This window comes from Antechinus flavipes, chromosome 4 (genome assembly GCF_016432865.1).
Source record: "Antechinus flavipes isolate AdamAnt ecotype Samford, QLD, Australia chromosome 4, AdamAnt_v2, whole genome shotgun sequence".
NCBI lineage: Eukaryota > Metazoa > Chordata > Mammalia > Dasyuromorphia > Dasyuridae > Antechinus > Antechinus flavipes.
In genome coordinates this window covers 186,940,259-187,011,767 of record NC_067401.1, presented here as the reverse complement: position 1 = coordinate 187,011,767, position 71,509 = coordinate 186,940,259, and the positions used below count along the sequence as shown (strand labels likewise).

The following is a 71,509-nucleotide window of genomic DNA, read 5'->3' as shown; positions in this document are numbered from 1 at the left end:
AGTGGTTTTGAGGAAGAATTGGAAGTCATAAAGAATAGGAAGTCATGGAGAACAGGGTTAGAGGTCATACGGTATAGGGAAGGTATAGATAGAGTGATAGATAAACATTTTATAGTCAGACAAATTAATCTTGGAATTTGTGAATATGTTAGTGGAATACGGGTGGGTCAAGACAAGATCAAAGGTATAACTTTTATATGTAGCTGAGATGGAGAGAAAGAATCTGTCATGAGACCTGAGTAGATTGAGGAATTGGGAAATAATATTTGAGAGAGTATCAATATGTAGGTCGAAATCAATTGATATAAGGGCAAGAGTTAAAGGATACGGGAAAGACTGTGAACTTATTATGGAAGGAAAAAGAATGTTCTGGTAGTCAATAGATGTGGTCACCAGGATCTGAACATTTGGATAATATGAACTATCTTGTCATTAGGAATAGGAGGTTGCTAAGTGATGGTGGTAGAAGCAGAAAAGAAGGGAATGAAATTCTCCCCCTCACATCAATATTACACACATACATATATGTATATAGTATGCACCTCTATTTTTACTTCTGTCTCTATCTCTATCTCTATGTCTTACTACTCTTGTCTCTAGTTTTATCACTAATTTTTAAAAATTATTTTCGCCAGTTACCATAAAACTACATTTTTTGTTATATATGTACTTTTTTTTTTACATATTTCCTCATGAATTATGTTGGGAGACAAAATTCAGAACAAAAGGGAAAACCATAAGAGAAAAATAAAATAGAAGAAAAAGGGAAAAAGTGAATAAAACATGTTGATTTACATTCAATACCCACAGTTCTCTCTCTAGATGTGCATGGTGTTTTCCATCCAAAGTTTATTGGGATTGCCTTGGATCACTGAACCCCTCCGAAGAACCAAGTCTATCATAGTTGATCATTGCAGTTTTTGTTTTTACTGTGTACAATGTATTCCTAGTTCTACTTGTTTCATTCAATTTGTGTAAATCTTTCCAGGCTTTTCTAAAATCAGCTTGTCAATCTCTTTTTAAAAATAAAATAACAATATTCTATTATTTTCATATACCATAACTTATTCAACCCTTCCCCAACTGATGGGCATCACTTTCCAATTCTTTGCCACCACAAAAAAAAAAAAAAAAAAAAAAAAAAAAAAAAGCTGCTACAAAACATTTTTGCACATGTGGATCCTTTTCCCTCCTTTATGATTTCTTTGGGATACAGACTCAGTAATGGCACTGCTGGATCAAAGGGTATGCACAGTTTCATAGCCCTTTGGGTATAGTTCCAAATTGTTCTCCAGAATGGTAGAATCAGTTCACAACTCCACCAACAATGCATTAGTATTCCAGTTTTCCCACATCCTCTCCAACATTTATCATTATCTTTTCCTGTCATCTTAGCCAATCTGAGAGATCTATTACTATTTCTACCTCTATCTTTATCTCTACCTCTGCTTCTATCTCTATTTTGACCTCTATCTTTATTCCTTCTCTTTTCCAAACTAGTCTGTAAGCTCTAGCCAAATATACCTTTGGATTCTCCAAATCGAGCAACAGTCTTTTACCTAACCGTATATTTATTATATACAGCATATTAATTTTGGTTAAACAAATAAACATGTCTTGTAATGGGAGTGGAGGTGTGGTAATTATAACTTCATTTACTATTTACAATAACTCATGAGTCAGCTAGGGAAAGTGTTATTATTCATCAGACTTAGGAAATGTAGACTCAGAGACAAGATACGTTAATGGTGATGATGATGATTATAATAATAATAAGAGAATTTATATAGTGCTTTGCTACAGAATTATATACAGCATTTCAAGGATTAATAAGCCACCAATTACAAATTGGCAGCACTGTCCCTTTGAAGGTGACCTTTATTCCAGAGATCCCTGATTCCACAATCTGAGCTCTCCGCTAATTAATTTTACAGGTGAGAAAAATCGGCGTTCCAAGAGGCTGAAGGCAACGTCACCTGTTTCTTCCCTGGGCAAAAGCTGTCTTTGTTTTTGAGTTACTGAATCTTCAGGTGGGTCCAACAATGCCAGTTTCCTCCTCCCCTGCCTTTCACCTGCTCTGATCTCCTGGTTCTCTTTCGAGCCCAGAATACTTGCTGAAATAGACCGAGAAGACACAATCCCTGGAAATGTAGTGTGGCTGGTTTGCACTCTCCAATTTGTGATGTTATTCAAATGTAATCGGTGACTTGAACCCAGGGTCCTGCTTTCCAGTTACAGAGTCTTTCCCCAAGAACTGTATCTCTGAGCACCCTTCTCAGCTTCCATTCTTCTTTCAGAAATAGCGCCTCTTAGCCACCGGTCTCACCTTCAGCTGTTCTCCGGTCCTGGAAGCTGCAAGACTCACCACCCTCTCTCCCCCTGCAGCCCCCCACCAGATCTCTCCCTGCACATACAAGCACGGGCTCGGATAACGCTGGTGTTCCAACCCCCCGCCTCATTGCCAGATCCTTCTCCTTTCATAGCCAAGATCAAGACGCAGAAGTCCTGCCCTCTGCTCCGATCCCTCGCCTGGCCCCCACCCAGGCGACCCCACACGCACACACAGGCTCCCACCCACCCCCACACACGCACGCACACATGCTGATAACAACCCCGACCCCCAGCCCACAGGCAGCAGCGCTGTCCCAAGGGCTAGCCCCCAAGCGGCTGCTTTCTGCTCTCCTCAGAGACGTTCCCCCTCCCCCGGAGGGGGACACTCCTCTCCCCAGGTTTAGGAAGACACCTTTCTGGGCTTGCTCACCTATTGAAAGCCCTGGCTTCCCAGAAGTCTTCCACCTGACCCATACTCTTTCTGGGTAGTAATCCGCCTCCTTAGAAGAGCTGAGGTGGGGACCTGACCTCCCAAAATGAGAGTTCCCTGCAGGGGGGCAGGCCCTGCTCCTGGTTTCTGAGGGTTCCGTGGCCCACGGGAATGGAGATGGGGGTTCATGGTGAGTACTCCCACCCCTCAGAAGCAGGGGAGCAGGCACTCAGGGCCAGAGGTTAGCATGGGCCGCCAGGTTACAATTCTCTTTTAGCTTCGGGTCCCTTGTTTGGGGAAGGATTTGGTGCCGGGGCTATTGACAGGAAGGTGGCTAGGTTCAAGGACCACAGATTTGCCAAGGACCCACGAAGGGGGAGGGGAAGCAGATGGGGCAGGACTCCACGTGCAGAGAAGAAAGGGAATCTCCCCTGGAAGGCACACGCAGTGACCCCCTAGCCTGAGGAAGCGGGACATTTCAGTTCAGAGGAAGAAAGCAGGGTGCTGGAGTGACCAGCTCCTAGGAGACACAGCAGAGCTGGAGCACGGATTCGTTGGAGACCAGAGTGGGAGGTATAAATGGGGAAATACGGGTGCAAAACTGACAAGGGACCATTCTAGTTTTGGATGACAGTTTACCTATAGTTGGGGGTTAGGAAGCAATCATATTGGAGTTAAACTGTTCCTTCAAATTCCTTATTGAAGGGAAGGTTAAGGTAGTGAAAAGACTGGATCTAGAGTCAGGGGGTGAAATCCCCGTTGTGATACTACCCTTCTAACCTGTCACTTAACCTTTTTGGCTCCAGTTTCTTCATCTGTAAAAAGAAAGGTCAGACTAAATGATCTTGATGGTCCCTTGCAGCGCTAAGATTTTCTCCTTCAGCTCTCCTCCCTTGGCCACTTTCTGCCTCATAATTGAGCTTGTCTTTCCCTTTTTTCCAGAATTCCTTGTTCTGCTGCAGCTGCTGCTAGTTCACCTTGGATTCCCAGTGTGGGGTTCTCCACAGTCCCCCTTCTGTGAAAGCCACATCCTGGAGAGATACATCCTGGAGGCCAAAGAGGCACAGAATGCTACGGTAAGGTTCCATCCCAGGAGAAACACAGTCCAAGCCCTTTTGAATAGTAGTTGCTTAATAAATATTTGTTGAATTGTTGAACCCAAAGTTCACTTCCTAGCCCACCAATCCTGGAACTCCTCCCTATCCTATACCAAAGGCCATTATAACTGGTGGTCAGATTCCTTCCAAGAGGCAGCTGTATAAAGCAGGGAGATAATGTATAGGAATGGGGGTGGGGGTGTGGGGAAGGGTGTAGGATAGTAGATAGCCATTGTATATGCTATTATGCTCATATGAAGAAAAATAGGATTCAGGAAATGAGGAGCATGGTAGAGAGTATTTTGGTGGGCATTAACTGAATCAGAAAAAGAATCCTTCTTAGTGTAGGAATTTACTACAAGCTACCTGGATTCCAAGAGGAAAAACTGAGGAGTTGGGGAAACAAACCATAAGACTGGCATAGAAAAATGAGAGAATAGTGATAGCGTATTTCAGGTGTCTGGACATCTCCAGGAATGAATTCTCTGCCAAAAGTAGAACAGCTAACATATTGACTTGGTTTGGTGATAATTCCAACCTTCAAAAGGAAGACAGGAATGAAGAAAGGGATGGGAGAACTCTGTACAATGAAAATGTGAATCTTAGTTTGACTAAGGACTTAATTTGATAAACAGGACCTGGGTTTGACTCTCAGCTCTAATCCATTTGACTTTGGGAAAGACACTACTATGCTGAATCTCAGTTTTCTCACTAGGAATATGAAGAAATTGGACTAAATTACCTTTAAGATCCTTCTAGGTCTCTGGTCTTTTGGTGGGACAGTTTACATTGTTAAACTGGATACTAACCCGAAAAGCCTGACCTATTGTATGGGGTGGGGTGGGGGTGGAATATTTTAGGTAGCCTGCTTGGAAGATTGCAGCCTGGGTGAGAACATCACAGTCCCTGATACCAGAGTGAACTTCCATACCTGGAAGAAGATGGAGGTAAGAGATCTGTGCTTTCTCCCATGTTCACTTGGGGAAATGACCTCAATTTTGTCAAGGGGGTTTTAAGGACATAGCCAGAGGATAAGAGGAACAGTGATAGAGGGAAAAAAAATGGGATTCGTTCATTCAATCTTCATTATTGGATAAGAAAAATTATCTGGTAGTCTAAGGACTGGGCTGAAGGGGAAGGGGAAAGTGGAAGTAGAAAGAGCTATTATTAAGAGGCTTCTGTAGTAGCCAGGAGAGGTAATATTGCAGTAAGTGAAGCAGTGAGAATAAAGGGAAAAAATTTATTGTGAAAAGAAATTTTCAAGACTTTGTAACTGATTGGATCTGATGAGAGAGAATGAGGAATCAAGCATAACCTCAACATTACAAATATGTGAATGGTGAAAGATAATATTACAGAAAGAAATAATGGGGGGCAGCAAAGTGGTGCAGTAGATAGAGCACCAGCCCTGAAGTCAAAAGGACCTGAGTTCAAATCTGATCTGACACTTTAACAGTTCCTAACTATGTGACCCCAGGGTAAGTCATTTTACCTCAACTGCCTCAGCAAAAGAAAGAAAGAAAGAAAGAAAGAAAGAAAGAAAGAAAGAAAGAAAAAAGAAAAAGAAAAGAAATACTGAAGTCTAAAAGAGAAAGTTTGGAAAAAGAGAAGTTCCATTTGGATATGTTAAGTTTGAAAGACTACTGGGACATTGAGGTAGAGATCTACTGTAGGTAGTTGAGATTGTTCACCTGGAGTTCCAGAAAGTCAGGACTGGAGATAAAGTTATCTGCATGGCTGTTGAACCTATAGTACTTAATGTAGATACCAAGAGAAAGAGAAGAAAGGATGGGGAAGGCAAGGAAGGCAAAGGGGAGAGGTCTGGGGACGAATCCCTAGAAAAATATCCACATTAAGGAGTCAGGAAGAGGATGAGGACTAGTATCTCCTTTTACATTGAAGAGGTGTGTGTGTGTGTGTGTGTGTGTGTGTGTGTGAGTGACGAGAACTAGAAAGTTAGGAAGAGAACCAAGAGTGTGGTGTCTTTGAAGCCAAGTAGGGAAATACCTACTAGAAGCCAACGAGGTCTAAAACTAAGACTTCTAAGAGAAGGAGGACTCAAGATAGACCTTTGGATTTAGTGATTAGTAAGTCATTGGTGACCTTTGAAAGAGCAGTCTAAAAGAATGATGAGAGCAGAAGCAAGATTGCAAGGGATTGAAGAGACAGTGGGTAGTAAGGAAGTAGAAGAACTCTATGTAAACAACTTTTTCTGAGAAGTTTAACCATGAAGAAGTGATATGGAATAATAGCCAAGGGTCTTAAATGGTTGCAGATATAAAGGAGGTGATGGAGAGGGAGAGATTCAAGATACATGCAAGATAAGAAACAAAGAGATACTGACAGGAAAAGAAAAGAAAAAAGGGACAAAGGAAAAAAAAAAAAAGATGCTGGTACACTCAGGCAGAGATAAGGCAAGGACAGAGAGAAGGCCAAAGCAACTGATGGAAGAGATGAAAATAATCTTAGGTTAGGTTGATTTTCTTATTTCTCTTTAGGTGGGGCAGAAGGCAGGGGAAGTCTGGCAGGGATTGACTTTGCTCTCTGAAGCTGTCCTGAAAGGCCAGGCCTTGCTGGCCAACTCTTCCCAGACACCAGTAGCCCTAAAGCTCTTTGTGGACAAAGCTGTCAGCAGCTTGAGAAGTCTCAGATTCCTGCTTCGAGGACTAGGAACACAGGTAAGGGCAGTTTGGTGGAACCACCAGGAATCAGGAAAATTGGTAACAAACTTCATTGGAACCATGAAATTTGGAAAACTCACTTATGGGCTTTTATTTCTTCCCTCCATGAAATGGGGAGAAAAATCTCTACTCCCAGTTGACCTTCTAAGAGGCAACAAACGCTCCAATTCTGCCTCAGGAATTTTTTCCTTGTTAGGATGCAGGCAGTTCCTTAATCCTTTGTTCTCTCCTTGCCAGGAGGAAGCTATCTTTGTTCCAAATGCCCCAACAGCAGTTCCACTTCGTACCTTCACTGTAGGGACTATGGACAAACTTTTTCGAATCTACTCCAATTTTCTACGGGGAAAGCTCAAGCTGTTTTGGAGAGAAGCCTGCCAAAGAGAGGAGAGGTGACTAGCTGCTCCTCCACTCCACTTTAGGCCCATCCACCAGCCCATCCTACTCCATGACACTGCTTGGGTCTGTCTGTGCCGTCACTGATACCAGCACTCTCCGGGAAGCCGAGGCAACAGGGCCAGCCAGCTCCTGGACCCGCCAGGGCTAAGGAAGATGCCTGAAGAGCCAAGAAACTACTACTCAATTCTGAGTCCTGAGATGATCACAATGTCACTACAGAAAACTATGAACTGATTTAGCGCCACGAGAGAAAAATGCCTTAATTCACCTTGGAGACACAAGGATGCCATTGCAGAAGTTTCAAAAGAAGATGCTTTTATCTGGGACCCCAGAACAGGGAAGAAGCATTCAGGAGCTTAGGTGGCAAATAGCCTATTCTCGAGGCTTGGCTGACATGTGTTAGCCAAAGACTAATGACTTGATGTAGAGGAGGAAGCACAGAAGAGATAGAATGGGGTCCCAGATGGGGTATCCTTAATCTCATTGGTGTCCAATTTTTTTTGTCTTTTTTTTTATATTTAAAAACTTAATTGCCCAGAATTGAAAACCCCAAATGGGACTTGGCTTTTCTAATTTCCCCTTTGATCCTGGCCATTTAAATTGTACTGCGGCTCTGTAGGTCCCGGCCTGGCCAGCAGCCCTGGGAAGCACGGAGGTCACAAGGGTCAGGCCCTACGTGCCGCCTCACCCAATCTGCCTGACTTCTTGACCCCACTGGGCCTGAGACCACAGGCTCAACCACTGTTGGTCAATAACCTGTCTCCATTCAAGGTTGTTCCCCCGGCAACAGTTGCCAATTTCTGGCAGGAGAAACCTTTTAAGGGAATGAGGGGGTGGGAAAAGCACTCACTGGGGACTGGAGACTACTCCCAATTAAGGCAATTAGACACTTTCCTCACTGCTTCTTCTGCCGGTGGCCAGATTTTGGCTCTACCTCCAGTCTCTGACACCGTTCTAGAGTCCAAGCATCCCAGTATCAAGTTACACTACCTACCTCAGTTTCCCTCTGTCTAATTTAATTCAGAATCTTGTTTCCTTGCTGGTGTTTTTCTCTTTGCTCCCTAATATAACATTCAGGCATAATGGAAAAGAGGCTTTGGAACACAACCCCTCAATATCCCAATTTTTTTCATATTCACTCCTCCACTATTCACCCTCAGATTCCCTTTATTTTTTTTAAAAAACTGTATTGAAGCTTTTTGCTGTTAAATAAATTTATACATACATAAATACTTTTAATTTAAAATTGTATTGATATTTTTCTTTTAATTTTACCTTCATTTTCAAATATATCTCTACCTCTTTCTTTTCTCCACTAAAAAAGTAATTCAACACAACTTATCAACACATCAACATCTGACAATATATACAGTATTTCCTATCCATAGTCCCCAGTCTCTGCAAAAAAAAAAAAAAAAAAAAGGAAGGTATATTTTCTTATTCTCTAAAAGGCTAAGCTTGATTCTTAAAAAAATTTTTGTGCTGTCCATTTATACTCATTGCATCACATTCATTTCTGTATATTTTCTTATCTTCCCAGTGAATCTTCTCTTGTAATGAAGATAAAAGAAAAAAAAAAAGATGAGCAAAACTAGCCAACATAATAACTGTGCCTTATAGTAAATGCAACATTGTTTATCCATAGTCCTTCAGCAGAAAGGAGAGAAATAATTTTTTTGGTTCTTACCTCATTTAATCCTTCTTGAAATTCTACCCAGATATTCTCAGCTATCTAATCAGATAACATTATCAAATAGGAACCAAGTGTTGGGACCTGGGGACATATACTGTCCTACTCATTCACTAATTTTCTTTAAAAAAAAAAAAAAGAAAAAGGAAGACATCATCCATATACCCTTATTAAGTGAAAAAAACACTTAGAAATTCACCAAAAAGAAAGTTAAGAAGAAATGAGAAATGGGATGGAAGAAGTGGGTGAAAGAGAATGAGATAATAAAGTAAAAAGACAGTCTTAAATTCCCACAACAGTTACCCAAGTTTCACATGCAATGCTGTCTTCTGCTAGCCCTAGTAGGGAAATATTACAGGAATCAATCAGTCAAACAAGCATTTATTATATGTGCCAAGCACTACATAAGTATTAGGAGCACAAAATAAAAGCAAAAAAAAAAAAAAATTGCCCTGCCTTCAAAGAACTTATATTTGAATAAAGGAGACAACACATTCATAAATAGATATGTACACCTAGTATAAATCGCTATTATTATCAATAATAATAAAAGGTAACTTTTTAGGGAAAGGCTTCTTGCATTATTAAGAGAGCATTTGAACTGAATCATAAAGGAAGCTAGGAATCTTAAGAGATGGAAGCAAAGAGGAAGAATACAAGAACCACATTTAAAACCGGTATTCTGTGCCTAGTCACCTGAATCTTTCTTCTCTTTCAAGACTCAGGGGCCTTCTAACCAATTGTTTTCTCACCTAATCTCTATTCTACTCTGAATAACCCAGATATCCACACTTTCAATTCCTTATACTTTATCTCTCAGGATTCAAGTACTCTGACTCCAAGTTTTGACTCCCCTACCCCAATTCTCATCTCATCTAATTAACAAATCAGTAGGATAATACAAATGACATATCTGTTTGAGGTTATCCTTGCCTCAAGGAGCTAACAACCTAGTTGGCATGGAAAAACTAATATGAACAAATTCATTAATAATACAAGACAATATGTGATTGAAATTGGTCTACTTCCACTGCCTTGGACTCTCTTTTAATATCTTGTGAAAGATAGTTGGCTAAGAAATAGTTTTCACTTCATCCTTTCTGGGAGTAGGAAGAACCAAATCCTTCCAGACCATGTAAATCTCCACCGAGGGATTTGCTTTGTGGTGAACCTCTTTTCTAACTATTTTTCTTTCTGAAAACTAGCCCCCAGATAACCATGTTTAATTGATCTAATGATCTAGTGAGGAACAAAGACTTGGTTATGTTCAGAAGTAATGGTCTGAATCCCCTGAGGTTCCTTCTTTTACTAATTTGGAGAGTTTGTGGGATTTTTTTAAAAAATCTTAACATAGATTATTAATAAAAGGATAACAATTCATTAGCTCTCCCATCCTCCAAAACCATCTCTGAAGCTAAGCTGAGAAGGATACTTCCTAGCCAATTAAATTCTGTGTAGTTCAACAGCTCCATTTTGATTCAATGGATGAAATTAATTGTGTACAGAAAAAATGAAATTGATCTCATTCTTTAGCTAAAGAAAATATGACTTAAGTATTATTGAAATAGTAAAGAACAACTTTAAATAGAAGCAGGAACTTTGGATTCAAACTTCTTTTCAGATGAAAAAAACAGGGAAGGGGAAGAGAAAGTGGAAAGGAGATGTTCCATTAGCTTCTTGAATTTTTGAAAATTCATTAAGGACAAGATTTCTCCTACTCTGGTCACTGGAGTTCTTTCTCCCTCTGGTGGACAAAGATACTAACTGTCTTGGTGGAGTATGGACAGTTTTAACACTATTGCTGAACACTTGTCTTTATGTTTATCCTCTGTGTTCACCCCTACCAATATCTCTGTACAAACTCATTAAAAAACCACCTAGGCTGCTTGGCAAAACTATGTCTTGTCATCCATGTTGTGCCATCATTCTGTCTCTCTCCAGATTAGGTAAAGGAGCAAAAACAAAAAAACAAAACAAACCCAGTTTTCTACTAGGATTTGGAATTTCAATATCCCTTTTGGAACTGGTAGTGATAGTGTTGGGGATTGGCAACTGGAATTATACATAAGAGAGCAAAGATGATAAACCCAAATATATATGCTCAAAATATATCAACCATATATATAATAGTTCTTTTCCTGGGGCAAAACCAAGATGATAGGAAGCACTAAAAGCAGGGACTCACGTCCCCAAACCCTTCCAAGTGCCTCTAAACAATGACTCTAAACAAATTCTAAATAAAAACAGAACCCAGAAAAGGGCAGTTTTCCAATCCAGGATAACTTGGAAAATCAGCAAGAAAAGTCTAGTATGAAAGACTCAGGTCTTGCAAATCAGGAGTAGACCTTGGAAATCATTGAATCAGCAGCAACTTCTCGGTCCACACATGGAAAGGGGGTCAAAACAGCCAGTCACAAGGAAATTAGAAGGGTTTCTTTGCTAGCACCGAGCCAGGACTCTATTGCTTTGTCTGTACTCCATCCAAGTGACCCATTCTGCATACTAGCCCCAAGACAAGGCAGAACACCAGCCCACTAGAACTTGCAGCCACAGTGGAACAGGGACCTTCCTAACAGTTCCAGGGCAGAACTGTTTGTGGTCACACACAGACCAGAGCACAGGCTAGGAGAATAGTAGACACCTCTCCTTAGATCATACTAGTTTGGAAGAACTGAAAACTTACAGGTCCCTAGAAATATCTCTGAAAACAGCTTCACAAAAAACCTGAAACTTGGAAGAGTGTATTCTCCATGTGGAAGGAAGTATGGCCCTACTTTAACAAAGAGTTAAAATAGCAATAGGCTGGGGAAATGAGCAAACAATGGGAAAAGATTCTGACCTTAGAAAGTTACTATGGCTTTTGGCTCCCAGTTTGTGGTGGCAAAAGGGCAACTTCTTTCAATTCTCTTGGATCTGGGTTCATCCAACACCAGCAGCCACTTTGAATTCTTCCAGGGGTCCTCAAACTTTTTAAATAGGGGGCCAGTTCACTGTCCCTCAGACTGTTGAAGGGCTGGACTATAGTAAAAACAAAAACTTTGTTTTGTGGGCCTTTAAATAAAGAAACCTCACAGCCCTGGGTGAGGGGGATAATCGTCCTCAGCTGCCACATCTGGCCTGCGGCTGTAGTTTGAGGACCCCTGCTTAGGCCAAGCCTCCATTTTCCTTGTCACCATACTACCTAAGTTTGACCCTAATGAAATTAAAATCATGTTTTTAAGGTACAGTAGTGATGAAGTTGGTGCCACTGGCCCCCAAAATTGGTTCCTTGGGTTTATCTCCCCCAAAAGTTAGTGATAATATGACCAAGGCAACTGGTGACTGGAAAGGGCTAAGGATCACAGTGAAACTTACCATTCAGAACAGACAGGCCCAAATTGAGATTGTACCTTCTGCCTCAGCCTTTATCATAAAAGTCCTAAAGGAACCTCCTCGGAACAAAAAGAAGCATAAAAATATTAAACATAGTGGAAATATTAGTCTTGTCAAGATTACTAACACTGTTTGACAGATGAAGCATAGATCCTTGACAAGAGACCTCTCTGGGAAATATTAAAAAGTTACTCGAAACAGCTCGGTCTATGGGCTGCAACATCCTCATGATATCATTGATAAAATCAATGATGGTGCTGTGAAATATCTAGCAAATTAAAAACCACAAAGGAGAATATTGCAATAAATTAATATTTGACAACAAATAGAGGTTCTTCATCTTTTCAGAAATTTTTTGTGTGAGAAGCTACCATGCATTCTGGGAAATAACTGTTAATTTCTTTAACCCTCTTGTTCTGTAATAACTTTCAGCTATTTTTCAGTTAATTTAAAGGAGGGAGGATAGTGTTGGAAGAACAGGCAAGTTGTTGAAGCATCTTAGCCATGTGACTATAATTCAGGGAAGACAACTGGACAAACCAAAATTGCCATAACAGTGAGCAAAGTTTGTCATATTTGCAGACTGATAGGAAAAAAAAAATCTGCCCCTTTGTCTTAAAAACCTTGAGAGAGAGAGAGAGAGAGAGAGAGAGAGAGTGAGAGAGAGAGAGAGAGAGAGAGAGAGAGAGAGAGAGAGTGAGTGTATGTATGTGTATATGTATGTGTGAAGGGGTGAGGATCTCCTCAATCCAAACTCAGTTAATGGCAGTAATAGCTGGGATCAGTAATCACGAAATTGAAAAGAGGATAAAGGAAAACCCTTTGGATCAAGATTTTTGCACAAATAGTATGGGCCACTGTAACTATACATGGTCAACATGCATAAAAATTTTATTTTCTAAAAAAAGTTATGATGGTGACAAGGAAGATTAAAACACATATAGAGAAGATGAAGTAAAAGCTTTCTAGTCAAAAGCTTAAAGGAAACACACAAAATTGCTGAAAAAAAAAATAGTACCTTAAAAAACAGACTAGCATTCTCTGTTATTTGCTTGTACTTTTTTCTTTTATTTCCTTCTTGATCTGATTTTTCTTGTGTAACCAGATAACTGTATAAATATGTATACATATATTAGATCTAACATGTACTTTAATATATTTAACATGTACTGGACTACATACCTGTTAGAGAGGGGAGGAGTGGGGAGAAGAAGGAGAAAATTTGCAACAAAAGTTATGCAAGGGTCAATATTGGAAAAATTACCCATGCATATGCTTTGTAAATAAAAAGTTTTAATAACAAATAAATAAAAAAATAAATGAATGAATAACTGAATGAATGAATGAATGAACAATCAAATAAATAAATAAATAAATAAAGCATGCTAGGCCAGAATACAAAAAGCTAACAAGGAGAAGAATGTCTTAAAAAGCAGAATTGGCCAATTGGGAAAAGAGGCACAAAAATTCACTGAATAAAAAAAGTTCCTTTAAGAATAGAATTAGTCAAATGGAAAAAGAAATACAAAAGCTCACTAAAGAAAACAAAAGAATTGAGCAAATGGTAGCTAATGACTTCATAAAAAATAAAAAAACAATAAAACAAAACCAAAAGAATGAAAAATAGAAGACAATGTGAAATATCCTATTGAAAAAATAACTGACCTAGAAATTAGGACTACCTGAAATCTGTCATCAAATAAAAGAGCCTAGCTATAGATAGACAGATAGATAGGCAGACAGACTATAGATAGATAGATAGATGGAACTATATAAATGGAGAGACAGCCTAGCCTATATATATATATTCTTCCCCTCCTCCCCCCAAGAAATTGTCAAGGAAAACTTGCCCTGATATGTCGGAACTTGAGGGTAAAATAGAAATTGAAAGAATCCATCAATATTTATACCTTCTGAATCCAATTCTCCCTATGCAACAAGAGAACTATTCGGTTCTGCAAACATATATTGTATCTAGGATATACTGCAACATATCCAACATATAAAGGACTGCTTGCCATCTAGGGGAGGGGGTGGAGGGAGGGAGGGGAAAAAAAAATCGGAACAGAAACGAGTGTCAATATAAAGTAATTATTAAATAAAAAATTTAAAAAAAAAAAAAAAAGAATCCATCAATCGTCTCCTGAAAGAGATCCCAAAATGAAAATTTCCAGGAATATTCTAGCCAAATTTCAGAACTTCCAGGTCAAGAAAAAGGTATTGCAAGCATCCTGAAATTTTAAAAATCAAGTATAGTGGCGCCACAGTCAGGATAATACAGCTTCTACATTAGAGGATGGGAGAACTTGGAAGATTCCAGAGAACAAAAGAGTTAGAACCAAGATTCTACAACCAAGAATCAATTATCTAGCAAAACTGAGTATAATCCTTCAGGGGCAACAGTGGATATATTCAATGAAAAGAGGACTTTCAAGCATTCTTGAGGAAAAGACCAGAGATGAATAGAAAATTTGACTTTCAAATACAAATTTTTAGAGAAGCATAAAAAGGTAAACAGGAGAGGGAAATCATAAGATACTTAATAAGGTTAAACTGTGTACATTCCTACATGGGAAGATGATACTTGTAACTCATAAGAATATTCTCATTATTAGGGATGCTGGAAGGAGTATATATAAACAGAGGGCACGGGTATTAGTTGATGTAAATGGGTGGTATCTAAAAATGTTTTAAAAAAATTTTTGGCAAGGTATTTGGGATCACATAGTAAGTACTATGTGTTTGAACTCAAATTTGAATTCAGGTCCTCCTGACCAGGACCAGTGCTGTATCCACTGCACCATCTAGTTGCCCATAAAAAAAAATAAAATCAAGTGGTGAGAGAACTATATTAGGAGAAAGGGAAAGGGGGAGCTAGAATAGGGTGAATGATAACACATAAAAGAGATAAGAAAAGGTTTTTACAGTAGAAGAGAAGAGAGGGGATATGGTGCTCTTCTTCTTTAAAATATAATAGTTCTCTCTGGGAACAGGTTTCTTGGGGAGGTTTTCTGGAGGCAGCCTTAGTTTCAGTTAAAAGTAATAATCACCCAAATACAGCCAGCTGATAAAAGTTCAGATCTTTTATTGCTTCCTCCAAAATAGCCCGGTTAGCTTAGAGGCCTATATCTCTGCTTGGTTCCAAGAGTTCCCTCAGAATGTCTCCAAATTCAAAGGTTTGTCCTTCAGCCTCCAGCCAGCCAGGTGGAAAATGGAATGAATCCCTCTTGCCTCCGAGACAGGGCTTGTGGGCTTCCTCCCAGAGTGCTCCTCTCCAACCCCTAGCAATGTTCCAAAGTAACTCCCTAAACCGAAGCTAAGAGCCTCTTTATATATGATCACCCAAAGCTTGACTCCTTCTGGAGACAGGGATTAAGGGAGGTGTGAATTCGGATATCTCATAGTAACCCTGAAATCTCCCAAACCTATGAACTCCAATGAGTACTTAAATACTTCTTGCTTATATGAGTTCTCTAAAGGTGTGAACACAAGCATTGTTTTTATCAGTTCTACTTAGTACCTTGTTTCTTCTGGCCCAAAACATCTCCTTTTAAGATCAGATCAATCATACTAAATTAGATAATTATTGTCTCTATCAACTCTAATGACTTAACAGTTAGTAAAGATTCCAACAAGGGGAGATAAGGCTAAATGAATGAACCTTACTCTCATCTGAAGTGGCTCAAAGAGATTCTCATACACACTAAATTGAGATAAGGGGAGCAGTGGTATAAGGGAAGACAGATTAGAGAAGGGGGTAGTCAGAAACAAAACACTTTTGAGGAATGATAGGGTGAAAGGAGAAAGATAATATAATAAATAGGGCTGGGGGAAGACAATAGTAAATGTGAAAAAATTTTTGAAGCAAGTTTCTCTGATAAAGGCCTCATTTCTCAAACATATAGAGAACTAAATCAAACATAACAATAATAGCCATTTCCCAATTGAAAAATGATCAAAAGTTTTTGGATAAAATAATCATAGCTATCTATAGTCATATGAAAAAAATGTTCTAAATCTTTATTGACTGGAGAAATGCAAACTAAAACAATTTTAAAGTACTACCACATGCTATTTAGATTGGCTAATAGGACAGAAAAGGAAAATGACAAATGTTGGAGAAGGATGTGGAAAAAATGTATTGTTGATAGAGTTGTGAACTTATTTAGCTATTCTATAGAGCAGTTTGAATCTATGTCCAAAATATATATATGTTATATATTGAATATATATATAATATACATAAATATATATATACATCTGTCATGTTCTGGGATGATAGAAAGGGCCTGAAGACCTAATGTTCAGAACCTCAAAGATTCAAGGGGGCAAGTTCCAAGAGGTAGAGAGATCACTAAAACCCAGGAGACATAAGGTGAGACTAAGCCTGGTTATTAGCTAGAATCCAAGCTCAGAATTTAAAACTTAGAAGATGAGTAATTCAAAGAAAACATTAACCAATATAAAAAAAATTTGCAAATCCAAGTCTTGTGGTGAGCTTTTTCTTCTCAAAACACAGCCAGGTGATAAAAGTTCAGATCTTTTATTATCTCCAATATAGCCCGGTTAGCTTAGAGGTCTATTCTCTGCTTGGTTCCAAGAGCTCTTCCTGCTTTGTCCTTTGCTTCTGCCTCTGCTTTCTTCAGCCTCCAGCCAGCTCCACTCTTCATGTCCTTCCGGTGAAAAATCTCGACTTGTAGCGTCTTCACTCTGAAGAACTTCTTCTGCCACCAGTCAGCCAAGTGGAAAATATTCTGCCTTGCCTCAGAGAGAGGGCTTCTGGCGTAACTCCGCTGAAATCTCGACTTGTAGCTTCTTCACTCTGAAGAACTTCTTCGACTGGCCCATTGGCCTATTTATGCTCCTTCCAGAGAGAGGGATTATGGGTTTTCTCCCATAGTGCTCTCTGGCCCAAAGAGCTTCAAGGGAGGTATGAACTCATTGAACTCCAATGAGTAAAGGTGTGAACACAAGCCTTGTATTAATTAGTTCTACTTAGTACCTTGTTTCAGGTTCTGCCCAAAACATCTTCTTGTAAGATTAGATCAACTCTAATTAGTTAGCAGTTAGTAAGGATTCCAACATCTCCCCCTTTCTTTTGTTAGATGAAAACACCAAAGGAAATAGGAAATCTAATCAGATTAGTGGGTTTCTGAAGGGGTACACATAAATTCATCAATATGGGCCAGAACTTTGTAACCGATATACATGGTATACATAAATCCATCAATATGGGAGGCATTATACATAATTTACATAAGCACATAGCAATATAACACAGGCTAGTAGTAATGTAACAACATGAATCAACCTGAAGATTTACACATGTCCATAAGTCCTAGAAATAGTCCATAAGCAATCCATTGTCCATTAGTTCATGTGCCAGGAATCTAATAATTCCTGTAAGCTCTGAAGTACTGCAAAAGATCTCATCAACAATTTTTCATCTCAGGGAACCCAATGATTCTTGCTGGTTTTTCAAGAACTAAAACAGTTTTCTCTTGTGTCAGGAAATCCAATGATTCCTGAAGATTTTAAAAGTCTTTTTTAACAGTCTCCTTGTCAGCCATTTGATTCTTTCTCCATCTGTGGAAATATAAGCAGATCCTCTTCCCCAAGCAGTTAATCTAATTCCCTTCTATTTACCAAGTTTGGGATTTCTCCTCATCATCTGGTAATTACATTGGAGTTGTTTGCATTGGATATTGCCTTGTTGTCTTAAAAGGCCTGTATTCTTCCCAACTGTAATCCTGATTGCTTTTCTGTTGGTTGATGACATCAGAGTTCTGAATTTCTAAAGTCTCTCTGGGTGTAACCTCAGCTGCTATCATGCCCCACCTGTCCTTTGATTGATACTTTAGAGCTGGGCCCTGCCTCTCATTCCTCTGGGTCAATATACATTTAGAGGCCCAGTGAAAGCCTCCGTTACATTTTGGACATGGGGTTTTGGGTTTTCTCTCACCCTGTCTTCTCACTCTATCTCCATTTCTACAATGAGCTCTCAAATGTCCAATTTTTCCGCACTGAAAACATTTTATATATATATATATATATATATATATATATATATATTATATATATATATATATATATATATATATATGTCTAATACACATTATATGTATAATAAATATAATCATAATAATTATAATAAATGAAATTAAAGATCTGGAGGGGAAAAATGGAAGAAGTATAAGTAGCTTAGAAGAGCTAAACTTTATCGAAGAAAGTGACTTCCTGAAAATTAGAATAGAATAGAAATAAATGATGCTATCTATGAAGCTGCAAGAAATGTTAGATCAAGCAAGCATACATACAATTGTATTGCATTGTGGTCAGTAAATGGTGTTTTTATTACTTAATATTTTTATTATGTTATAGTTCATAAATGATGTAATAATGTAAATTTCCAACTTTTCATATTTATTTTGCCTTTTTCTGTAACTTCAGACAAGATCCATTTTTATAAAAGCACTATGTGTATTTTATATATAAATGGATTTACTAGCTACTTACTATTTATGATAGTCTTTTATGTACCTAGCATTTGCTGGGAAGAAGTTGAGCCCATGAATGTAATCTTGGGGGAATACCTTCTCTTTCAAGGGAAAGTTGCTTGGATCTAAAATAAACATTTCTTTAGACAATAGATAAATAGATAGTCCTATATGTCTCTCTCATCCAGAGAAGACAGTGTTGTTTCATGACTTCTCTTACCCTCCTCCAGGTAGCATGGATCTTATATGATCCAACTTTACTTGCAAGTGTGAGCCTAGTTATCAAGGAGCACTTTTTCTCTGAGCTCCAGGAGGTCCCTATCCCCTCAGGTAAAAAACATTTCCCTAAGAATTTTCAGACTTCAAATTTTACTCCTATCAGGAGCTTTAAAACTCTATGTCTTATGAGTTTCTGGGATGTCAATTAGCTTCCAGATGGTAACTTTAAGACTATGGGAATCCTAATTCCATATCCCCCTTTTCTTCCTTTTACCAAATTCTTTTCTCTCTTATCCCTTCCCTAAATCAAAGAATCCTAATTCAGTCTTCCACTGTCAACTAAGCCTCCCCTTCTTCATTGAAGTTTCTATCCCATCCCTGCTGCCAATGTCCCATTCTCTTTTACCCATCTGCTTAATTCCTACTCTTTTCTTTTCCCATTTTTACCTATCAAGGACTAAAATTTAAATGAGCTACCAGATGATAGTCCATGTCAGAGAATCAGATAAATAAGGAGAGAACAAATGATATTGTAACCACTACATGTTCTGGAACATAGAAGAGCCAAATCCCATATCAATTTTAATCCTTCAAAAGCCACTGCTTTCCTACTGAGCTGAGAACAAAAAGACTAATAGAGATCTACTGATTTTTTCATCCTTCAATTCAGTTCAGTTCAATAAATATTTATTAAATTTCTGCTCTGTCCAAAGGCTTTGTTATGTTCAGGGGCTCCAAGGAGCTGAAAATACAAAGATAGTTAAAAATACTTTACTTTCAAGAGGTTTTATGCAATGATAGGGCATAAAAGGAGATAAAAATCTCCTAAGGGAATCCTTGCAAAGCTCCCGGCTTAAACTAAACATTTCTGCATTGAGTTGCTCAACTGGACCGACAGGATCTATTTCTCTCCACAGTTCCATTTTCAGGGATAGCAGTTTTTTGAATCAACATTTAGTTCTCTTCTGCAGCCAAAGATCTTATTCTTCAAAGCTGTTTATTTCCTTAAGTAATTGCCTCTCTATATGCATCCATATGTTGAGAAAGTTTATCTCTGCACCTTGTAATCTCTGGATTTTAGAAGGTCTATTACTTGGGTAAAGTTACCACTTTGTTTTATTCTCTTTTTCTTTTCTTTTCTCTTTTACATCTCAGAAGCCTGTACTTTTCTTCTTGTGACTTTCTCTATTTCTTATTCTCCTGCTTCTTTTTTACTCTGTCTTCCTATAACTTCTTGGATTATTAATGGTTCCCAATGCCTCAAATCAGAGACATAAGAGATTTAAAAAAAAAAAAAAAAAAAGAGGGAAGAACACTGAATTTAGACTCAAAATACATGGCTTTGAATTCTAATACAGCTACTTTATTATTATTATTATTAAATTGTATGATTGGGTAAGTCACTTTACCTGACCAGCCTTCATTCCCTCTGTTAAATGAAGGGGTTGGATTAGATGATATTTAAGTTTCCTTCTAACTCTGAGTACTATGGTATTAATATCCCTCTATCTCCAGACTATATCAACCAACCTCAGTCTCCTGTTGATGAATGTTAATATATGTTGCAGTACTCATTGTAGTTATGGTCAGTATCTATATCTATAAGAAGATCAGGAGATAAGAACTAAAGATGGGGAAAATTGAGGAAACAAGGACAGACTAAGGAAATGAGACTAGAGACTTCTCAACTTGCCTCTGTGTCCATTCCCTTCTTTCTACCAGGAAAGAAATGCAAACCAAAAAGAAAGACAATCATTTGATGAGGAAGACAAAAATTAGGCCTACAATTAAGTATGTCTTAAGTAGAGTTAGAGAACCAAAGGTTGAGTATTACTTCTAAATACACCATCAAGATCATTAAGTTCTGTGTGAAAATAAAAAATTATTTATAAAGCATGGCTCTTTATATTATTCCAGAAGACATATGAGTATACATATATATATATATACTCATACACATACATATTTCAAGTTTGGAGTGTTAGGAGAGAGTTACATTTAGAAACATATGTGTGTATTTTATATATCTATATATATCTTTTCTATATAAAGAAGATATATATACATATCTTCTATATAAACATATATATCTATATGTAAGCTGGGAATATATGTACATATCATGTGTCTGTATATATGCATGTCAATGTATATTTGTACACACATCTGTGCATATATACACATATAAATACCTGACATCTGTCTGTAAATATACATACAAATACTTGACACTGATAATAAACATATTTACAATGCATGTGTACCCTCCTATATGTACATGTATGTATATACACATATATACACTCAGAAAGATTTATATATATTTAGGAACTTTGATATCAAATTGGGGAATGAGAAAAGATGTTAGAAGAAAGGTGGGGCATGAGACAAAATTCAAATCTCTCAGACTTGGGAGAATGGTATACTATTACTTTTTCCTCTCCAAATCACTAGACCCCAGAACCTTTTTTTTTTTTTTTAGTATCCTTCTACTTGACCTTCCCTAGACCCAGCTATCCCTGACCTCCTCAGTAGCTGTGATTCTGGGAAGAAGGCTCAAAGGTTGGGTCGAACATCACTATCGTGTTGAATACTGTTCAGTGAGATATTCCCCTTCTCCCTCAAAAGGAAAATATGCCTCTAACCCCACTGCATGTCCTTATCCCTCTACATTTTTCTCTATTGCTCTAAAACAATAGTTTTAGTAGTTGCTGGTAGTTGCTATGGAGACTGGGAGATTAAGCTCTTGATGAAAAGAACCTGAGTGCAGGTCAAGGCTATCAAGACTATCTCAACCAATTTTATAGATTTAGGAATCCCACTGTCATACTACCAAGTGCTGGGTTAGCCCTCAGAATCATGAAAATCCTTGCTTTCTGTATCCTTTTGTGATCTCTACCATATTCAGGTATGAAGAAGTGGCAGCCATCTAGCTGGGATAGAAAAGGGGAGCTGAGAATAGGGTTGAGAGGAAGAATGTATATAAGATGCTACCGACTTCCATAGGTGAAGTTCAATTGTTTAAAAAAAAATTCAAAAAAGAACACTGTTGTGAAAAAAAAAAGATAAAAATAATTTAATGAAGAAACAGGTTAGATGTTGAGGAGAGACACTGACTGTTCCAAAGACCAGATAAAAAACTGCTTTCATAAATGAATTATTTTAAAAACCTGTTTGAATGTAGAACAAAGACTAAGATAAAGAAAGTTGCAGACCATTGTGGTCCATTAGCTAATTTGTATATGACTATTTTAAAGTTTTGATGTTTATAACTAAAAAATTACAAAGAATTGCAAACAGAACAGTGAGGGAAATTATATAAGTGCTGAATTAATATGTTATGGGGTGTGGAGGGAGAAGCATTCATTCAGTAAGGCACTAGGGACAGCTACATGGAATAGTGGGTAGAGTGGTGGGTGTGGAGTCAGGAAGACTCATCTTTTCAATTTCAAATTTAACCTCAGACACCTAGTAACTGTGTGATCTTGTTCATGTTACTTAATCCTAGTTGCTTCAATTTGCTCATCTGTAAAATGAACTGAAGAAGGAAATGCCAAACTATTCCTTTATCTCTGCTACAACAATAAAAAAAATGGAGTCACCAAGAGTTGGATTTGATTAGTTGACTAAACAACAGCTTCCTACTTTGAGACTCCCATCTTCTATCCACTGTGTCCCCTTTTCTTAGAAGTATTTTTTTGAGTTTCATCTCCTAAAGATGACTCACTACAGTAGGAGCCTCTGATTTGAGGCATTGGGAACTATTAAGAATTCAAAAAGTTATAGGAAGAGACAGAGTAAAAAAGAAGCAGGAGAATAAGAAATATAGAAAGTCACAAGAAGAGTATAAACTTCTGAGACATTAGCATTTTTTGCAGGGAATTTTCTGACTGGCATAGTTTTGAGAAACTGCCTTACTGATTGGCATGAGAGCAATGAGTACCACCAGAATAGAAGCATCTATGAGTCAAGAAGCTTTCAGATTGTTTTTGAAGAGATCAAGGATAATTAAAACCTGCCGACCATATTTGTAAGTTGCCCTGAATGCTTAAGATTTCCCCATTTGGGTATCTCTGATAGTTTTTTTTAAAGTGTTTCCAGTCTCCATTTTAGACATTGCGCAATACTCCATCTCTACCTCCCATACCTGGAATACTGTTGCTCCCCTGCTCTTACTATTGACTTTCCTGGTTTCCTTTCAATCTCAACTAAGAACCAATTGGGTATTAGAAGTCTATTTTCACCATTATTCTCCATATTTCTTTCCTAGATCTACCAACTCCCAAGCCCCTTTAATCTTTTGCTTTTTTGTTTTTAGTTTTGGTTTGGTTTGGTTTGGTTCTTATCATGGACATCTTTGAGGCTAAGTGGCCATGGACCACCTTTTTCAGCAAACCTGTGTTGTCTTCATTCATAACTAAATTCCTATCTCCTACAAGAAGCCTTCCACAATTCTTAGTTATAGTACCTTCCATCTTAATTATTTCCTATTTATCCTGCATTTGATTTGCTTTGTATAAACAGTATTTGTTTGCATGTTAGATTGTAAGCTTCTTAGGTACAGAGACTACTTGTCTCTTTTTGTATCCCCACTTATCACAGTGTCTGGCACATTGTAAATGATAATTATTATTATAATAAAATAAAAATAACTTTGTTGTTCAGTCATGTCCGATTCTTTGTGACTCCATTTAGGATTTTCTTGGCAAGGATGTAGGAATGGATTGCCATTTCCTTCTCCAGATCATTTTATAGATGAGAAATTAAGGCAAACAGAGATAAATGACTTGTCCAGGATCACACAGCTGGTATCTGAGGCTAGATTTAAAATCATGACAAGTCTTCTAATTACAAGCTTAGTGTTCTATCCACCATGCCACTTAGCTGCCCTAGTTCCCTAATGGCCATTTAATAAATGCTTATTGACAGTGTGACCCAAATTTATGGATGGGCTAATGTCTTGATCATTCCTACTTTTGATTTCTAATGAATATTGTTTTTGTTTCTAATTTATTGTTTAGTAAATGTTGCATGTTTAAGACTTACTAGTGTCATGTTGACTAATTTCTTGGGGGCTCCAGTGTTGTGGCGAATAGTGAAATGATCTCCCCTCACAAATACTCATAAAGGCTGCCCTTAGGATCAAGATAATTGTTTTTCCATCTAAGTTCATGTACTCCCTTAAATCTATTCACAGACCTTTTGGGAACTGTGGATCTAAGTTATCTATCCCAAGCAGCATCCCTGCCATTCATGAATCCTTCCCCAGTGAAGATGAGTCTGATAGAGGATAGGGGAAAGAGGGTTCACACTGATCAGCCACCTACTCTTAGTTGGCTTTCCTTCCTCTTGGTTCCAGAAAGCAGCCCATGTTGAGGATGAGACAGGAAGGTTACTTTGGGATTAAGCTGGAATGCAAATATGTATAAGTTTGGGAAACATCTTCTGCTTATCACCAACACTGATGAGATGCTGATTTCAGGTAGCCTATCAATCAAAGTACCTAGCACAGCAAAAAGTGATGGCTTCCTGTCTCTGATCACTAACCTCTTGTTCCTTCTTTTCTCCTCTAGATTCTTCCCTGACTTTCTGACTGTATCATGTATTCAGAAAAAAAGAGAAGGGAAAGGGGTCTTTAGTACCAAATCCTATCAACCTAAAAACATAATAGCTCAAATTTATATGGCCTTTGATGATTGCAAAGAGCTTTACATACAATATGTATTTGATCCATCATAACACTAAAAGGTAGATATATTATTTTCATTCTTATCTAAGAAAACTGAGGCTCAAAAAAATTAAAATCACTTAGTGAATGGCTGAATCAGATCTTAAACCCAACTCTTTTTAATGCCCACCCTACATTCTACTCACTTTTCCAGATGCCTTCTTTTACTGGGCCCAGTTTCCCTGTATGAATAATTTCTCTATCTTGTGTTTTCCTCCTATATGACTCATTTTCCTCAGGGATTCATGTTATTTTATCTTTTAGGGGGAAAAAATGGGGCTGTAGAAAGAGTAGCATAAAGATAACCTGGATTAAAAAAACAAATGGGTATATATGGAGAGGAAAATTATGGGATAGTCAGTATACTTGCTGGTGCCTGGGAGAGAAGGGTGTTCAGTTTCTCAACAATCCACAAGGGGGCCTCCTTGATGTAAAAATGACAGAGGACAATGGAACTCAAGGGTTCATCACCTTCAGTCGCTGCCCTGCCCCTCCTCATGCTGCTCCAAAGGCCTTCGTCAATTGTATCCATCCCCAAAAGTCAGGGCAGCTCTGTATGCAGAAAGGAGTGAGAGAGACGGAGACAGAGAAAAACTGACAGAACAGGAGAAACACTAAGAAACAAAGAGTCAGATATCAGCAATAGAGAGACCAGCAATGAGAAGAAATGTGAGAGAGAGAGAGAGAGAGAGAGAGAGAGAGAGAGAGAGAGAGAACACAAGTAGACCCCCATCCTTGTCTTTCTGATTAGGGCAGAACTGGAAGCTGGGGAGGGGCGGGAAGGGAAGGGAAGAGAGAGGGGAAGAGAAACTAAAGAAACATTCAGAGAGGCTTTCTCTTCTCATCCTAGTGCTAGGAGGAACAGCCAAGGTTACCTCCTGAATCAAATTCTTCTCTTAGACGCAAGGGGTAAAAAAGTTCAGGAAGAACAAGAATCAAGGTCTTCTACTACTACTCCCACTTCTTAGCTCCCCCCCCATCCCTTTAAATTGTAAACTCCACCCCTCTCAATTCACCCCTTTTGCTCTTTCCTCTGCAGCAAAAGCCCAACTGTCAACATCTGGGCTACAGCTGTCTTCTTTGCTTCCTGGACCCCCCACTCTAGCCGAAATCCCCCCTTTCTCTTTCCTCCAGTGTCTGCTAAATTGGACTGCCAGGCCCTGCACTTCTCCCCTCTTCTCTCACAGGACTCCTGCTGAAACAGGGGCAGCCTGGAGAGGAAGGAGAGGCAGCCCCACCCCGGAGATGCCCAGGGCTCTTGGCAGCAACAACTGGAGCCTTCAGGAGCAGCTGCCAATGACTCATTCACATAAACCCAAAGACACCGGGGCAGAGAACCCAAGAGTTCTGTTCCCCTAGCGGATCCCCATTCCCAAATACTTACAAATGAGGCTCCTGTTCTTTCTTCTTTGGCCTAATAACTTCAAGGAACCATGCCCAGTCCCTACTCTTTCCTGTTCCTCTATTCAATTCTTAGACACTTTCTTTAGATCCTAATATTCTTGGAATCAAATGATTCCAAGTCAGTCCCAGAGTCCATCATTTCTTTAGTTTTCTTTTATTTATAAAAGAAAAAAAAACACCCCTCAACATCTTTATAATTTAAAAACCCCTCTAAGGAATTTGTCAGGTAGGGCCCTTCCCTTTAACCCTTCCTCATTGTCCTCTTCCGATAAATCCCTTTAGAAGGCAAGGCCAGAGTGGGATGTCCCATCTTCAGGGGATGGACTATGACAAATTACTGTTCAAGAGATTGAACAGGTACATTGTGGTCTTCTATCCCAGTCTGGGTATAAAAAGAATAACAAGGAGGACAAGTGTCCTGAAACATTAAATTGTGACAAGAATTGGGAAGAAACAGAAAGATGAAACAAACAAACCAAAAAAAACCTTCAATATGAAGGCAAGCAGATATGGGGTAAGGGTAAAAAAAAAATTTACAGGATAAAAAAAAATGAAGTGGGGTGACAATATCACTTCTAGGAGGATAACAAAACAGCCAGGAAAATGATGTCATGTGCAACGCCAATTTTTCAATTGACTCCCCACCTCCTGTGACATCATTCTGTTTCTGATATCATGAGACTGTTCTTCTGTCCTCTCTTTGGTCTGTTTGGGGTATGTCCCCATAGGGGTGGGAGAAAAGCACCTGAGGAGTCCTGTTCAAGAAGGAGAAGAATCCTTAGAGGTGAGCATGGCTCCCTCCTCTTTCCCAATCACAGGATGGAGAGTAAGAGTTAGGAGAGTGGAGGGGTAGTTTCCTCATTTTTGTTACCTTTCCCTCAAGTGATAACCAGTTCTGAAGGAAAGACTGAGAGATCATAGAAGGGGATATGTGCTCCATGATTTCTTCTTAAACAGTCTCATGTGATTGAATCCCCAAATCTGGTCTCTCCAAACTTCCATCCTCCATGAGTTCAAAGTGCAATCCAGCAAGGTTAAAGATTATGGTGGGACCTCAACTGTGCTGGAGAAGAAAAGGTTAGGAAGCCTGGATTCCTGGAATTGTTCCAGGGATGTGAGCTCCTGAGGAGGAGCAGAAGAAAGAAATCAGTATTGGGGAGCTGGTCCTCCTGCCCCTCCTGGTGTTGCAGGCTTGGCCTGTGAGCGCATATGTTGTACACTTGAAAGTATTTTCTTTTGGTGACCAGCCAGAGTGACGCCAATCCGGAGTAGATCTCTGTGCAAAGAAGGAGTAGAGATCATTAGGTCATTATAGATATTCTTTCAGAAATCCTCATTCTAACTTGTCTAGTAATTTCTCATAAGATCTCAGGATTAGAAGGGACTTCAAAATTTATCTAACCTTTATATGCAAAGAAATCCTCTTTGAACATTAGCAACATATGGCTCTCTAGCCTCTGAGGACTTCTAATCTACCCACTCTCCCTGAAGCAGTCCTTTCCACACCAAGACAGCTCTTCTAATTATTAGGAAGTTTGTTTTTGCATTGAGTTAAAATCTATCCAACTTCCCAGTCATGGCTCCTACTTCTCTATCCTTCGGGGCCAAGCAAAACAAGCTTAATTCCTTTTTTTTTTGGTGACAGATTTTCAAATACTTGAGGATGACTCCCTTATTTATTTAGGCTAAACAACCCCAGTTTCTTCAACAAATCTTTTATGACACCATCTTGAGACCCCACACTATCTGGTTGCCACTTTCTACAATTTTCTAATTTGAGAGTATTCTTTAAAAGTGCTAGCTTCTCACTACATTTATAACTTTTCTTGGGACTGGAAACATCCAAGCAGGTTGACCTGGAAGGAAGGATTTCTACTTAAAGACCTTCAGGGGCAAGAAAACTCACTATCTCCCATTTTACCAAAGATAGCCCCAATTATTAGGAAGTTCTTCCAAGTCTGTCCTTCTTGGAAATCACCATTCTCTTACCCTAATTCTGACTCCTGGGACTAGGCAGAACAAATCAAACTAGAACTTCTTTTACATGACAACCCTTCAAATACATGCAGGCTTCTATCATACCACCTCTCTCACTGAAAGGCTCCTCCTCTTAAGACTAGACATCCCTAACATTCTTTGAATGTCCTGAATTTGAATCCACTCACCATCCTGGTCATCCTCTTCAAAGGACAGATGAAAACAGGGTGAGAAGTAAGGGAAAAGGGAGGCATAAAGGAGGAAAGACAAAAAGAAAAATGAAGATAGGAAAAAAGAAGGTACCTTCAGGGAAGAAATTTAAATAGAATAAAAACAGCTCAAGATAGAAAGGAGGCAGCAGTAAGTAAAAAATTATTAATCATTTAAGGTTACTTCTTCCATGATTCTTAAGTTTCAGATTTTGAGAATTCCCATTCCTCCTTTTTTCTAATCATAGGGTTGCTGGAACTATCAATGTACTTGATTTTATTGATGTCAGATTGTTCCTATAAGGATGCTGTTAAAGCAATTCTCTCTTCAAAAAAGAAAGCTAATACTACATACAATCCCAAAGAACTCTACCCATTCTCTCTGACACTCTTCTGGTTCCCCAAAGCCTCCATTTTCCCATGTCTCCTATAGTTTTCTTCTTAGCACAGGTCTACAACTTACTCTGCCGAAATCTGACTGACCAGCTCAAAGGAGCCAAACCCAGCAGCTGCAAAGCTCTCTTCATATCGACCCATCTTGATTGCCCGAAGCCACTCGCCCACTGAGCCAAAGGCTGAGAAATGAGGCAACCGCTGATCCAAGAGAGGATGTGAGGCCCTGTGGGTCAAAGGAAAGGTGTGGAAGGCTAAGCATTATTAGCATTGGAACTAAGGAAAGAGAAGGGGCAGAGCATAGCACAATAGAATATTACTGAATGGACAGTTCTTGTTAGGCAGACAGAGAACAGTTCCATAAAACATCAGCAAAGCATCTTTCTGGAGGAGAGAGATTCTCCAGTAGTAGTTATGGAGAATGTCTGATGGTAGACCCATAGAAAACTGGAATTCTCACCCTCCATTTTCCCGAGCCACAATTTTGAGGCTGGCTGGATTTCGAATCAGCTTATCAAGGGCACTGACCACCTGGGGGAAGCGGGGTCGTGCATTCCGGTCCTTCTGCCAGCAGTCCAGCATGAGCTGGTGCAAGGAGGTGGGACAGTCTGAGGGTGGGGGCAGTCGGTAGTCTTGCTCAATGGCATTGATGACCTGACAGGTAGAAGGGAAAAACTGGTCAGGAAGTAGTGAGGTCTGATGAGCAGTGGATTTCTAACAAATGAAAATTTGTTAGAGCAGATTCAGGGATGGCAATCGAGCTATATATGACCAACTTATGTGCACTCTGTTTGGGATGGGTATAGCTACGGAAATGCCTCCAATTATCTTTCAACTGTGATTCAGATATAATGCTACTCTTAACCTATACTCCAATCTCTGTTTTCCTCAAGGAAACAGAGCTACATTTGTAGCTATGCAGTTCAATTCCTAGATTTGAATTCTAATTCTGTTACTACTTTTATGACCTTAGGCAAGTATTTTAACTTCTCAGGGGCTCAGTTTACTTACCTCTAAAATGAGAAGGTTGGACTATATAATTGCCAAGATCCTTTTCAGCTCTAAATCTTACCCACCCTACTTCATTTCAGTGGGGAGCACTCTGGAAATTCCCTTCTCTCCCAGCTAAATAATGGTGGATGGCTGGCTGTAGGGTGGAGCAAAATACCACATAGAACATCTCCAAAAGAATCCTGTATTATTTATTTTAGGGCAAGTAAGACATATTCAACGGGAAGACACTGAGAAAGGAGACTTACATCCTGGTTGCTCATGTCCCAATATGGCCGTTCTCCGAATGACATGACCTCCCACATCACAATCCCATAGCTCCAAGCATCACTGGCTGATGTGAATTTCCGGAAGGCAATGGCTTCAGGGGCTGTCCAACGGATAGGGATCTTGCCACCCTAAACAAAAGAATGAGAAGGGCAATGTGAAAAATGGCTCCAACCCTAGCTCTTACTACCTAACCTTGATTTGCTTTTTACAATCCAGTCATTCAACTTCAGTCCCAGGCTTCTTCTTAGAGAAGCAATGTGGAAGAGGTAGGGAAAAAAAAACTGAACTTGGAGTCTGGAAACTTTGGTTAAAATTCTGACTCACATTTGTTCATGTGACACTTCTCTGAGCCTCAGTTTTCTCATATGTAAAATGGAGCTACAAATATTTATACCAGTTATCCTACAGAGATTTTATGAAGAGTTTTATAAACTTTTAAAACACTATAAAATATGAATTGTTACCTGTCACCAAGGTTATCTGCTCCCTAACTCCAATTCCCAACCACATCCACAAAGGCAGCCCATATTCCTTCATTAAGGACCCAAGTGATCTGTTTTCCATCTTCCCAGGTGTCATAGCTCTTAGTCCTTCCCCTGAACCAAAACATCAAATCCTTCAGTCTCTGGCCCCAAATTTTTTCCTCGGTTTTCATTCCCTCCCCTTGTCTTAAATACTCAGGCATTCCATCTCCCTTAACTCTTCTACTTACCAAGGAGCTGGTGTAGGTGGGGTCAGAAGAGTTTTCTTCCAGGAATCGGGAAAGACCAAAGTCAGAAACTTTGCAGACCAAGTTGCTGTTGACCAGAATGTTTCGAGCAGCTAGGTCTCGATGCACATAGCTCATTTCAGCTAAGTAACGCATGCCTGAGGCAATACCCCGAAGCATGCCCACCAGCTGGATGGCAGTGAATTGTCCATCATTAAGCTGACAAGTGGAAGGGGGATATTGGGAAAGGAAGAAATAAAACAAGAGAGCAGTAGATCAGAGAAAGCAAGAGAATTTGACAAGATACCCAACCTATCAGTCCTCATTCTTGGAAGGCACTCATTCCTTTATCCTGCAAATCCATGTTCCCCTCAAATTCCTTTGGGACCCACTTCAAAATCCATTTCATTTAGGAATCTTTCTCAAGTTGATTTCAGGCTGATCCTTTTCTTATTCTTATTTCTTTTCAACTTCTATTTTGTTGCTTAGTTCCAGACTTGTACAATATATTATTAATATGAAAATAGGGGAATGTCTTAGATTTGAAGCCAAAGGGGTTTGGTCACTTAATCACATGGAGCTTCAGTTTCCTCATCCAAGAAGGGATTGGACTGATCCTCTAAGTATGTGTACTCTGTCTCCTTAGGATTTATAATCTTTAACAAACAGAGACTATTTTTTCTATTTCTTGTCTATCCCTTAGTACATATTCTGTACCCAACAGATAATAAATATATCTGCTAACTGCTCACTCTGTTAAAGGTTCTTCTTTATATAGAGAGAGTCTTACAACAGTTTTAAGTTTAATAAGTTTTATTAATAAGCTTTATTAACTTTAAGAAGCTATTAAAGCCTAAACTGCACTAAAATTTTTGGGATAACCCCAGATACTACTGACCTAGCAAGTTTTTTTTTCCTTTGTGCTGACAGATTTGCATGGATCCAATTATACTATAATTCAGGATATTTTGTAGCCGATATTAAGGTTGGTCTGGGCCTTGCTACTACCTGAGCATTTGTAAAAGAGTTAACAGATAGAAGGATGTAGTTTGTGATCAAAAAATAAGACAAACAAGGGACTCAAATCCTGACTCTGACCTCAATACTAATAGTCTTGAACTTCTAAACTGAAGAGTTATCTAACAACACATCTTCTGTCATTCAGCCAGGAGGTTGGAGCACGGTCACAACAGTCTCCTGCAGCTGGAGTTGGGGTGGAGCAAGAAATAACATGAGATCTCTTTCAAATGTGATGGTTTTCTGCAAATCATTTAACACAGTACCTGGCACATGGTGGGAGCTTAAAAAAAATTTTTATTTCCTCTTTTTCATCCCTGAACTGATATACATAATAGGGTAATAGTATGAATTCTGGGATAAACACATAAGCCTTCCTTAATCTTTGCTAAAGGAATAGGAAAAGGGGAAGGAAACTATGGCGTGGGGGGGGGGGGGGAGAGGAAGGAGGAGGAGGAGGGGAGGCACGGAACAGGAGAGGAAAGAAGGCTCTACTACTTACTATCTGTGTCACCTTGGACAAGCATTCCCTTCTTTGTATCTCAGTTTCTTCATCTGTGAAATGAGCAAGTTGAACTACAGGCTCTCTAAAGTCCTTTACAACTATAATTCTAGGATCTCATGATTTTAGGGGAATGAGGTGGGAGGGATGTGGGAAGCCAGAAATGAAAGAAAGGAAGCACCAGCCATTTTAACTTTCATGTTTCAAAGAACAAAGAGATACCCTATTCTGGTTCAGGAGAAAATGCTGGGAGGCTATGAGAAGAAGGACTTACCCGAAGAAAGGAGTCCAGTGCCCCATTCTCCATGAATTCGGTTAGAATCATGACAGGTACACTATTGGTAACCACACCTTCTAGTCGAATGATATTGGGATGTTCAAACTGGCCCATAATTGAAGCCTCACTCAAGAACTCCCTTCTTTGTCGCTCTGTATAACCACCTTTTAGGGTCTTGATGGCCACATAACTTTCCTTCTTTCCAGGGGTTTTCAGCCGTCCTCTACACACTTCTCCAAATTCTCCTAAGAAAAAGGAAGCTAGGTGTCTCATTTTCCTTACCATTGAGGGTCTTGCCTTCCTTTACACAACCCTTGGCTTTTTCTAGTTCCAGTTATAGAATTCATCTAGCCTTAGTCCCACAGTATAGCGATCACTCTACTATTTTCCCCACTCCATGAACAAATGCCCAAGGATCCTGTACCCTGAACTTTTGTCTTTCTTACCTGCTCCAATCACTTCCTCGATTTTGACATAGGATACATCAATCTCCTTTGCAAATTCTCTCACAGCTTCATTAGGATCTTCATAAGTGAAGGGATCAATGTAGACTTTTGTGCCTTGGAAGTAATATGGGAAGCCATCAGTAAGGAATATATTTACTCAACTGTTTCCTGCTAATACTCTTGTAACAGTATCACAGAATTATAGGCTTTAGACCTGATAGAAACTACTGGTTCAACCTGTATTGAAAGTGAGGTCCAGAAAGTATAACTGATTTACCCAGGGATGCATAGGTAAGTAATAGAGACAAAATCTGAATTTGATTCTAAATTCTTTCCAACAATACATAATGTTTCCAGGACTCCAGATATCCTCTCCAACAACTCACTACCTACTCCATTCCCCCCCCCCCCAAAAAAAAAAAAAAAAATTCCAATCTCCTTCCCAAGCCAGGGCCCAGAATTCAGGTATCTAATTATATCATGCACACACCATGCCCGATGAGATACTGTCCATGCTTGTCTGAATATTCAGCGTCCCTTCCAGTGCTCTGTTTCCTGCAGTTAATGCAAAGAGGCAGACAGATCAAGACTTGGGTTTATCTCTCTCAGTTTCTCATGGATGGAGAAAGGGGGATCAAAGGAACTCCATATAAAATTCTTGTTCTCTTTCCCACTCACCAGGAATGTCTCTGATTTGCCCTGGATCCAGGGGACAACTGATTGTCTTAGGGTATGGGATGGGAACTGCAGTTGTTACCTGAGGCAGAGAACTGCGATGACAATGACCACTAGAATCAGAATAACCCCCACGGCTGCTGTGCCCGAGATCAGTGCCAGCTGGTCCCTCCAGGTTTCATTCTCTATTTTCAGAGAGAACAAGTTTGGGAAGTCAGAATGGGCAGGATCCTTGGAAGAATGGTATGGAAGGAATATTTGGCTTATTGACCTTTCTTTTCCTCCTTCCCCCTCCCCGATACTGAACTAGAGAAGGGAAGTGGTTATGAGTTTGATGATCAGTGCAACTTACCTTCAAAGTTTTTCACACAATACGACTGTGGAGTAAGGAAACAAGACTGAAAAGGACAGAAACAGAGCAAGAAATCTGAGATGGAAAACAAACATGGAGGTAGATTAGAAGGAAAATTGACTGCCAGAGGGAAGTGATAATGTAAATGGGAAGGGAGAGGCCCACCATAAGAGATAATAATTCAGAGTTCAGGAAACCTTCTTCCCACTCTATTTCTGACCCCTATATAACTCTCTTACCATCCAGTTTGGTTTGGCTGTCATGCTCATGACCAAAGGGCCCATAGCCAGCCTCAGAGCGTGCCCGAATTTGGATAAGGTAATTAGTCCCCCTCTTCAGCCCTTGCAGCTCTGCTTGGTTTTCTGATGTCTTTAGGAAGCGTACCCCACTTGGTCCTTCCACACCCTGTCCTCAGTGAGGGAGAGAAAGGATAGTGAGTTAGGACTTAAGGTTCTTCATTTAATCCCCTGCTTCAGCTTCCAACTCTCTCCCCACTAAATCACATCCCTTCCACTGATGGTATCTCTTAAGTATTCTTTACTGTTTATGCATAATTGAACAACTTGTTTGATAAGTGGTATCTTATACCTGCCTTAAAAAGAGTGAGGAGTTTGTATCTTCTATATCTGTCACCCCTTCCTTACTCCACAAAGGAAACTCAGCCAATGATTGACTCTGTCTTTAAAATACAGGGATCTAACCCTGGAGTCTTCCATCCTGCCTTGAGGACTTCAATATTTGAGCAATTCTCACCTTCTCATGGTACTTGACCTCATAATCCAGCACAGCCCCATTGGATGGATGAGGAATGGACCAAGTCAGGCTTAAGCTGCTGGGGGATGCTCTTGTCACCTGGATATCTGATACTGGAGGTGGTACTGGAGAGAGATAGGTCAGGCAAGTTAGGGTTCTTCCTCACTCCAAACTTGTCCCTAACCTGCCAAGAAATTTCTTTGCCCTTGACAATCTTTTCAGTCTCCCCCTTATTCCTATAATCTCCTTCCTCAGCTCTGCCTAGTGATCTACCTTAAGATTTCTCTTCTGTGTCCTCCAGCCCCAGACCAATCTTGAGTACCTTTGCTCTCCTTTTTTCCCTTACAGTCTCAACTCAACTAGACTTTTCTAGTCTCCTAGTACCTCATCTTATTTGTCCCAGTTCATCATTCTTCTATTGCTAGTTTCCCACATCTCTCCTGAGTCCTTTGTGTTCCCTACTGCTTTCTTATTCCTATTCTTTAGTCACTAACTCCCCAATCTTACCTTCGCGGTCTGTGGTGACATTGACAGCTTCCACTGGAATCGGCCCAAGGGCCACAGAGGACACCCCATTGATGGCCATGACCTCAAAGGCATAGGTAAAGTCAGGACGAAGCCCTTGAATCCCTACCCAGGGATCAGCCAGGTTGTCAGGACCTGGATCAAAGGTCAGATCTCTTCCACATGGTACACAAGAGCCTCGTGGATGGCATTCATGGCAACGAAGGGCATAAGTCAGATCCCCTCGGCCTCCTGATTCAAGTGGAGCACTCCATTCCAAGCGGAGAGATGAGCCATTGAGACGGGCCACTACACTTCGTGGGGCTGAGGGAGGCGCTAAGAGAAATGGGGAAGACAGACACAGAAAAATAATGACAGAAGACAAAAGGTAAAAGCGAGAGGGACAAAGAAATAGACAACTCACAGAGACATAGAGGAACAGAGTGGAAAATACACACATATAAAAAAGAAGGAAGGAAAGACGGAAGGAAGGAAGAAAGGAAGGAAGGAAGGAAGAAAGGACAAAAAGAGTCAGTGTGTTTTCTTATGAAGCACAAATCCATAAATAGTAATTGCTTAATAAATTTTGGTTAAGTTGAACTGAATGAAACTATAGGTGGTGTGTTGCTCGATTTTTTGTTTGAGGGATAAGATGTTTGAATCCTAAAGAGATCTATTAGAGATCAGCTTGTTCAAATACCCTCACCACCTCCACCTAATTCTGGGCCCTGGTTACTTACTAGTACAAGGAGCTCCCAGGGGGTCTTTGGGGGCACGAAAGTAGCCAATTCGGCATTGGCAAATGGTGGATCCAAAGGAGTTGGATTGGCTATTAGCTGGGCAGAGCTGACATGACCCCTCTCCTGCAAGAGGCTTGAAGGCTCCCTGCATACAGGCTGTGAAAGATAAGTGACTAATCACCAAAAACATTTTCCACTCCTCAATATATTCACCTGATTCCAAAATTTCATGAATTAAATTTCACAGGAGGAAAGACATTTTCTTATAAAGGAAAAAAAAAACCATATAGATTTTAAAAAAGAAAAAAAAGGAGTCAAAAGTTATATTGAATAAGTCAGGCACATGAGGCTTTTGTGTCTTCACACCAACCCTGGCCAAGCTCTGATAAAATTCTTAATGCTTAAATTAAAGTTCTCAGATTCAGGAAAAGGGATGTAAAAATGTAGTTGAGGCTTTAGTGGAGGCTAAAATGGAGAAGGGAGACAGCAAATGAAGATCAGAGGTGACTTAAGAGTCATAACATTTGAATCTGGTCTCTTAAAAGTTGTATGACCCTGGGCTTGTTGAGACTTGCTGAATCTTAGCTTCGTTATCTATAAAATAAAGACGATGTTGGCACCTATTCTGAGTGCTGCGGTGAAGATCAATTGAGAGAATATATATAAGGTGCTTTGTAAACCTTAACATGTTATATAAATGTATTATTGTAATTATTGCATTTATATGTGATTATGGTTGATGAAAACATTGGAAACTCTCAAAGAAGGGGAATTGTATTCTGTTTTTCTCATGGAATACATCCTGAAAAGAAAGCCTAGAAAACCTGAGAGAGGAAGATCATTAGCTAAAGAAAGAGAAGAACTATAGGAACTAAGAGGGAAGAATTCTGGGAGTTCTAGAGTCCTGGAATAGTAGAGATTGCAGAGGCTTCAGAAATCACAACCAATCACTTTATAGATGAGAAAGTAACTTCCCTAGGATCCTATAGCTAATAAATGGCATATCTAGGACTCAAAACATAAGTCTAATTCTCCACACTATACTGTACTGCCTTCCTATGTGAAGCAAGGGGTTGGGATGAGGAATATATGGAAGCAACTCTCACCTCGGCATTTAGTGTTCTCTTCAACTGCTTCATAACCTGCAGCACACATACATCCAGTTACTGGTTGCTCTGCCCACTGGCCATCTTCCCGGCAATACAGACTAGGACCAGGGCCAGAAGCTGGGACAGCATCTGCCACACAGCTCCCAGCTACAGGTACCACTAGTTCATGAGGCACAGTCTCAGGAAAGTGGGTCAGGTTGACAGTCAGCTGGGAACATTTCTTATAGAAGAGGTGGAGAGATAACAAAGCCATGCAGGCACCCTGGTCTTGAAAGGCCAAGTAGAAACCAGCCTTGGTGAGAGGGCCCAGTCTCAGGGTCTTCACATTCACTTTCCCAGTTGCCTCACTCCCTGGACGCTTGCGAGTCAGGTGCTCTGCTGCAACTGTGTCCACCTATTTTGTGGGGGGAGGCAATGTTTATATCTGTCATTGTTTTCTAGGACCCACGTATACTGCCAAAGGCTCATTTCTTCTCTAACTTCTCCCTAGGACCCCATGCTTCTTCTGGAGCCCAAGTCCTGGTCTCTCCCTTCTCCACTGTTTTCCTCCCATATCCTTTCTAAGCTCTAGCTTTATCTTCACTAGTCCCTTCACTTAGCCCCTCCAATCTAAGGCTTTGTTCCCCTCCAAGGCATTCCATTTCCTTAGTCCCCTAGTTCTTCACTAAATAAGAAATGGAAGATTTGCTCATTTTATACAATCCCAGCCCTCTCCCCAATTCCCTATTGCCAGATGGCTCCTCGACCTTTATGGATCAGTGCTCCAGGATCTAGATACCTTGATGTAGGGGTTCTCCATCCAAGAAGGGGAGAGGGCAGTGGCAGTGTCAGCATCGCTCTCGTAGTAGAAAACAGTGAACGTCTCCTTGCAAGCACGCCCAGCGCGGGGCAAGGACAGGCATTCCAACATGGTAAACCGTAAGGTGGCGTAGACCGTCCTCGCCCCCTGCCGGGGCACCCAGCCTGTGCGAAGCCAGTGGGGCTGCCCAGGGGGCCGCTGCATGTCACAGACTTCATACGTCCGAACGCTGTGCTGCTCCTCGTCCAGCCCGCTCAGCTCTTCCCACTGTTCAGGGAAGAGAGGTGATGAGAATAGGGGAAAGGGAAGGGGACGAGGAGGAAGAACTTGGCTTCTCCTTGGTAGGTCAAAGATCCACGCACAGGAAGATGGGATAGAAGCTGGTTCTTGTATAAGAGTAAGAGGGTCAAGGCTCAACAACTGCAATTTCAGGGAAGCCAAAGTGTCAGCTGGGAGAGGAGAGATTTGATGGTTCCTTTCCCTCTAGCCAAAGGACTAGGACAGGGAGACTAAAGCTTAAGTGAGGGATACTTAGAGGTTTGAGGGGTTAGGATCTGTCGTTATTCTCTAAATTTTCCTCTCCCTCTGAACTCCATGACCCCTTCTTCCAAGCATCTATCAAGTCAAGTCAAAAAATGTTTATTGTGTCTTCTATGGGGCAAGTGTTGTGCTAAGCTTTCAGGATAAAAAGAAAGCCAAAAAGTGGTCTTTTATTTCAAGTAGCTCTTAGTCTAATGAGACAGCATGAAGATGTCCATGTACAAATAAGAAATATTCAGGACAAATTGAAGATATTGTTATCAGAAGGAAGGCACTACCATTAAGAGGAGAATCCAGAAAGGCTTCCTGAAGAAGGTGAGATTTTAACTGAGACTTGAAGAAAGCCAGGGAAGCCAGAAGGTGAGGAGAAAGAGCATTCCAGGGAAAGGGACAGCCAGGAAAAATTCCAAGGTCAAGAGATGTGTGAGGAAGCCTGTATCAATGGATCACAGAGTATATGGAAGGGAGGTATAAGGCACCAGAAAACAAAACAAACAAACAAACAAAAAAATACAAAGGGGCCAAGTTATTAGGGGTGCTAAAAGCCAAAGAGGATTTTATATTTGATCCTAATGGTCATAAGAATCTATTGAAGTTGATTTAATAGCTGATACAATTAGACCTGTAGATAAAGTAACAGATCTGGAGTCAGGAAAATCAATCAAAAGGTTATTGAAATAGTTCAGGTGTGATATGATGACGGTCTATCCTGTGATCAGAATGACAACTATGTGAGTGCAAAGAAAGGAATGTATACAAGAAATTCTGGGAAGAGAAAATCAATAAGACATGGGAAGGGAGGGCTGGAATTGGAAATGGGGGAAAGGGACAAGATAGGAGAGATGGATGAGTTGGATATGACATCTCAGCTCTGAGATTGGAAGCCTCATTGAACTAGGTTTAAATTTGGACATGCTGAGTGTGATGTATGGCCCTACACCTAACTAGAGATATACAATAGACAATTGGAGGTGTAAGACTGGATGGTCAGGATAGAGGTTAGGGATGGACAGATCTGAAAATCATTTGCATAGAAAGAGGGTAACATGAGAGAAGGTGAGACCACCAATTAAAAGAGCACAGAGGCAGAAGAGAAAAGGACACTTTTTCCATCTTCTTCCATGTCTCAGGCCCTGGCTCTTACCTGTCCTTCCACCTGAGGATAGGTAACCCACTTTAGATCTGCTGTTTCCAGTTTTGTGTTCAGGAGGGTCTCTAGGAAAGACAGAAAGGCAAAATAAAGATCAAGGAATTGGGGGAACAAGAAAGATAGACTCACTTATCTCTGATCTGTGAGGGTAAAGATTGTGAGGGAGATGAAACCTCACAATTCTGATTTAATAAAGTTTTATTGGACAAAGGAAAAGAAGTTCCAGAAGTGGAGGGTGGGAGTTAATCCTATTTCTTTTCCTCTCAGCCTCTGGTCTTTTCTCTCTGACTGTCAGCTCCACCCCTAACAGCTGGCAAATACCTGTTCACCCCCTAAGGGGTTCCCAAGATCCTGGCCTTCTTTCCTACATATAGGATCATGAATGAGAGCCTTCATGTCTAGAAAGTAGCAGATTAAGGACTATCAAGCACCCTTTACCCAACCTCACCAGTAAAATGTAACTCTTTGAGACTGGGCAAGGTCTATCATCTAAAAAAAATCTTTTAAACATATTACTTATGTCTAGCACAAGATGCTTAACAAATGTTTGTTGAATTTAGTTAAATCAAACTGATTCACTGACCCATAAGACACTCCCTTGTAGGGCAAAGGGTTGATGAAAATGCAACATCCCCCTCCTTCTTCTTTCAGGATCCAAGTTCCACCTTCACAGTCTCCATTTCTCTCTCCTCAGCTCCCACTCCCCCTCCCAAGACATAGACATTCCATCTTTCAGACAGTAGTTCTTCCCTTTCAGTTTCTGCTTCCCCACTGGGACCTGCCTCCCTTCCCCCAAGTCCCTTTCCCCATCAGGATCAACGCTCATTTTCCAAGTAGAGCCTAGACGCTTGGGTTTCACACCCTGGTTCCCCTATTGGGGCCTCACATCTGGATCTGGTTATGGGAAGGAAAAGGGGAGGAGATGAGGAAAGCCCCCCTTTCCCCACACACACACACCTGGCTTTGCTTCTGCAGCCAGGAGGAGAGGTGGAGCTGGCGGAAGGAGAAGATTAAGAGAAACTGCAGAGCCCTAGGCTGGGGAGGGGAGGGAGGAAAGGTAGGGGAGGGAAATCCCCTTTGAATTTCTTGGCTAGTTAGGGCAAAGTGCTTCCCCAAGGCCCAAGGAAGAGAGTCGAGGGTCCAGAGGATAGCTAAGCAATTGAGGGGCAAGCCATCTGAGTGCAGGAAGGGGGGACAGGAAGGACAGAAAAGGTGAATGAGATAGTCTCTTCCTTTCATCCAACTCTTCCTACAAAAGAAAAGGATTTCTCTCCCTGGCTCTGAGCTACTTGGGAGCCCCGCCATCCTAAGGGGAAGCCGCCTAGCAACCCTCCAGGGGTGGCTGGAATATTAGAGAAAGCTGGGGACAGGTTCTGGGAAGTGGATTGGAGGAAGGTAGAGGTCTCCTCCCTCCATTGTTCCCTTGGAAAACTTTTTCCTGTCTAATTTATACATCATCTCTGTCAGTAATTTTCTCTATCTTTTTCAGTGTATTTCATCTCTAACAGAATCTCTATATACCTCAGCCTTTCTTGAATCTCAGCCTCTCTTGAATCTGTCATTTCTGTGTCCCTTTTCATGATTCTTTCTCTTCCATTCTGCTGCCCTTTCCTAGTCTCATTTCTCTCTTTCAACCTTCCTATTCCCCTCATGCTGTGTATCCCTTTTCACCTACAATCTGACAACGGTTTCCTTCTGTTTCATTCTTCTAGTTCTTCAATCCTTTTTTTCTTCTCTCTCTCTCTCTCTCTCTCTCTCTCTCTCTCTCTCTCTCTCTCTCTCTCTCTTTCTCTCTCCCTCACCCCCATTTTCCCCATTAAGTCTTTTTCTCTCACTATCTTATTCCTCAGTTTTTTCTAGCCTGGAGAGTTTCTCTTCTCTCCTCACACTTTTTTGGGGGCCTCCACTTCTCTTTGATGCATAGCCTAGTGCTCTGCGTTGCTCAGCCCTGAGAAAAGTCAGGATTTTCCAAATACCTTTGATTCTTCCCCTTTACCTTCTCCATGGCCCACTCCCCAGAGAACCCCTTTGATTCCAGACAGTGAAAAGCGGGGGAGAGCTCAATGAAAGAGATCAAGGCAATAGAAGGGGATTTACAGAACTCTTTGCCTCCCCCCTACAAAAGAATGGGGGGTGTGAGGCAGCCTAAAAGACAAACACATTTGAAAAATGAGGGGGGAGAAAAGCTTACAGGATAACAGGAGCTGGTGCTTGGGTGGCAGAGCCAGTTAGCAAGAGTTTGTTAAGCTGGGGGTGAGGACTGGGATAGGATCTATAGTAGATTTTTGGGTGCCAAAACTTGATTCACCAATCTTTGGTATTCTTTGGTGATATGCAAAATAACCCTGAGAAAGGTATCAGTATAGAGGAAGAATTCTAGTCAAATCTTCATTTGAGAGTTAAATTGTTTATAGAAACCTTAATCAGTTTGAATGTGGATAGAATAGAAATATTTTGGGATGCTTTGAAGCAGTATGTGGAAAAGAGTGAAGTTTTGGGGCCTAGAAATCGGGGAGCAGATGCATTTTGGGGGGTGATCCTGAAATGAAGAATTACTGAAGGCATTAGCTGGACTAGTAGTGGTGGTAAGGTGTAATCCATTGGCAAATGTTTCATTTGAGGACGGTTAGGCATTCAGGAGGAAGGACAATATTAGTTTGGGGGCATGTACAGCAAACATAGGAGAAACCGAAGGGAAGAGTTTGGGGGAAAGTTTAAACTGTTAGGTGGAAAGTAGTGGGGGAAGAAATTAAGCAGCTTGGGAGGAAATTTTGAAGTCCAGGAGAAGAGTAGGATGAGTTGAGGTGGGGAAAAATCCCAGGACAGGGATTCAACTCCCTCTTCTTTGCAAACAAAAGAAAAATCCACTTCCCTGCTGGGCAGCCTACTCTCTCTCCCCCCCCCATCCCCCTTTCTATTCCCCTTTTTCCATCCACAGTCTCCAATCCAGATCCTTTCCCCCAGCCGGAGGACAGAAAGGCAGTGGAGGGGGTGAGGAAAGAATCAAGCTCTCATCTCCAAGGCCAAACTCAAACCCTCTGGAAATTAGGAAGGGAAAGTTTCCCCAAACTCACCCACCTTCTAGTGCAGAAGCCAGGGACGCCCAGCAGAGTAGCGCTCGAAACTCCATGGCGCCACCTGGTTCCCAATTAGATCCGAGGTTGGGGGGCGCGAGCCCCCCCAGATCTGAAACCCTCTGATTAGGAGCACAATTCTTGCCCCTCGCACCGCTTTCTTTTGCTCGCAGTCCTTTTAGTCCCCCACCATACAGGGGGAGGCGCAAGGATCCAGAAGACGCCCTAGATCAAAGCTCCAAGTGTTTTTTGCTTCTCCTCCCGAGATATGGTATAGTCTATCCTCTCTGAAAGTTTAATCCAGAAAGTATGGAGACCATAAGATTATCATAAATTGGGGCACAATTAGAGAAGTAGCGCTGGAGTTGGGGGATCTCTCTGGATTCTCGGGATCCCGCCCTGGTTGGGGGCGGGGTGCTGAGTCCGATCTGGGGGCCTCCCCTGGCAGAGTTGGGGTGCACCTAGGTGTCCCTACCCCTTCTCTCCAATCACTTTGCCACCACTGGGCCCCCAGTGTCCGCTCCCGCCAGCGAGGGAGGGAGCAAAAAGAGAGAGGGGAGAAGCAGTAAAATGGGGCCTGAACCGGGGAAGGGGCTGGGACTGGTACTGGGGCCGGGGCCAGCGCCAGGGTTATGGAGAGAGGGAGAGAGGAGGGACTGACGACCAAGAGAAGAGCCGACTGGCTGGGCAGGGCCCCCGGGGAGAGAAGGGGCCGGACTGCCCGGATTGGAGTCCGCTGATTACTGAATAATTCATGAGGAGAGTAGAGTAGGGAATTAAAGAGGGTGGGGGAGTGGGGGAGGAGCCGGGAAGTTGGGAGAAAGTTTGGAGAAGAGGAAGGAGGGGAGAGAGAGAGAGAGAGGGAAAGGGGAAAGCAGGGAAGAGGGATCCACTGTGTTGTAAAAGAGGCAAAAACACAGACTCCCTGATAGAGGTAAAGAAATCCGGAGAGTGTATAGGGAGGCAAGAAGATTACACAAAATGCTGTTAAACACACCGAGTTATGTACAAGCATTCACAGAAATCCATGCAATGAAGAAAATATACAAAGAAAAATAGACCCATTGCCATCTATATAAATCTAAGAGTCTAGTGGTCTCAAATGTTCATTATCCTGTCATACTTGGGCAAATATTTGGTTGGGTTGCTTGAGGACAAAACTGATTAGAAGAGAGTGGAAATGGAAAACTGCCATATACCTACGGCAGAAAATTGAAATTGGTCTTATGTAGGCTGAGAGAGTTTGTTCATGTATGTATTCATTCAAAAAAATTTTATTTGGTATTTATTATGCTAAAGAAATCATACATCAGGAATTGAAACAAAGAGTTGGGAAAGTAGGGAACTGAAAAGTGAAAGGCAGGAGGTTCTTCTCTCACTTCCCTCACCCCACACCCTCTCTCCCACCATGTGTAGCAGTGAAACATAGACAAAAGGGAACTGAGTAGGATATCCAGTAGAGGAATTTCCAATCTCTTACCCTGCCTCTCCATCCCACTCTTCCTAACTGTAGGAAACTACCCCCTTTCCCAAGCTCTGACCCTTGGGGGGAGTGTCACCATAGCTACTTCCTCTGTCTTTCCTGAAGCTGTTTCCTGTCTGGCTCCTGGGGGCCCTTGGGACCTCCTTGGGAGGGGTCCTTCCTCTCACTACCCCACCCCTCTAATCTGTTCTGCTAGAAAAATGGGGAGGAGTTAGAAGGGCCCCTCTCCCCCCCCCCCCATTTCAGCTATTCCTTTTCTTACTCTTTGAGCTGGGGTCAAAGGGAAGAGGAATAAGAACAGGGGAGCATAGCATTCTTGGAGTGAAGAAGTCTGGAGGAATGACTGAAAGACTCATAGGAGTATTGGTTGAAGAGGTCACAAAAGTAACAAGACAGACTGGTAAAAGAGAGGCAAAGGCAGGGGAATACATGAAACTAGAAAGAAAGAAGCTTGGAAATATTTGGGAAGCTGACTTCCTGCCTCAAATACAATAGACAAGTCTAGAATGACCTTATAGACCTTGAAATAATCTTACTACACCAAGGGATGTCCCTCATACCCTGTTCTTGGGTGCATCTAGGATAGGGTAGGGTGAAGAACATAGAGGGGAGGAAACAATAGTTTGTTCTGAAGGTGAATAGAATAGGACTGAGAATCCCATCCTCGACTCCTCCTGCCCCTATCCCATATTTTCCCTTAACCCTTAAACTCTGGTTTCAGGCTAGTCCACCTAGGTCTGTTCTTCATTGCCCTAACTCTCTAGATTCTTTTTTCTGTTTTCCTAGCTTCCTAAAAGTCCTTCCTGGTCTGCCTTACTGATCTGAATGCCTGTTTTTCACTTCTGCAGTCATTCTTTCCCCTCCATCCTCCCATTCCTCATCTACTTCTACTTCACCAGTCTTCTTCCCTGGCTCTCCTTCACCTTTCTGCCTCCCCCCACCCCCAAGTCCTTTCTGGCCCTTGATCCCTGGAATGTCTGCACAGCTGTTTCTCATATAGTAGGGATACTTTGCATCTTTCCTGAGGGGAAAAAAAAAGGAAGAAAGAGACACAACTAGAGATGGAAGAAGCGAACATGTGAGCACAGTAAATTGGGGTCTAATAGAATCTGGTAGCCAAGATAGAAGAGTTTTAAAAAAAAAAGAAGTGTTATTAACTGACCTATAATGTTTCTAGTAATAATAATAGCCGATCTTTCACAGATCACTTTCAGGTTCCACTTTATATACATTATCCCCTCTTAGTAACTTAGTGATGTGGATACTAAGGGTTTCATTCACATTTTACAATGTGGAAACTAAGGTGCAAAGAGGTTACATATTTTGCCCATGGTCACACAGCTGGTAAATGAAAGGGGTAGAATTCAAATTTAGGATATTCCTGAGCAAAGGTTAGCACTCATTCTACTAAACTACATTGTTTTTCTTAAGAAGAAACACTTTCTCAACTAGATCATATTATTATATAATATTTTTGCTCAGCAGTGCCTTGAAATATAAGTAAGATTGTTATTTTTTTCTGTTAGAGGTCAGTTTCTTCTCTTTTGTAAATACAATTAACCCTTCTTTTGTTTCATTCATTCATCAGATGTTATGTCCCAATCATGAGCTTAGCACTGCAGTGGATACAAAGTTTTATAAAGATGCAGTCTCTGATCTTCAGGAGATTACACTGACATTTCAGTGTAGGTGATTTCTCCACTTCTAGGTAATCTCATATTATCATACAGTTCCTATATTAAAGTTTGTAACAGAGAATCTCTGACTCTAGTAATGAGAGAAGCAATTGTGATGTGGTATTGGAGCACAGAACTTGGAATTGAAACATCTGCATTTGCTGAACAATCTTGGATAAGTCCCAAGTCACCCTCAGCCTTAGGGGGTTTTATCTGTAAAATGGGAATAAATACTACCTTTTGGAGATTATGAGGATCACATAAAATCATGTTTATAAAGTTCTGTTATGTAATTATGCTAATAAAATTGTTTTGAGACTTCTCATATTTAGAATTTTCACTAGGAGGCACAGTGCTCGACCTGAAGTCAGAAAGACTTATCTTTCTGAGCCCAAATCTGACCTCAGACACTTACTAGCTTTGTGACTCTGGGCAAATCACTTAACCCTGTTTTGTCTGTTTCCTCATCTATAAAATGAGATGAAGAAGGAAATGGGAAACCATTCCAGTATCTGCCAAGAAAACCCCAAATGGGGATATAAAGAGTTGGACATGACTAAAACAACTGAACAACATTATATTTCCTATAGACAATAAATAGACATCATCTTTCTTCAACTCCATAATTAATTCAAAATAACAAGAATTTGATTTTTTTAATGTAGAGCCTCTTCTAACTTAGATTAGTGTAAGACAAAAGGACACAAGGTCTGCCATTGAGTCAATACACTATCAAACCAATATATTATTTAAAATGAGCAACTCTCATCCCATATAATATTAATATTATAAGTAATGGGTTTCTGGAGCCAGCTCTTACAGCTCCAGAAGGTAGATTGCTAAATTTTCATTGTGAACATTTACACATCCAGAAATCAGCAAATCTATCAAATTAGTTTGATTTTTTTTGTTCTATTGATTACCTAGATCTAAGAAAGTGTTGGATTAAGTATTAATAATACAATAAATGTAAAGATATATCCTATGCACTTTTTTTTTCCTTTTAGAGAGTTAGTTGTAAAATACTTACTAGCATACTACTGATCATAAGCCTTTTCCCATCTTATTGACTATAAGGCCCGCATTCTACTGTATGAGATTATCTCACCTTTCCTAACATTATTGAGACTTGGTAGCATAAACTCATAACTGGACTATGCTTTTAAATAGGTATATTTGATTTAAAAGAAGCAGGTAGGTAGAAGGAAGGTGAGGTAGCACTGTATATTAAGATGATATATTCATATGATCAAAGCTGGGAACCAGAAGGTGGAAGCATTATGGGGAGGTTGGGGGTAAAGATCAAAGGAGAAAAAAAAAAGAGGTGATTATGTCTTTGAAATGTACTCCAGACCACCAAAGCAAAAGAAAGAAATAGATAAGGAATTGGAAAGTAGATCATAAGTATGAAATAGAAGAAATGGAAGATATCAATTATCCAGATATATAGTGTAGCTCTCTATCAAAGGCAGAGCAGCTAATAACTTTTTAATATGCCTTCATCATACTTTTGTCCTTCAGAGGGGGGCAACAAAGGGAAATTCTATTCTGGATCTGATTAACTTGGTAGGTTGGAAATGATAGGAACCATGGGGAGATATGATCACTTCCTTCTAGAGAAGAGGAAATCTGGGTGCAGTTTGACATGTACCATCCATTTTGTTAAAGCAGATTTCAAAGAATAGAGGAAAGATAGGTAGAATCCCATGGAGCAAAATGACTCAGTGAAAGTAATCCTAGATAAGACAAGATTAAGAATGAAAGTCGGAAGATATAAAGGGAAATAATTAAAATGAGGAAGAAAAATAGGATTTGTCTAAAGAGACCAATGATGATGCACAGGTAACTCAGCACTCAGTTTAGATTTTTAAGAAAGATATCTAGAAGATGGAAACAAGATCAGTTAACAAGATGATCATAAGAATTTGGCATGGTCCTGTAAAAAAAAAAAAAAAAATCATGCCAAGAATACTAACCCTCAGAAGGAAGTCTCCATAGAGACTATGGAGGGAAACTAAGATATACAAGTTCTCTCTGTCTCTGTCTCTGTCTGTCTCTCTGTCTCTCTCTGTCTCTGTATCTCTGTCTCTGTCTTTCTCTGTCTTTCTCTCTCTCTCTCTCTCTGTCTGTCTCTTTCTCTCTGTTTCTGTGTCTCTGTCTCTCTCTGTGTCTCTGTCTCTCTCTCTCTCTGTCTCTGTCTCCCTCTCTGTCTTTGTCTCTCTGTATCTCTGTCTGTCTGTCTGTCTATCTTAGCTATAAAGGAAGAAAAAGAAGGCTCAAATAAGGGAGAATATCTTTGCTTGAAATATATAGGAAGATGACAATTGACCACAGAGATAAGGTAGAACTCAATTCTTGAATTTCTGTTTTCTCTGCCAAAGATAGTGATCTTAATATTGGAAATTATAAAAGTAATTAAAGGTATTTGATTCATAAGATAAATAAGGCAACAGTAAGAGCATGTAATTATCTTTGATAAATTCAAGTCACCTGAACCAGATGAATTACATCTAGAGTACTGAAAGAAATGGCAAATCTGTCACTGATATTTGAAATAACAATAGTTAATAGTTATATAGCGCCTTCTGAATGCCAGCCTCTGTGTTAGGCATTTTATATTTATCTCATTTGTTCCTCACAACAACCCTAGAAATTATCCTATTTTGTAAATGAGGAAACTCCAGCAAATAGAGGTTTAGTACAGAGTCCCATAGCTAGTAAGTGTCTGAAGTCAAATTTGATCTCATTTTCCTGACTCCAAGCTCCATGCTTTATTCACTATATAGAAAATAGAAAAGAAACCAAAAGATTGGAAAAGGAGTAAATGTCCTAAATTTTTTTTTTACTGTCAAATTCAAAGATTTTATTCTAAAAATAATTACAGAAAAATCTATAAAGTGCATTTGGTTTCGACAGAACTGCAATGTACAAACTTTTTTTTTGTCACTTCTTTGACTTTACACATATTCTCATATAGGTCACAAGGCTAACTTTTCAAGTCTTGGGAATAAAGAAGGGCTCATTTGCTTTCTTTAGGACCTGACTGGAGAATTGGCAATTAGCCAACAAATTCACCCATTCAGAATGTCCTAATTTTTAAGAAGAAAAAGAAAACAAAGTCTGCAAACTATAGGCCAGTAAGCTTTATTTTGATTACTGAGAAAATTATAGAATACTTATTCTATATATACATTTAAAAGAAGGTTGTAGAGAATTTAGAAAAGAAACAAGTGATTAAAAGTTTGCTTGACTTCAACAAGGTAAGGTCATGTGAAATGAACCTTTTTTTGAGAAAGAATTACTTTAAGAGATGAAGGGAATGCTATTGATTTAGTTTATCTAGATTTTAACAGAAATTTTAAATAAAAAATTGTATAAAATATACAGTCTTAGATCTTTCAAAAATGGTTGTGTGGATTGACTCAAAGAGTAATTGTTTGTAGTTCAATGTCAATATGGCAGAAATATATCCAGTGGAATATTCTGCAATATTTATTTAAAAAATAAATGTTTGTGTTGGTGGAATTGTGAATACATCCAGCCATTCTGGAGAGCGATTTGGAACTATGCTCAAAAAATTATCAGACTGTGCCTACCCTTTGATCCAGCAGTGCTACTACTGGGCTTATATTCCAAAGAGATCTAAAAGAAGGGAAAGGGACCTGTATGTGCAAAAATGTTTGTGGCAGCCTTCTTTGTAGTGGCCAGAAACTGTAAGCTGAGTGGATGCCCATCGATTGGAGAATGGCTGACCAAATTGTGGTATATGAATATTATGGAATATTATTGTTCTGTAAGAAATGACCAGCAGGATGATTTCAGAAAGGCCTGGAGGGATCTACATGAATTGATGCTAAATGAAATGAGCAGGACCAGGAGATCATTATATACTTCAACAACAATACTATATGATGATCAATTCTGATGGACATGGCCTTCTTCAACAATGAGATGAACCAAATCAGTTCCAATAGAATGGTAATGAATTGAACCAGCTATACCCAGGGAAAGAACTCTGGGAGATGACTATGAACCACTACATAGAATTCCCAATCCCTCTATTTTTATCTGCCTGCATTTTTGATTTCCTTCACAGGTTAATTGTATTCTATTTCAAAGTCCAATTCTTTTTGTACAGCAAAATAACTATATGGACATGTATACATATATTGTGTTTAACTTATACTTTAACATATTTAATATGTATTGGTCAACCTGCCATCTGGGGAAAAGGAAGGGGGAAAGGAGGGGAAAAATTGGAACAAAAGGTTTTGCAATTGTCAATGCTGAAAAATTACCCATGCATATATCTTGTAAATAAAAAGCTATAATAAAAAAAGAAAAATATCTTTACATGTAGTTGGAAAAAATAAAATATTAAGTGAAAAAAAAGTTTGCTTATTTATTTTTATACATGTTTATGATCTATCTCTCCCACTGCTCCCTAGTCCAAGTGAACAATAACAACAATAATTGGGAGAAAAAAATAATAGTTTATGAGAAAAAAATTCCCACATAGGCTAGGCCTAAAAATATATGCCACCTTCTCAGAAGAGGGCCTCATCATCTCTCAGTGAGGAAAAACTAGATTTTAGAGTTATGGTGATAGATGAAGTTTTGTTAGCATTAAAGCTGCTCTTGTTGGGCAGCTAGGTGGTACAGTGGATAGCATGTCAGGTCTAGACTCAAAAAGGAGTGTAGCAATCTAGGAAGATTCATTTTCCTGATCTGGTTTCACACATATATTAGCTATGAAATCCTGGGCAAGTCTTTCAACCCCATTTGCCTCAGTTTCCTCATCTATAAAATGAGCAGGAGAAGGAAATGGCAAACCACTACTGTATCTTTGCCAAGAAAATTTCATATGAGGTCACAAACAGTCAAACTTGACTGGAAAACAACTGAACAACAATAGTTTTTGGAGGAAGAAATTCAAGTTATAGGGCCATAAAAAAACTCTAAATCATTCATTAGAACCACTTTACACACCATTAAATTGGTAAAGTTAACAAAAGAGGAAAACAACGAAATCTGGAGAGTTGTTGAGAAAACAAATGCAACAATGCTTTGTTGGTGGATTGTAAACTAGTTCAGCTATTCTGGAAAGCAATTTGGAACTATGCTCAAAACTATCTCCAAAAATGCTATTGCCTAGAGATATCTCTCTTAAGTCTATATTCCCAAAAAGGCTGAAAGAGACAAAGACCCACATGTACAAAAACATTTATAGCAGCTTGTTTTTATATATGATAGCAAAGAATTGGAAACTGGGGAGGAGAGAGATAGTGTTCATCAGTTGGGGAATGACTGAAAAAAATCATGATATATCAATGTGATGGATTATAATTGTGCTGAAAAAAATGATGAAAGGGATGGTTTCAGAGGAACCTGGGAAGACTTTTATGAGCTGATGCAGAGAGAAGTGAGCAGAACCAGGAGAACATTTTGTACAATAGCAACAATATTATAAAGACAAACAACCCTGAAGGACTTAGCCATGCTGATCAACACAATGTCCAATCAGGAATGCAAAAGGCTTATCATGAAAACATACTATTTACTTTCTGATAGATTCAGTGTGTAAATGAGATAAAATTTTTTTTGACATGGCCAAGGTCTTATTTGACAATACATGTCTTGTATTTGATTTTCTTGTTTGTTTTTCACTGAGAGATGGGAGGAGGTAAGAGGAAGAGCAATTGGATCTTTGTTTTAAAATTTAAACTAAACAACAGTTTGATACAAAGCAATCCTAATAGACTTTGGACAGAAAATGCCATCTGCATCCAGAAAAAGAACTATAGAGATTGAATGTAAATCAACACATGCTATGTTCACATCTTTTTTTTTTTCTGTTTTTTTTTTCTTCCCATGGTTTTTCCTTTTTGTCTGATTTTTTCCTTCCAACATGATTCATAAAGCAATGTATATTAAAATAAATAAATTAGAAACAAAATTTAGAATTGAACATATAAAGCGAATGACCCCATGAGATTTCACGAAACAATAAAACAAATTCAAAAGCAAAAAATCCCAACTTGTTCATATCCTTTGATTACTTATCTATTTGGAAAATAGCTCTTAATCTTATAAATATGAATCAGTTTCATATATGTCTTGAATATGAACCTTTTATCTGAGAAACTTGCTGCCAAGACTGCTTCCAATTTACTGTTTCTCTTCTACTTTTAATTACATTAGATTTTTTCCAAAAAAATTCCATTTTATATAATCAAAATTGTCCTTTTGGAATTTTGTGATCCACTCCATCTCTTGTTTGGTCAAGAATTATTTCCTAAAAATAAATGCCTCCCTTGGCCTTTTATATTTTCCTATGTTTCTCTTGACATTTAAACTTCCAGTTCAAAATTTCTCCTCAGGAATGTTGGAAGGGATGTGGGAAAACAGGGACACTGATACATTGTTGGTGGAATTGTGAACACATCCAGCCATTCTGGAGAGCAATTTGGAACTATGCTCAAAAAGTTATCAAACTGTGCATACCCTTTGATCCAGCAGTGTTTCTACTGGGCTTATACCCCAAAGAGATACTAAAGAAAGGAAAGGGAACTGTATGTGCCAAAATGTCTGTAGCAGCCCTGTAGTGCTAGAAGCTGGAAAATGAAAGGATGTCCAAAAATTGGAGAATGGTTGAGTAAATTGTGGTATATGAATGTTATGGAATATTATTGTTCTGTAAGGAATGACCAGCAGGATGAATACAGAGAGGACTGGCGAGACTTACATGAACTGATGCTGAGTGAAATGAGCAGAACCAGGAGATCATTATATACCTTAACAATGATACTGCTTGAGGATGTATTCTGATGGAAGTGGATCTCTTCGATAAAGAGAGCCTTAATTGATCAAAGATGGACAGAAGCAGCTACACCCAGAGAAAGAACACTGGGAAATGAATATAAACTGCTTGCATTTTTGTTTTTCTTCCCAGGTTATTTATACCTTCTGAATTCAATTCTCCCTGTGCAACAAGAAAACTGTTCGGTTCTGCACACATATATTGTATCTAGGATATACTGCAACCCATTCAACATGTAAAGGACTGCTTGCCATCTGGGGGAAGGGGTGTAGGGAGGGAGGGGAAAAATCGGAACAGAAGTGAATGCAAGGGATAATGCTGTAAAAAATTACCCTGGCATGCGTTCTATCAATAAAAAGTTATTAAAAAAATTTTTTCTCCTCAGTTCTGGCTCTTTCATCAGGAAAAGTTTGAAAATTCTTTAATCTTGCTGTAACAAATTTTAGAAATGGGGGTCATTAATTGATACATAAGGATCTCTGTGGGTCACATATTGACAGTTTTTAAAAGAGTGTCATCTATATTTTATTGTATTTTTTATTCATTTTGTTAGATATTTCCCAATTAAATTTTAATCTGGTTTTGGCTACATACTAGGGTTAGTATGCTTGATACTTCTGTTCTAGTCCATCAAAATTCCATTTCTTCCTCCTATAGGGATTATTTTAAATTTTTCCAATAGATTATCCTTGATTGAAAAACTTTTTTTTGGGGGGGGGAGGAATTTTGGATTTTTTTTTTTTTTGGAATATTAGATTACAAACTTTCCTTTATGCTAGCAACTTCCAAGTTTCCTATGATCTTTGTTGTGGCTCCTTGTTACTAGGATTCTTTTCTTTTCTTTTTTTTTTTTTTTTTCATTTTCTCACTTTTTTTTTTAAATTTAATTTAATTTTATTTTATTATTATAGCTTTTTATTTACAAGATATATGCATAAGTAATTTTTCAGCATTGACAGTTACAAATCCTTTTGTTCCAACTTTTCCCCTCCTTCCCCCCACCCCTTCCCCCAGATGGCAGGTTGACCAATACATGTTAAATATGTTAAAGTATAAGTTAAATACAATATATGTATACATGTCCAAACAGTTATTTTGCTGTATAAAAAGAGTTGGACTTTGAAATAGTGTACAATTAGCCTGTGAAGGAAATAAAAAATGCAGGTGGACAAAAATAGAAGGATTGGGAATTCTATGTAGTGGTTCCTAGTCATCTCCCAGAGTTCTTTCCCTGGGTGTAGCTGGTTCAATTCATTACTGCTCTATTGGAACTGATTTGATTCATTTCATTGTTGAAGAAGGCCATGTCCATCAGAATTGATCATCATATAGTATTGTTGTTGAAGTATATAATAGTCTTCTGGTCCTGCTCATTTTACTCAGCATCAGTTCATATAAGTCTCTCCAGGCCTTTTTGAAATCATCCTGCTGGTCATTTCTTACAGAACAATAATATTCCATAACATTCATATACTACAATTTATTCAGCCATTCTCCAATTGATGGGCATCCACTCAGTTTCCAGTTTCTGGCCACTACAAAGTGGGCTGCCACAAACATTCTTGCACATACAAGTCCCTTTCTCTTCTTTAAAATCTCTTTGGGGTATAATCCCAGTAGTAACACTGCTGGATCAAAGGGTATGCACAGTCTGATAGCTTTTTGAGGATAGTTCCAAATTGCTCTCCAGAATGGTTGGATGTATTCACAATTCCACCAACAATGCATCAATGTCCCAGTTTTCCTACATCCCCTATCTTTCTCTCTCATTCTAGCCAATCTGACAGGTATGTATGTAGTGGTATCTCAGAGTTGTCTTAATTTGCATTTCTCTGAGTAATTATGACTTGGAGCATCTTTTCATATGGCTAGAAATAGTTTCAATTTCTTCGTCTGAGAATTGTCTGTTCATATCCTTAGACCATTTATCAATTGGAGAATGGCTTGATTTCTTATAAATTTGAGTCAATTCTCTATATATTTTGGAAATGAGGCTTTTATCAGAACCTTTGTAAAAATGTTTTCCTAATTTATTGCTTCCCTTCTAATCTTGTCTGCATTAGTTTTGTTTGTACAAAAACTTTTCAATTTGATATAATCAAAATTTCTATTTTGTGATCAATAATGATCTCTAGTTCTTCTTTGGTCATAAATTCCTTCCTCTTCCACAGGTCTGAGAGGTAAACTATCCTATGCTCTTCTAATTTATTTACAATCTCATTCTTTATGCCTAGGTCATGAACCCATTTTGACCTTATCTTGGTATACAATGTTAAATATGGGTCAATGCCCAATTTCTGACATACTAACTTCCAATTTTCCCAGCAATTTTTGTCAAACAGTGAGTTCTTATCCCAAAAGCTGGGGTCTTTGGGTTTGTCAAACACTAGATTATTAAAGTTATTGGCTGTTTTGTTTTTTGAACCTAACCTATTCCACTGATCAACTAGTCTATTTCTTAGCCAGTACCAAATGGTTTTGGTAACCACTGCTTTATAATATAATTTTAGATCTGGTACAGCTAGGCCACCTTCATTTGATTTTTTTCATTGATTCCCTTGAAATTCTTGACCTTTTGTTTTTCCATATGAACTTTGTTGTTATTTTTTCTAGGTCATTAAAATAGTTTTGGGGGAGTCTGATTGATATAGTGCTAAATAAATAGATTAGTTTAGGTAGTATTGTCATCTTTATTATATTTGCTCGCCCAATCAATCCAAGAGCATTTAATATTTTTCCAATTGGTTAGATCTGACTTTATTTGTGTGGAAAGAGTTTTGTAATTTTGCTCATATAGTTTCTGATTTTCCCTGGCAGATAGGATTCTTTCTTTTGTGTTATTTGTAATATCTTCCCTTTAACAAATTTAACCTCCAGATTTTTGTTATGGTCTTTCTGGCAATTTTGATTTTGGAGTTTCTTTCAGGAGTTGACTATTAGAATCGATATTCTAATAGCTAACTTTTATATAGTATTTTAAAGTTTGCAAAAGTGCTTTACAAATATTATCTCATTTGATGCTCACCATGATCTTGAGAGGTAGATGCTGTTTTTCTCCCATTTTGCAAATGAGAAAAACTGAGACAGGAAGAAGTTAGGTGATTTGCCCAGGTTCATATTACTAGTAAGCATCTGAAGCTTGATTTGAATTCAACTTTTTCTGACCCCAGGTCCATCAATCTGGATATTCTGCCACCTATCTGCCTTTAATTTTCTATTTTTGTCCTAATCTTTTTATTTTTCATTTTGTCTCCTGGTCTTAAGAGTTCTAAGCTGTTTTTATTGATAATTTCTTAAAATAGGGTATTTAGACCTTTTTTTTTTTTTAATGAAATTTAGTCAATCTGATACTTTTTTTTATTATCTCTTGATCTGTTTTCCAGTCGTTGTTTTTTATATATTTCTTAGACTTTCTTCTACATTTTTTAATCTTTTGATTTCATTTAAATATTTCATCTTGTCATAATAAGTTCAGTGACTTTCAAACTGACCTAGTCTAGTTTTCAGAGGATTAAGTTCTTATGTAAGATTTTCCAAGTCTAATGTACAATATCAATTTTCTTGACCCTCTTTCTTCCTTGACTAGTCCCATTTGTATTTTCTTTGGTTCCTTTTGTAATCTTTGTGTCAGTACATATTTTTTCCTTATAATGTGGGACCTGGATTTGTGGATCTTTTCTTCCCAAGGTTTGCTTTCTGGGCATTTCTCAAACTATCTATATTGGAGGTAGGATAAGGAGGTGTGCTTGAGTAACAGATACTGTATATTTGCTATATGAACTACCACTTTGATATCCTCTTATAATCTCTCTCTTTCCACCCACAATGCTTATTAATATTTTTATCAATGACTTAGATAATGGCATAAGGAGACAGACTTATCAAATTTGTGGATGATAACCACAAATTATGGATGTATGTATATAACCTGGGAGATATAACTCAACACAATGAATGGCACAGGGATCTTGACAGGTGTTTATTAAAAACTTATTTTGTACCAGATACTCTGCTAAGTGCTGAAGACATAAAGGCAAAAGACAAAGAACTCACAGTTTAATGGGGAGCCAACATGCAAAACAACAACAACAACAACAACAACAACAACAACAACAACAACAAACAAACAAACAAACTATGTGCAAACATTTATACAACATAGACTGGAGATAATAAGAGAGGAGGGACTAGTTAATATTAAAGGAGATTCCATGCATTCACTTAAGCATCTCTATACTGTTGATTCTCAGATCTATATTATATAGCCCTAACCTTCTAACCTCTCTCTTCACCTCCAGTCTCCCATCTTCAGCTGCCTATCAGGCAGGTTCTTATAGACACTTCAACCTGAACATGACTGAAACTTTATTCATTATCTTTATTCCCAACATCCTGTCCTTCATTCCTAACTTCCTTATTGAAGGTCCCATCATCATCCTAATCTCCCAGATTCTCAATATAAGTGTCATCCTTGCCTTCTTGCCTCCTCACTCTTCACCCCCCTTATGAAATCTGGTCCCAACTTCCAACAATTTAACTTTCATTCCTACACCTTATACCTGAGATTGGTAAAAACCATACCCTGCTGGTTGGTCTCTCAGGCTCAAGTCTGTTACCATTCTACTTTCCACTTAGCTTCAAACTAATTTTCCTTAAGCACAGATCAGATCATCTTCCCTCTCCCTCCCTTCCTCCCTCCCATTCACTTAACTCTGGTGGCTCCTTATCACTTCCAGGATCAAATATAAATCCTTTGTTTGGCTTTTAAAGCTCTGCATAAGCTGGCTCCTTCCTACTTTTTCAGGCTTCTTACACTTTATTCTTTTCCACATACTCTGTGATCCAATGACATTGGCCTTCTTGCTGTTCCTCAAACAGACACTCCATTCTGTCTCCAGGCATTTTCACTGGCTATCTTCTATACCTGAAATTCTCCCTTCTCATCTCTTCCTCTGGGCTTCTCTTGCTTCCCTTCAGTCTTAGCTAAAGTCCCATCTTCTGAAAGAATTCATTCTCAGTTCTCCTTGTATTTAGTTGTTTTCATGTTTTCTCCGGTAAGGGAGAAAAAACTGTGAACTCCTTGAGAAGAGGGACTGTCTTTTGACTTTCTTTGTATTCCCAGTGCTCATCCCAGCATTTGGCACATAGTGAATTCTGTTGATTGATTGACCTATGAAAAGATCTAGGATTATAGACTTAGAGGGAGCCATTCTGACTTTATCATTTTACAAATGAGAAAACTACATCCAGAATGTTCTTGTCCAAGGTCAATGTTGTACGTAGTAGTAAGTGACTAATGTGGAATTCAAATTCAAGTTTTGAATCCAAACCTGACATTCTTTCCATTGTACCCCATATATCAATCCTTCATTTCATACTACACGTTCTTCCTCTGATCCAATGGAATCAAAATTAGGCCAGAAACAGTTCTGTGTCTCTTTCTGTCTTTCTGTGTCTCTTCTGAGGTATCTTCTTGAATTTCCCTCCTTTAATCAACAGGAGAGGAATATTTTGAGAAACTCACTCTACTCTGCCACTGACCTTGGTTCAGCATCTGAGAACTTGGGGAATGGAAGGAGGAAACTCGGGGAGCCCTAGCTATTTGGCAGCTGGGACTCAGAAGGAGCATCAGAGCTGACAGGAATAGAGGAAAGTAAATGATATAGTCTGTGATAAAATCCCCAGATGTGTGCCTGGGAGGCAGAGCTATAGAGGAAGGGTTGAGTTGGGGGTAGGGGAAGAGCTGAGCAGGGTGGGGGGAGGTAGATCGGAGGCTCATTGTCCAAGCAGGGGGAAGTCCTTTGTTTCCTCTCTTCCCCTGGCAATCTAACCGGATGTGAGCTTGAGCCCTCTCCCTTCTCCCCCACTATGCCAAGACCCTCCCACACCCACCCAACCTGCCCTTATGTCACCGACAGGAATATAGGAAAGGTGACTGATGGACAGCTGGGTTCCAGGAGGGAATCTGAGCAGAAGTGCTAAGTAGAAGCTGGTATTCCTGAGTTCTGGAAGAACAGTAGGATTTAGAGGAACAAGATGCCTTGGTCCTGAGATAACCAATAGAATTCAGCAGAGTAGGCTCTCTCATCTCTCCCAGCATCGTGCCTAGGGAGGGACAGGAAGACAGAGCTGGGTGGGGACCAGGGAAAGAGAGCAATGGGTCAGGTTTGTCCAGGGAAGGGGGTGGGGAATTAGGAAGATGATGCAGTGTCTCTGGCTTCTTGTAGCTTTCCCTACTACTTGTACCCCTGAGGACAGAGAATTGAGCTGTCTCCCCCGACTCCATCCCTCTTCTTGCCCCCATCGTCCTCTATGACTGACATCACATATATATTAGTAAGCCAGGAACCCTGTATAGAGTAAATCCAGATGTCTTGCTCCTAGTTTTTATTCCTCTTCTCAGCTTTCCTGCCTTTTGCACCCTAGACATCCTGTCCCTTAGGCCCACTCCCTTCCAGGAAACAGGAGTCCTGACTCCCATCTCTTGTTGCTCTCCTGGGACCTAGGGATCTTATGCTTTTTCTTCCTTCAAATCAAGATCACTCTGTCAGTGATTCTAAAGGAAGGGCTCCCTTCTTACTATCCCTTTGTTTTCTGAAGTTTCAGGAAACTGTCAGGGCAGCTGCCAAGTACTCATCTGCTTCTGGCGCCTAGCGGGTCAGGGGCCACCATGTTCAGGCCTGAGGAACCAGGGCAGGGGGTAGGGTAATAATCAGGAAACTCATAAGCCCATAGATTTAAAACTGAAAGACATCTCAGAGGTCATCTAGTTCAATAATCTCAATTTAGAGATAAGAAACTGAAGCCCAGAGAGGTTGTGATTTGATCATATTCAAAAAAGTATTAAGTAGCAGAACTAAGCTTCAAATCCAGATTCTTTAACTCCAAATCTCATGTTCTTTATACTTTATTATGCTATTTCCTCAGGGTGGAGCACCCAGAGAATTAGAGGACTGTATTTCCCTGGAAGTGGGGGTTAGAGGTTATTTGAAAGATTAAGCATGCCTGGGCTCCTAAGGTGGGACCAGGGCAAAATAGCACGAAGGAAGTTTGAATCCTAAGGATCAAAAGACCCAGCCAACCTCACTAGTCAGAGTTCTTCATTACCTCTTCATTCTCAGTCCAATTCAATTTAACAAACATTTTAAAGTTTCTATCTTAAAAATAATATGAACCTGACACTTTTTTTTTTTGGTGAAGAAAAAACTGAAAACAGCCATCCCAGATAGATGTGCATATTTGTATGTGTGTTGGTATAAGACACAAAATAACTTGAGGGGGGACCAAGAAGACTTTGGGGAAGAGGTATCACCTGAGCTGAGTTTTAAAGGGAGGAAGGATCTTGACAATGAAAAGAAGAAAGAATGGATTTGATGCATGAATTAATTTACAGAACTGGGAGACTGAGTTACAATTAAAATGGGTCAGTTTGTCCTGAAGGTAAAGCATTTGTAGGAAAAGCCATATGAGATAAAGCTAGACAGGTATGTAAGAGTCAGAATGTGGAGGGGCTTAAATACCAAGTGGAGAACATTGAATTTTACCTCAGAGTTAATAAGAAGCATGGAACAACAGAGGTGTGACATGATCAGATTTATGCCTTAGGAAGATTCTTTAGTAGTATTGAGGAGAGAATTAGAAAGGAATGAGACTGAAAGTAGGGAGACCAATGAGGAAGTCATTACACTAGCTGAGGTCAGAGATGATGAGAGCTAGAACTAGGAAGATCACCATGTAAATAGAGAGAAGGGGATAGAAAAGAAAGATGTAGCAGGGACAGGATTGAAATGATTTGGCCACTGATTGGCTATCACTCACCAAATGAGAATTTATGAAGTATCTTCCATTTGCCAAACCCTTCACTAGATGCTGGGGACATAAATCCAAGGAATGAAACAATCCCTATTCTTAAGGACCTTATATTCAAGTGGGGAGACAAGTCCATTTATAAACAAGAGAAACCCCCAAGTTCAGCCCCTTTGTGCATATACAGCATGCTGATTTGATTTACTTCTCATGTGGAAGAAGCTGGGAAATCTTCTGCAAAGATGTGATAACATGTAATGGCAGAGCCCTGCTCCCTAATTCGGAACATGCACAAGTATTATTTCTGGTATGCTTACCATGTGAAGAAAAGGAATCTTTTGATTGGTTACTGAGCTGAAACAGAGGATGTATTCAAAAACCAGCCAAGGCATTTTCTTTTTCCTTCCTGGCTTTGTTTGAGTGAGGGGGCCAGCCCTGCATGGAGAGAAATGCCTCAGGCACTTATGTCCCCACCTGAGCTTCCACCTTGTGGCTCTCCTGTTGCTTATGTTTCTGTTGTCTAGGTTTTTTCCCACTCTTTAGACATTAGAAATGATAATAACTTTGTGAGCTTCAAGATGTTAACAATAAGGAGAACATATCAGAAAAACTGACTGTGCATTTGCAGTCAAACACAAAAGAGTTGTTTGTTTTCTTGGTCTATATGGAGTATTCAAGAATAAAAAAAGCCTTCGGTACAGAGTGGGTTCCTAACAAAGCTAAAGACCACATGGTTATCTTAGATGTGTCCCCCACATGTAGCATATGTTCTGATTTGATTATTCATATTTGAGTCTAATCCCCAAGAGCAAGGTTGGCCATGTCCTCTCACAGCTCTAGGGTTAGCCCTGAGAGGCTGGAGATAATTTTTCTAATGCTATATAGCTTAAGTACTTATTCTCGTATATTTTCTTCAAGATTAGCCACCATCGTGCTTAGTACTCATCATTTTATTTAAGTAAATACTATCACAAGACCTAGCAACAGCTACATTCAAAGATTAAAGTCTTGGAACACTATATATCAAAAAGCAAAAGAACAGCAGAAAATATTATACTCAGCAAAGTTAAATACAATCCTGAATGAGCAAAAATGAACATTTTAATGAACTGTCAAAAATTTGGGAGATATATATATATATAAATAGAGAGAGAGAGAAAGGTGTGTATACATACATATATATATATACACACAGAGAGAGAGAAAGGTATATATATATATATATGGAGAGAGGGGGAGAGAGAGAGAGAGAGAGAGAGAGAGAGAGAGAGAGAGAGAGAGAGAGAGAGAGAGAAAGGTTTAAAAATCTTCTAAATTCAGAAAGAAATAAGAAGTTATGGTGGGCAGAGAATAAGGGAGGGGATTTTAGAGGGAACTTTATTCACATCAAATCTGAGTTAAAGAGAAAACAAATATTTAAAAGAGAATAAAAGTCTTTCTAAATTTAAAAAGAAATGAAGGTGAGGGAATGGGACCAGGGAGAGGTATAAAAGGTGTGTAGATTAACAGGAATAAAATAAAAATATATTTGGAAGATCATAAAAGTCTTCTAAATTCAAATAGAAACAAGATGGGAGGAAGAGTGGGAGGAGAGGATAAAGGAGGGATCTTAGGTGGAGAGGGGTAGGTTAAATAACAGGAGATAGAAGTAAAGCAGAAAAGTCAAGAAGGATAGGAAATAAGAGATATACACATAATAATAAAGATCAGGAGTAGAATTTATTATGTTAAAAAAGCAGGGATAGTAGTCATAATAGACAAAGTTAACGCTAAAATAGATGTAATCAAAAGAGAAAAATAAGAAAACTTCTGTCAGCCATATTAATCAATATTGTTGTAGACTATTTAAAAATAATTAGATAGCATAAAGTTGAAATATTTCTGTGGTACAGGAAATGATGTGTTGGTAGAGTTAGAAAAATATGGAAAGACTTGAACTTATGAAGGAAGATGTTGAGCATCTTTAGAGAGAAGACAAACACAGTCTTACATAGATATATATATGAATGTATATGTGTATGATTATACATATCTATGTATATATAAATATAGCCATGCTTAATGGTAGCCTTCTTGGGGAGAAAAGGAAGAGGAAAAAAGAATAAAGTAAAAAGTGCTCAGCAAAAACAAAAGAAAATCTACAAAGCAGCAAAGATAGATAGCTCTGAACAAAATGTGTATTATTTACTATATAAGCTTTTTTTTTAAAAAGGATATTTATTGCATTATATTTTGAATTTTCTCTTTTGTTCTGCTGTGCACATGGCAATTTTTTCTATTTTTATTTGCTTTAAATAATAAATAAAATTTAAAACTAATTGCTATCAATCAGCTTTTACAAAGGATTGTTTTCTGAGAAGATATAGCAAGAAAAGAAGTTCCAAACACTTCTCCTACACATTCTCTCCTTTACCACCTCTATATTTGGGGAGAATGAAATTAAATTTAAAGAAATATATTTTCTTTCTTTCTTAGAGTGGGATTAAGCAAATACATTTTTTTCTTCCTTTATCCTTCCCTTTTCTTCCTCTTTCCTTTTCCAGCTCATTTTATCGATGAAGAAACTGAAGCAAACAGAACTTAAGTGACTTTGGGGTCACATAACTAGCAAGTATCTGAGGATGAATTTGAACTCAGGCCTTCCTGGTTCCAGGCCTGGCATTCTATCCACTGCTCTACCAGTATGCCCTTAGAGAGGTATTATTCCAAGGATGGATAAAGCAGTTACCATCAAGCTTATTCATTGTATCATAGCAGCTTGGATGGATCTCAGTAACCAGTGTTCTGGTTCAAATTCACTTTTTTAAAGCCTATGCCATTACCTTATTTGTGCTCCATTTCTGACAATTCCCAGCAGGAACTCAAGCTCTCAGAATTTTGGTGTTCAATATTCTGACCTTCTGAAAGCCCATATTATCTCCAAAAGCCCTTCAATTAAAATTAGAAAAGAATAAACCCAAGACCAAATAATTTATTGAGTAGTGGGGGGAAATGGACCAAAGCCTTTCAGGTATCAGGAAGAGGATTACTGACTGTGACAAAGGTTATAAAGAGATCAAGAAGGATGAGAAAACTGGAGAAAAAAAAAAAAAAAGGCCAGGAGTCAGAAGCAGAAAATGGAGAATTTGACAAGGGGAGCCTGAAACTGAAGGTGGGACCCCGAAACTCTCTGAAAACTCCTTCTAGGAGAAATTCTCCTTGAACCCTGCCTCTGAGACCTGCCCCAGGAAACCAAGATAAAGTGGTTTATCTTGGTGGGACTAGTTGAAGTAATCTCATTTAGCTGGACACCCTAGATTTCTATTGACCCCTATTGTTGGCTCAAAACCACTCTCAGTAAGTGGTCTCATCTAGACCTGGGGGGCAGTGACAGCACTGAGGGAATCTCATTCGATTGGAACTTCTATCTCAGATTTCCTTATAAAAAAACGGCAACTTGGGGCTCAGTCCTTGCAGAGGACCTAATATGCCATTCCTGGCATAGCAGCAACCTCTGCTTGCTAAAATGATATTTTCTTTCAGTGTTACCCTCTCTTTATCTCCCTCATCTATTTCTCTAACAAGAATTTATGCTTCTCTGTCGGGATTTCTCTACTAGAAACTTTACTTCTCTGCCAGGACTTTGCTATTAAGGAATTCAGTCTTTCTATTCATGCATAACAAAGGCTGACTTTCCAGTGCCAATAATAAACTTCTTTTTATCAGTCTAGCTTTTCGGGTTGGTAAATTCCTTTATGGAGGACCTCTGCACCACCAGAAGGGGATTCCCACAACTCCCTACCTTGCAGGGAATCCTAAGGGGATTCAGAGGAGCCAAACCTTTTCATTTGGTTCCCTGAAACCCAAACCTGCCACTAACCTCATCATTTAACTCCCTGACCACCAGGAACCCTAATCTAATGTCATCAAATTAAGTATCAGAAACATAGGAAGTCAGCTTTGCTATATTGCAGAATACTGGAGGAGGAGTAAAATACAATAAGGCCAGAAAGATAATTTGAGAGTCCAAAGGACTGAACAAATGAAAAGCATTTTATTAAACACTTTCTATGTACAAAGTCTATTTATTAAGCAACAATTACGTGTCAAGCATTAGGGACACGAAGAGGCAAAAACAGTTTCCCACTCTTAAGGAATTCAGTCTAATTGGAGAGGGCAAAAAACCAAAATTATATACAAACAAGATATGTACAAAATAAACTGGAAATAATTCCAGAAGGAAAGCACTAGCATTAAGGGCAATCAGGAAAAGATTTTTCCAGAAAGTGGGGTTATAGCTGAGACTTGAAGGAAGACTCTGCGAAGCCAGGAGGCAAAGTAAGGGAAGGATAGAATTGTGGACCTTGGGGACAAAGGGAGTGCAAGGTACTAAGGAATAGATAAAATCAATGTCCCTGGATCGTAAGGTACATGAGTGAAGTATGAAAGTTAGAGAGGTAGGAAGGAGCCAAAAATGTGTGTGTGTGTGTTTTGGTAGGTGATAGGGAGCCTTTTTGATTGAATAGGTGTGGAGGCTGGGGTGGGGCAGAGTGCCTCTGATTTGGTGGGATGTGCTCTTTTAAGATTTGATAGCTATCACTTTTCCGCTCCCGGAATGCATGTATTCTTTCAATTATACAATCAATAACATTTAAGTGCCCGAAAATTTTAGGACGACTACTCGTGTCTTCAAGTGAGCTCGAGTCACCACTACTGTCTCTTTTAGTTAGCCTCGCCCCAGTAGAGGTGCCAAAGCACAACAGAACTGAGTACAATTTTAAAATTTACCGCAGCTGAATCAACGTGCTTTATCCATACACACACAATCTTTAATTTCAATTCCAACGCTCGTTTCACTGGGCGGAGACTGGAAATCGAAGTATCAACGCCGAGGTGAATGGGGACGGTTTACCTGAGGAATGGAGTGAGGCCGAAAATGCAAAGCTCCCACAAGTCCCAGGGGTCCTAGAGATACAGAGTGAAAGGTTTTTAATGTAATGTGTACGTATAGAACCAGAGAGAAAGGTATAGAACTGCACATGCGCAGTGCCACAGGTCGGCAGTGTTCGATGCACCAGCCAGTCAAGTTAGATTGTTCAGCGCGCAATCCAGGTAGGAGGCGGAAACGACGCTCTTACGCCGGACCCGGCGTCCTTTCGCTGTCCGGTCTTTTAATCTTTTAATCCCGCCCAAGGTCCGACATTTTTTTTCTCCCAAGCAACTACTGCGGCCTCCTCTCTCACGTGACAAAGGAACACATTCTCGCCCCTCCTCCTTCTCCTCACTTTTGCTTGCTCTCGGTTTTCCGGGATAAAAGAGGCTGTCTTTTTTTTTTTTTTTTTTTTTTTTTTGCCATTGGTGTGGGTGCCGGAGGGATGACTATTGAATGTCACCGTGTTGTCAAATTCATTTTTAGTCTTCTTCCAGCAGGCCTCACCTCCTCGCAAAGTTATATGTTTATATATGTGGGGGAGAGAAGGGAAGTGGATTAACGTGCGAGGAAGAATAAATCTGTTTCTCTATTTAATCCCATTCCTGCTTGGAACGCATTCCCTTCTCCACTGGCATCCGGAAAGTCATAGATACAACCTCAGGTGCTGCTTCCTACAAGAACCCTCATTTTCAGATTTCTTCCTTACTCCCTCTTCAAATTACTACCTATGGACTCAAACAATATACGAGCTGTCTTCCCCTGAAGAAGGTTCCCAGAACACTCCATAGTCAAGTTTACGTGCCACTGTGTGCTAATCACAATTCTCGCTCGGGGACACAAAGACAAAAGCAAAACACGGTCTGTACCCTCCAGCTTTTTGACATTTTTTCCTGATCAGGCAGATAACATCAGCTTTTAGCCCCAAGTAAGATAAAGCCAGTTCTTGCTCTCGAAGAGCTCATAGTTTGGGAAAGAAAAAGGAAACACTGCAATCCTAGGTATTAACTATTTACTACCCAGGGTTCCCAAAGCTCCGGGCGAGGAAAGAAGTACTAACAAGTTAGCATTCCAAGTCGGGCTCATCAACCAAGGCTGCAGTTTTCCTGGAGTGGAGGGGGGAGGAAAGATAAGCAAGAACTGGTAAGTCCGATTTTGAGTCTGCCGGGCTAAGCGCTCGGCGTCTCCCCACGCCAGCTGCGCCGCCTCACGTCCACGCGGGAGAATGCACCGAGGGTGAGAGCCTGGGAAGAGGCGGGCGCTCGGAGGATAGAGAAGCCTAGAGGCCCGGAGCGGATCCTGGGGCTGGGAATGCTGGGTTGGGGGCGTGGAAGGTAGGACTGAAGTCCCGAGGGCTCGCCCTCGCAGACCAAGCGAATCCCGGGCTGCGTATCCGACGATCAAGACAGCCCCAGGTCAATTACGGTGCGGCCCTTGCCCTCTCCTTAGTCCCCAGTGTTTTGCAAAGCTCGCCTGTCCCGGCCTCCTGGTTCCAGAGGAAGCTTGGTTTGCCTGGGATGGGGGGGGATAGGAGTGGGGGGGGGGTGTGAAGAAGGCTAGCTTGTACCCTCAATGGGCTGGGACCCGGCGAGATTAGGTCTTGCCGAGGGAAACGAGGAAGGGGAAGGGGAGTCTAGGATCTTTAGGAACTGGTAAGGACTAGGAAGGGGAGTGGAAAGGCTGGCCGAGGTGAATCGGTGGGAAGAGGTGAAAGAATGAAGGAGGATTGGGGGCGGGCAGAGTTGGGGATCTGCGCACCAATAAGGAAAGTACAGGGGAGGCTGTTAATGCGGGAAGACTGAAATCTGGAGAGGCTAGTGGAGACGTGAATATCTTTCTTTCCTTCTCTTCTCTCCCCCTCTTTCAGTCTAGGTACACTCACTCCACCAGCCATCTTCAGTAGTTCTCAGGAACTGCTTCTTTTGAGGATCAGGTGAGTGTATGATAACTCCTCCCTTCCTCCCTCCAATTTCCCAGTTTGGTTGAGTTAACTTACCCAAGACCATCAACCAAACCTTATTCTCTTATCCATAGCTCTCTTAACCCACATTGGGAGGGATATAAGAAAGCGGTTTGAGGAATATGTTTTGAGGAGAAGTGTTTTGGTGGGATTCACTGTTTAAGGAAAGGCGATGTGATGGGGAGTTGCTTTTCTGTGTAGTGGTGAAGAAATTAAAAGTAGAGCAGGAGAACAGGATGTGTGAAGAAAATCTAGTAGATAGATGCATGTGGTTGGGACTTGGCATGGGATATGGGTATACACTTATACCCATATGGGTATAATCATATGGGTATATGATGTGGAAATATGGGGTTATGGAGATTTGTGCTCCATTTTTGTGGAAAGAGGAAGGAGATGACATAGCAGAGAGTAGAGATACTTCTGCTCTAGGACTCAGGTGAAACTGGAAAAAAGGGTTTGCTTGCTTAGTCATCTTACTTCCTCTTTTGGGCAACAGTACCCGAGGTCAGCTTCCTTTTCAGAAATGAGGTGGGGGAAAAAAGGAATGGAGTATATGTTGGAGAAGAAATCAATGACCTGATGCTAAGATCCTTGTCTCCCTTGAAATCCAAATATGCCTTCCCCAACATTGAGCATAGGATTTGGGAATGAGGGACAATTCTAAGAATCAACAAGGCTTTGACAGGCTTTTGTAGGGGCCTCTCCTGAGATACCTAGGGTGTTTGTTGCCAAGATTTTAAAAAAATGGTAAGAGGATGGGTTCAGTGGAAGTTTTAGAGGGATGTTTTGCCCTGGACTCCAGATTAGATTATTTTGTCACCTTTAGTCTTTTTTGTTATATTCTTATAGAATTATAATTTCCTGGTCAACAGATATTTGAGAGGACTTTTGATGGGTTGTGGATTTTTCTAAAGAGAGGATTCTCTTTGGGACTGCAGGAAATTATAGGGGATCAGTGGCAAATTCTGCCTTATACTGTGCTTTGGTGGGTTATAATCCCTGGCCCTGTCTTCAACTCAGTTTCTGTTTTTCCTACATAATCTGTTCACATATTTGTCTATTTGCAGCCATGGCAAGTGAGAGTTCCCCACTACTAGCTTACCGGCTCCTTGGGGAAGAAGGAACTACATTTCTGCCATATGGAATAGGAGGTCCAGGAGGTGGGGCCCTCCGGAAACTCTCCACCTTCCTTGGTGTTGTAGTGCCCACTGTCCTCTCCATGTTCAGCATTGTGGTCTTCATGAGAATAGGTGAGGAGCTGGGGAAAGATCTAATACCTAAGATTCAAGAAGGAACAGATGGATGGTTTTATGGACAGGCTTTGAGTTATGGGAAAGTCTCTTGCTGAATTAGAAAGACATTGGATTTGGGGTCAGAGAGCCTAGATTTGAATTCCAGATTTGTTACTTATTAGCTGGTTGACCTTGTACAAAGCACATAGCCTGCTGGACTTAAATTTCCTCCTCTATAAAATAACTCGATAATTTAAATGTACCATCTTAGACTAGATGATCTCTTTAAAGGCTCTTTCAAATCTCAATTCTATGAGCCTTCAAATGATAGATAATCTCTATCCATTCTTTGACTTTTGCCCAGGTTAAGTTGGTGTTGGTGCCCTTATGATCCTTGTTCACTATTTCATTCTCTACAAGGACACATTAAACTGAGAGAAATTGGTAGAAAGCATTCTTTTCCCTTGTCAATCCATGATCACTTAGGGGGGTGGAAACATGTACGCCTCTATAACCTTACTTCCCTGTAATCTTCCTTTCCTTCCTTTCCTACAGGATTTGTAGTAGGCCATGCTGGGCTGATCCAAGCTTTGGCCATGCTGCTGATTGCCTACTTCATTCTGGTGTTGACTGTCCTCTCTGTTTGTGCCATTGCTACCAATGGAGCTGTGCGTGGGGGTGGAGCCTACTGTATCCTCCTATGAGAGATGAGCAAGGGGTGGGCACTTGTATTCTCCAGTAGAGATAAGATGAGGCAATAGAGTTTGGGGTTTCATTCAGATGTCAGATCAAAAGAAGTGCTTTTTTGTTTGAAAAGATAACTTGCATAGACTTGCAGATTGGTAGAAGAGTACTGGCCTCTATCAGAATTGCTATGAGTGGCTCACTTCATCTTTATTTTTCTTTAACTTTCCCTTCTCTTGTGTTTTCCCCTTTCAGTCATGATCAGCAGGACATTGGGTCCTGAGTTTGGAGGAAGTATTGGTCTTATGTTCTTCCTAGCCAACATCTGTGGCTGTGCCGTCTCTGTGCTGGGGCTGGTGGAAGCCATACTGGATGTCTTTGGAGCTGGTTTGTTCTCCCAATCCTGGGTCTCCAGAGTGGGGGAGGATCCCTACTCCAAGGTCTTGGGGAGTCTGAGGTGTTAAGATTATTTTTGGTAGAGGAATGCCCTGGGAAAGGGTATGATAGCAGACAATCAGTGAATATTTCTTGAATATCTCTTAGGTACTAAACCCTATGCTAGTAGTAGTAGAGGATAAAGGTTTTTATGATGCCTTCTTTCAAGGAGCTTATATTATAGTAGAGAAGAAGAGAAAGATGAAATAAATATGTAATAGGGAATTGACCATTCAGGACCTATTGCTGAAGCATGGAGATATGTATTGAGCCTGTTCTTCTGAGAATGTTCCAAGTAGAAAGCAGGAACCCCCACTGTTCCTGTCTGAGAACAGATTCACCAAGCACCTATATGTTCCCAAGATGGTGCTCAGCTGGCCCCTACTATACTCACATACAAAAAGAAATGCTGAGTTGTGAGGTGTTCAGTATGGTCCCACAAAAGGAGCACTGGATTTCAATGAAAGGACCTATATTTTAAGCCATACTCTGCCACTTTGAACTCTCTAAGAGTTCACTGAATCTTTAAGAAATTCAGCTTCACCTGTGTGTCATATCCCTATCAACTCTTAATCCCAACTATATTCATATTAGGAAGGAGAGATGCAGAGACGCTCAAGAAAGAATGAAGAGCTGGTTTAGCTCTAGAAAGGACTTCAAATATTGTCTAGTCCGATGCCCTCATATCACAGAAGAAGGAAATGAGGCCAGAAGGAAAGATCATGCTGCCTTTCCAAGAGTTTGTCCAGGATTCAAGTCAACTTTAATTTGACAAATCTCTGTTAATATTTGAAGATAGGGGTCTAAGTCAATTTTGACTTTAACAGGTTCTTAATATAGGATCCATGATTTGTTTTTATTATAACTGATTTCCTTTGTAATCATATGCATTTTATTCTAAGCATTTAAAAACATTATTCCAAGAAGGAGTTCATAGGTTTTACCAGACAACCAGAGGGGTCTGTGGTACAAAAAAAGGTTAAGAACACTTGGTCTAGATGCTCTCTAAGGTCACTGCCAACTCTAACATGTTATTATCCTTTGAAATATTCAGAGTTGTGGTCCTGGCCATGGAACTCACAGTGTGAGATGACATTTATGATAATTAGAATATTTGAATAGTTTTTTGGAGTACTACTTCCTCCAAATGATTCTATCTCTGTCTCTGCCCCCAGAAACAACAGGGCCAGCTGGGATACGATTGCTTCCCCAAGGCTATGGCTGGAATCTGCTATATGGAACAATATTGTTGGGTCTGGTAGGTGGAGTCTGTACCTTGGGAGCTGGCCTCTATGCACAGGCCTCCTTCCTTACATTTCTGCTGGTCTCTGCCTCCTTGGCCTTGGTGCTGATCAGCTTTATGGCTGTGGAGCCCCGAGATGTCACCCTCCCTCTTAGGCCAGGCACCAATGGTTCTTCGACACTCCCCCAGCTGGGCCACTTCACTGGCTTCAACAGTAGCACCTTGAAATCTAACTTGGGTGGTGAGTAGAAGTTGTAACTTGGAACTGTACAAAATCCTGAGATGAGGACTGAGGAAAGAACATTTGGGTATAGGATATTGAGAAAACAGGAAGTATGGTCCCAGCACAGTTCAGTTTAATTCAATAAATCAACAAATGTGTTTTATCCTTCTACTCTGTAGTATGGTGGGATATAATATAATATATATAAAATAAGTATTAGACTTTCTGCTTTTAAGGAAATATGGAAGTAAGATACATTCAAGGAATAATTAAATAATGAAAGACAGTATAAGTGATGGAGTGAATTGTTTAAATAAAGATTGCCACCATGGGTTGGAATGGCAGGAAGAAGTGAGATGAGCTTAAAAGAGAAGGCAAGGTATGCCAGAACAGGAATGAAAAAACAAAAAGACATGTCAAATTTATGGCCAAATAGGAAAGACTACCCTGGCTAGAACAGAGAGACAGACTGGTTGGGGAAGAGGGAAAATGAGAGTTGGAACGTTGGAAGAGAAAGACTAGCATCTTAGCTTCAAGGACAACAAGTGTGGAGGAAGGGCAAAATAGGTGCCTTGGTTCCCAGGAGAAATGTCCATAGTCCCTTCCTCCTCTCTGTACTCTTTTCTCAGCGGGCTATTCCCAGGACTACACCACCGGGGTTACCATGAATTTTGCTAGTGTGT

The 71,509-nt window shown here is 39.9% G+C and overlaps 3 protein-coding genes across 4 annotated transcripts in view; 2 read left to right on the top strand and 1 right to left on the bottom strand.

The window, feature by feature from the left end:
- The first annotated feature begins 2,932 nt into the window (after positions 1-2,932).
- On the top strand, positions 2,933-8,095 carry EPO (erythropoietin). The gene is made up of 5 exons (XM_051992768.1): positions 2,933-2,951; positions 3,704-3,837; positions 4,719-4,805; positions 6,357-6,536; positions 6,777-8,095. The coding sequence occupies exons 1-5, from the start codon at positions 2,933-2,935 to the stop codon at positions 6,930-6,932; spliced, it is 576 nt and encodes a 191-aa protein (XP_051848728.1). The 3' UTR covers positions 6,933-8,095.
- Positions 8,096-25,983: 17,888 nt separating this feature from the next.
- EPHB4 (EPH receptor B4) lies at positions 25,984-43,038 on the bottom strand. 2 transcript variants are annotated; one of them, XM_051995975.1, is made up of 17 exons: positions 42,357-43,036; positions 39,273-39,343; positions 37,568-37,855; positions 36,787-37,183; positions 35,681-35,836; positions 34,944-35,276; positions 34,437-34,561; positions 33,923-34,088; positions 33,414-33,516; positions 33,147-33,211; positions 32,657-32,770; positions 32,208-32,455; positions 30,418-30,633; positions 29,684-29,833; positions 28,885-29,078; positions 28,495-28,650; positions 25,984-27,121 (listed from the first exon to the last, which is right to left on the bottom strand). In XM_051995975.1, exons 1-17 carry the CDS (start codon positions 42,406-42,408, stop codon positions 26,992-26,994), a joined length of 2,964 nt encoding a protein of 987 aa, XP_051851935.1. In that variant the 5' UTR covers positions 42,409-43,036; the 3' UTR covers positions 25,984-26,991. The 2 variants fall into 2 exon arrangements, with proteins under 2 accessions (XP_051851935.1, XP_051851936.1); XM_051995976.1 differs by lacking the exon at positions 28,495-28,650 and having other exon boundaries at positions 42,357-43,038.
- A 23,538-nt stretch (positions 43,039-66,576) lies between these two features.
- The window catches only part of SLC12A9 (solute carrier family 12 member 9), a 14,455-nt gene continuing 9,522 nt past the window's right edge, over positions 66,577-71,509 (top strand). Inside the window, 6 exon segments of the mRNA XM_051995974.1 lie at positions 66,577-66,979; positions 68,077-68,259; positions 68,797-68,931; positions 69,181-69,312; positions 70,536-70,844; positions 71,456-71,509. The exon segment at positions 71,456-71,509 is cut by the window's right edge and continues 54 nt beyond it. Coding sequence (XP_051851934.1) covers positions 68,079-68,259; positions 68,797-68,931; positions 69,181-69,312; positions 70,536-70,844; positions 71,456-71,509 — 811 coding nt within the window. The 5' untranslated portion in view covers positions 66,577-66,979; positions 68,077-68,078.

Bases quoted from the DNA above. Each gene is read 5' to 3' on its own strand.
- EPO (XM_051992768.1), top strand. The intron at 4,806-6,356 runs GTAAGAGATCTG...ATTTCTCTTTAG, and splicing joins ATACCTGGAAGAAGATGGAG to GTGGGGCAGAAGGCAGGGGA. The intron at 6,537-6,776 runs GTAAGGGCAGTT...TCTCCTTGCCAG, and splicing joins TTCGAGGACTAGGAACACAG to GAGGAAGCTATCTTTGTTCC.
- EPHB4 (XM_051995975.1), bottom strand. From the start codon at position 42,408: ATGGAGTTTCGAGCGCTACTCTGCTGGGCGTCCCTGGCTTCTGCACTA. The intron at 37,184-37,567 runs GTATCTAGATCC...CCCACAAAATAG, and splicing joins TGGAGAACCCCTACATCAAG to GTGGACACAGTTGCAGCAGA. The intron at 35,837-36,786 runs GTGAGAGTTGCT...TATCTTTCACAG, and splicing joins AGAGAACACTAAATGCCGAG to CCTGTATGCAGGGAGCCTTC.